This window comes from Benincasa hispida, chromosome 10 (assembly GCF_027475165.1).
Source record: "Benincasa hispida cultivar pf3 chromosome 10, pf3_genome.v1.1, whole genome shotgun sequence".
Classification (NCBI taxonomy): domain Eukaryota; kingdom Viridiplantae; phylum Streptophyta; class Magnoliopsida; order Cucurbitales; family Cucurbitaceae; genus Benincasa; species Benincasa hispida.
In genome coordinates, this window is record NC_143487.1 from 2,381,066 (window position 1) to 2,453,154 (window position 72,089).

Genomic DNA, 72,089 nt, shown 5'->3' on the forward strand with positions numbered 1-72,089 from the left:
CGCTTATGCATTGATCCTTGTGACTTACCTTTGTTTTGGATTGGCCCCACGTGTCATGCAGACATCCAACTACGAGTAAGTACCTTTCACAACTTAACTCTTATCAACATGGGTTTACCCATTGCGTTGACAGTGGAGTTATTATTCTAAAAAATTCTCTTCTTTTTTTTTTTTCAAATGATCGCAATACAAAGAATACAATTCTCCGAGACTGCTGCCACCCCCAAACTTAGAGGTTGGCAGCGTTCTCACCGCAAATCTAAAAGAAAAATTACAGGAATGCGGTAATAAACGTTTGAGCAAAGGTTTACACAAAATAAAACTTAAGACTTTCAAAATTTGAAGAGTCTAATAAAAATAACGAATGCCTTGCAATGATTAATTAGAGGATGCGGTGAATTATACGTATCATCATAGAAATACCGTAAAGTAACGAAATCGGGAAAGAAAGAATTTCAAAAGGATAATGCATAAAGGATAACAACAAAAGAACCTAAGGCGGAACAACGCATGCGATTATGCGTTGGAATTCACACGATCGAATCCATATGTTGAAGGATGAAAGGAATTCTTCCGTTGTACTGCACACCGAGGAGACTTATTGTCGCACCTGCAAGGAAAAAACGTACCATAACCAAGGAAGCAGCCATATATCCAAAATAACAATAAAAATAAACTAACTACAAAAGCAAGGTAAAGATAGAGTAGAAGACGTCCCTGGAGAAATAGGAATGTTGTCACCGCAAGGAGTCTTCCATGTAGGAGATTGCTCTTAACTGCTCAGCTCAAGATACCTTGACCATTGGAACTTCCAGAATTTATTGGGCGCATGCTATCCACCATGTGCTTAGAACTGCCTTCAGCTCATGCGACTGATTGCCCTTCTACCTTGGGGTTAACATTGACTTTCATAGCATCGCCTACACTACAATATTGTTTGCAGCCTGGTCGCACAAGCTACAATACTCCCAAGATAAAAAGGTGTCTTGCAGAGACACAAAACTCAACAAATAATTAGCTGCCAAGTCCCCGGAAACGGCGCCAAAAACTTGATGATGGAAATTTTGGATTACCAAATCGTCGAGGACTTGATAACTAAAGTTCCATCGACGCAATATGCGATGCATGTTCTTGAAGTATGCATTGATTATCATGCGTCCGTGGTCATGCATTGGAATGAACTATGCGTTAACGAATGTATGCGATGAACATGCATTCCTATCACAAGTTTTCTTGTGCTCGCGCCAAGTATAACGCGAACATAAGTTTCTCGGGTGATCCAACGTTGAACTCAGGGACTTGTAGCTAGATGTATGCGGTAATGTGCATGTGGCGGTTGAATAAAAGAATGATGGTGGGGTTGCTAAGCTAACACTACTTCTACTCCTAAGTAACAGACAATGCAATGTGAATAAGAATGAGGTAGAGAGACGAAAACTATTGACAAGGAGTAAATGGATGGAAAATAGATAAAATGTGGAGATTTCTTCATTGCAACTCTTAAGAGTGACCGCAAGGGCAACCTTAGTCAACGCAAGCTATGCGATCATGCATCACACACTTAAGCCTAATTCTAGAACGTATGCGATGTGTATGCGATAGTGTCGAGACGCCTATGTCTGCCTAAACCTCCATAACCCGCTCACGTGCTCTCGCCGCATGAGCGTGATGGCCGCATATAACCGTATCCTACTTCCTGGCCTCATGCAATATCCTATCCGTAGGGTGCATACGCTGTGTTATAGCAAACGGAGCTTAACAGCCCTCATAATTCTAACTAAAAAGCCTAAGATGACATGTATTTCTACATGTCATCATCCACTTACACCCAATAGGTCTTACCCCATCAGGTGGATCAACAAGCTCCTAGACGTTGTTGAAGTACATAGACTCCATTTCCAGGTTCATGGCCTTAACCATTAATCTTTGTCAACATCCTCCATTGCTTTCTTAAAAGGCAACAGATCCTCAAACCCATCATTCGTAATGACGTTATGGGCTTCAATCAAACCCATGTAGCGATCCAGTGGGCTCATAACCCTCCCACTACATCGAGGCAGTCTCAACTCTTGAGCTGGTTGACTAGACGTCTCGACCTCAACAACTCTTGTTGATCTGTCGACCTGATTAACAACTCTCGATGAAACCTCAACAGTGTTAGTCTCACTAGAGATCTCATGTAAAATGAGATTACTTCGTGGCTTATGATCCCTCATGTGATCTTCTTCCAAGAAGATAGCATTAGTGGAAAGAAACACTTTGTTCTCACTAGGATCATAGAAGTTTCCTTCTCTCGTTTCCTTGAAGTAGCCCACAAAGAGGCAACCCTTCGAACGCGGTTCCAACTTCTTTGGGCTAGTCACTAGCCCATATGCCGGACAGCCCCAAATCCTGAAGTGGCATAAACTACCTTTACGGCCTCTCCATAACTCAAAAGGTGTTTCAGAAACACTTTTCAAGGGAATGGTGTTTAGGATATAACATGCAATCTGCACTACATAACCCCAAAATGAGTCTGAAAGATGAGCATAACTCATCATAGACGAACTACGTCAAACAAGGTTCTGTTTCTCCTTTCTGATACACCATTCTGCTGAGGTGTACCAGGGGTCAAGAGTTGGGAGGCAATCCCATGTTCTATCATATAGTTCTGGAATTGGAGGTCCATATACTCTCCACAATGATCAGATCGTAGTGTTGTTATCTTCTTGCCTAACAAGTTTTCAACTTCAGCCTTATACTCCTTGAACTTGTCAAGGGCTTCAGACTTACGTTGCATTAGGAAGAGATACCCAAACCTTGAATAATCATTTATGAAAGAAATGAAATATTCATACCCACCTCGAGCTTTAACATTCATCAGACCACAGAGGTCTGAATAAACAAGCTCCAAGGCTTCCTTGGTTCTGTAACCTTTTCCAGTAAAAGGTCGTTTGGTCATCTTGCCTTCAAGGCATAATTCACATACCGACAAGGAGTTTTCTTCTAAACTCTTTAGAATTCCAATTTTCACCAACTTTTCAATCCTTTTGAGGTTGATGTGACCTACCTTAGATGCCCAAGATCGACATTTTCCATTGGAGAAACCTTTGGTCTTTTAGCTACTGTTGCCGTATTGAACATTTCAGTGTTAAACAAGGCTTTGATGACTAACGATCTTAGTATATATAAGTTATTTTCCATCGAACCAAAACCAATCTCCATTCTATTCTTGAAAATAAACACTTTATTCTCAGAAAAATAGACAATATAGCCTTGTTCAATGAGACAAGAAACTGAGATTAAGTTCCTCTTAATATGAGGAACTACAAAAACATTATCCAGTAACAGATAACGTTTTTTGTTGATAAATAACTTCAGCCTGCCTACAGCAATAGTTGGAACAACTTCACCATTACCGACTTGAAGAGTCATTTCTCCCTGTGGCAATGTTTGCCAGAAACTAAATCCTTGGTAAGAGGAACTGATATGATTGGTAGCACCTGAATCAAGAATCCAGGCAGAATCATCATTCTCTACCAGACATGTCTCCAAGACCAATAAATCATATTTATTGTCTTGTCTTCTCTTTTGGAGAGTAGTGGGATGGACGTCGTTTTCCACGAAATTCATTTCACACGATTCTTTCCACTGTGTCAGGTTTACTAATGAGTTGCTTAAAAGAAAAACACATTGACCTATGTCAGGTTTTAAGCAAATACCCGTTGTAAAACAAAACAACATCCAATAAGGTTTTAGCAAAACTAACATGAACCCCATGTGACATCTAGTTTCGCAATGACGCTTCAAAGGTTTAGGACAAAAGCCGCCGAAGGGAGGTCAGTTATCCCTCCTCTGAATTGAGAAGATCTCAACCAGTCATCAATATCAGATCATTTCTTGCTCCTATAACGACTAGCCATCATTGATTTGGCCAAGAGATCATTAACTTACTTAACAATCTCCCGTAAGTGTGACCCGCCATTTTAAGCCCTAGATGTTCGTCCCAAAAGGCCAATCCTAATAGAAAAAATTCGACTGGGGCAAAACCTAAAGCGATCCTATCCATTTTTGGAGTTCACCTTGATATTGACCAACTGCACAAAACCCTTCCTAAAGGGGCCTCATCAAAGGCGACACGAGGGCATACAGAATGATCTCACGGTGTGAACGAATGACAGAGACCATAGGATGTGTTGACAGCAACCCTTCACCCACTTACTATAAATACTCTCTTCGTCCACCTTGATATTGACTCATGCAAACACCATCCTAATGCGGATGCATCCTGGGGCATCTCGAGGCCAAGCATGAATCTCACGGTGTGAACATACAGGGAGAAACGTGAGTGGAATCATAGAAATATCTAAAACACCTCCTCGTCCCACTGAGTATTTTATAACCTAGGGTTCAACTTACTTAGAAAAAACACGGCTAAGAATTTTAACTAAGTGACTTTTAGGTTTTCCCAAGAGTAACTTTTACCTAGGATAGTTGAACAACTTTTGATCATCATCCATTAAACTCTTTAACTGAGTCTTTGTCCAAAATGTCGCATGCTTGTTGAAAATCTATCTAATTCACCTTTCCAGGTAGGTTCCCAGGTAGAGGTGTTACGTTTCTGTCAACTTAAGAACCCTAGCCTAGCCAGAACCCGCCTTAGACAACAGGTCCTTTATAGATAGGTTTACAAAAAATTTAATCTTTTATGCCAACCAATTTAATCCTATTAAACCGATTTTAAAAGATTAATCTAGGTTACTAAACTCTTTAGAACCACTGAACTTAGGTCTATCTCAATCCAATTATAAAACCTTTTTTAAAAAAAGAGTTCACCCTATGTCTACATGCAACTCTGAATTATTGATTTTAGGTCTAATTTCCTTTATAACACTTATAAACGGAAACAACCACAATGCAAAGCTATCACATGTAAGGCATTCATAACGATTATAAACAGCCTAAGTGTCATGCTCAATGTATTGTCCATTCATTGTTACTTCTTTCTTATAACACTTATACAAAAAACAATGAAACAAGCAAAACATGCTTCCATTCACCCTTACACTATAACATTTATAAGAAAAGGATGATGCATGATAATGCCCACTGCATACGAAATATAACTCTTATATTTCATGATGCATGCTCATGCTTTCAAGTAATTTCTTCATGCTCGATTATAACAATTATAAGACATGATGCATGAATAATTGCATAACCTAAGGTGGGTTTTTAACTATATGACAAACACTTTGACATATAAGAACCATACATCACAAGTATAAGCAATAAAAGTTGATGAACTGGGTAAAATTACCTTAAAATACAAAAAGAAAAGCTAACTATTATAAAGACAAGGAGTCTCCGGTTCAAACAGGCGAACCGGGTCTTGAACCACTCGGCAAAGCATCGCTTCTCCAATCAACCATCGTCTACTAAGCACCTCACGATCGTCTACACGATAAAACAAACACTTCGTTCTATCGCTTACCTGCACTCCCAGAGTTAAACGATCGTTTAGCATTAATATACGATCGGCTAGAAAAATTCAAACGATCATTTAGCTATTACTATAGGATCGTGTACCTTTACTAAACGATGAAGCCTGAAGTACACGATCGCAAAGCGCGGTCCGCATGACGCCCACCTTCCGTGATCGTCTAAGCGACTACGATGCCGCGAAGCACCATCACCTAAACGATCGCTTAGCTAGCGTCTCCATATCGTATACGTTTGATCGCATAGGTAGTAACTAAGCGATGAAGCTTGCAAACTACGCGATCGTCTAGTGCGCGCCTTCTACTAAACGATAAGCATCGCATGCTCCCACTACGATTACCTCCAGCGCCTATGGGATCGCGCAACAAATGCTACACGATATAGTAAACGATTTACCCCATCGCTTAGCATTAGCTAAACGATCGATTAGAAAAAACTACACGATCCTCTAGAATGAAAAATCTAAACGATCGCTTACTGAAATCCCAATGATCGTTTACCTGAGGCTACACGATCCGATCAACACTTGATCTTCTTCTTCATTGAGAACAGTATCGCCATGTGCCAAAGCTTCATCACGAACGATTCGACGAACTCAAACTTTTCGAATTACAAGCTCGATTGCAAAGTTAATTTCGCCCAAAAACGCAGGGGCCCTTACAATTAACACTTTGTAATAACGAAAGCTTTAACAAAAAGGCAATTTAAACCCGAAACATTCATCAATTCATCCACAAATGCAGAAAACGGATAACTACAAATGTAGAAACCTACCGCAACTGTAAAAATCGTTCGATTCAGATCTGTAATTTAGAATATCAGAGAACCTGGCTCTGATATCAATTGAAGGAAATCGACACTCGAGATTTCCATGAGCAGCGAAACAAGACTATTCCAAATTACAATCATGAATCAACAATACATTTACAGCTGACTTGAACACAAACGGTTATGCAAATATATAGAGAAATTACAACATGAACATCAAATGTACAGAGGGAAAAACTGTACTAACAATGGCGGAAGCGTCTCAACGCTCCGATGCGCACTCTGATCGAACCACAGCAACCACGAGCGCTCGATCTATACGACTGCAACACCACACAAACACTTTGCGCTCGTCCTCAACGATCTCCTCGGTCACAATCTCCTCTGCAACACGAACTAACACCGCGCTCGTTCTTAGTGACACAAACGGCCTCCAGAAAACCTCGACGATGTCGAGTTGAGTCTGACACCACCAACAAGGTGACCTTGGTATTCTCGGTGTGAGAATCCAAAGGGTGCGCTCTTTTCAGACTTGGTGTGAGGCAGACGAACGGAGGAAAGACAAATCGTGTACACGACTGAGCAAGTGGGAGAAGTCGGAGACCTATCGTATAGGTCGATGTCCAATCGTTTAGATAAAGCTATGTGATCATCTAGGAAAAGCTATGCGATCATTTAGCTCGGTCGATTCTACACGATCGTTTACCTTGGGCCACGATTGTTTAGCAAAACTATGTGATCGTTTAGTAAACACTACACGATCATTTAGCTAGCACCTGCACGATCGTTTCCCTAGCCCAGCCGTCGTTTAGTAAATCTGTATTTACTTGACGACTTTCGTGAGTTTCTTTTCACTGGAGAGAAAACTCAAAATTCTTTTCAAAACTTTTGTGAAAAAATCCCTTTTTCAAAATAGCTCCCAGATCAGACAAGTCCCCAAAAAGGTAGGCATGTTGAGTTGGCAATCTGGCCACTCTCACCTATACTAATCAAAGGACCACCCTCAAAGGCAAGAGTTCACAAAACACTCAGGATTGAGGTCGTTTAAAAAATGGTAGTTTAGGTAAGATGTAAGTCTCTAGTATCAACGGTGTTATATATAGAGTCTAAGCATCTCATGGTTCAGGTCTTATACAAACTCTTTGTATAGGACACCTCCGCTCCATGTCTCCACACGATTGGTTAGAATAAACCATCTGTAGTAGTTTACAACACTTGCAAACCTCTACAAAGCAAGCCATATTCGTAGTGTCACCAGGATCAGGTATCCCACCTTAATCCTTATACTACAGACCAATTTAGGTTATCACTTAAGGCATGATCTACTTGTATATCACATATACATGCTTAAGTTCACATAAGATAACCAAGGAGCTTTGTTTATTGGATATGAGTAAATGCCAAAATGAAATAACATTTATTTTATTCATTGAACAATGTGTATCTTTATAAAACAATGAGACTCCGAGAGAATTAGGACACCAATCCCAACAGATACACCATTTTACTGAGGTGTACCAGGCGCCTAGAGCTGAAAAACAATTCCATGTTCTATCGTAGAGTTCTGGAATTTAAAATCCAAAAACTCTCCACCACGATCTAAAAGAAATTTCTTAATTCATTTATCCAATGCATTTTCAACTTCAGCCTTGAACTCTTTGAAATTTTCAAAGGATTCTGACTTTTGTTTCATCAAATAAACATACCCATATCGTAAGTAATCATCAGTAAAAGTGATGAAATACTTGTAGCCTCCCCTAGCTCGCACTTTCATCGGACCACAAAGTTCTGAATGCACTAACTCTAGACGCTAATTTGCTCGATAACCTTTTCCAGTAAAAGGCCTTTTAGTCATCTTTCCTTCAAGGTATGACTCGCACACAAGTAAAAAATTTTCCTCTAACTCGCTTAGAAGTCCATTCTTCACCAACTTCACAATCATATTGAGATTGATGTGCCCTAATTGAAGGTGCCAAAGCTGGGAATTTTCCTTAGGAGAAACCTTAAGTTGTTTATTTTAAGTTACGGCTATTTTAAACATCTCTATGTTATTGAGGGAATTTGTTACTAACAACCTTAGCACATACAAATTATTCTCTAGTTTTGTTGAACAAATCTCAACACCATCTTTCAGAATAGACACTTTATTCACCAAAAAGTTGAGAGTATATTTACATTCAATCAAACACTTTACAGAAATTAAGTTCCGCTTTAACTCGGGAACAACATAGACATCATTCAAAATGATAAATTTATTCTGTAAAGTCAACTGGAGCCCTTCCACTGCCACAGCTGAGACAACGTGCCCGCATCGTCATCTCACCAGTCTTAAGCTGCCACCAGGATCTAATCCCCTGAAAAAAAGAACAAACATGATTAGTGGCCCCAAAGTCAATAATCTAGGCAGAATCATCATTCTCCACTAAACAAGTTTCCAAAACGTGTAAATCATATTTACCTTGTTTTACCTTGGCCTTAGCCTTCTTCTTCTCCTTTAACTAGCGAGGACAGTTCTGCTTCCAGTGCCCATCCTGGTTGCAATGGAAACATTTTTCTTTTTCAATCGGCACTAGTCGCCTTCCCCACTGTGCGGAAGGTTGTGGGTTAGCAGGTGCCTTCCCTATTCCCTTACCACCCTTCTTCTTCCATTTGGAAGTGTTAGAAGTAGATGGTGGTTCCTAAGGTCGAACTCTAATGGAACTTCTTTGGTGGTGAAGCAAAATTTGCCTCACCAACCTTCTTCTCTTTGGTTTTCAGCAAGGATTTGAATGTCTGTAAGGAAATAGTCAACTTTGTTCAGCAAAGCATTGCTGACAAAGTGCAGAAAGATTTCTCGCAACGTCTGCAGAATCGTGCTAACCTGGTAGCCCTCATCGATGTGGGCCCCATTTATTTCCGCCACATTGAAATACACCATCATATTTAGAACGTTCTCAAACAGATGTATCCTCCTCCATTTTGGAGTTGAATATGCATTTCAGAGCTTTGTACCTGAGTTGTCTAGACGTTTGTCCAAACATCCCCCGTAGGGACTCCATGATCTCATGTGCAAAGACCATAGGCTTATGCTTCTTGGCTAAAACATTGTTCAGACTGGCCAAGATGTAAGCTCGAGTCTTCTCGTTCACCCATGCATCTCTCATATACCTTCCGAACATTTCGAGTGGCAGTTTGAGTCGGAATAGGAGGACACTCCTCCGTAAGGACGAACCTCAGGTCATCGATGATTAGAATGGTATTCATCGTGTTTTTCCAACTAGCATAGTTTTCGCCAGTCAATTTGTCGGCACTTAATAGAGCTAATGTCGCTGTAGCCATTTAAAAGTTGCAGAAAAACATGAACAAACTTAATAAGTCTATGCATTACCACCAACACCCATTTTAGTTTTAGCAAAATAGTTATAATGTACCCTAAGTGAAAAGATATCTATTTTGCAATGATGCCCCAACGAGGTAGAACAAAAGTCACCGGTGGGGTGATAAAGTGCCCTTTCACTAGGATGAGACATTCTCAACCATTAGATAGAAACAATTCTTGTAACTGACTCTAACAGTCAATATTTTTCGGTCCAAAACCATTAACCTTTAACAATTCTGTGTAAGTGTAACCCCTTATTTTAGGCCCTAGAGTCCCGCCCTAATGCGCCCATATAGGAAAAAAGCATATTAGGACAAGAGACTAAAGCGACCTTATCCTATATAGGAGATCAGATAAAGAGTTGTGCAAAACTACCATCCTTTAGGGGGGACATTCCCAAGGTGCCTCGAGGCGATGCACAAAACATTATCCAACCTAACAAGAGAGACCATGGGATATGTTGTCACATGTCCCGCTCCCACTTACTATGAACATTCTCTCCATTCACCTTGGTATTGACCTACCCAAACACCATCCTTTAAAAGGACACTCCTAAGGTGCCTTGAGGCTGAGGATAGAAAATGTGAATATTAGAGATTTAAATGAAGTATCATATACCCCAAATACTTCCCACTGAGTGTTCTACTTAGGGATTCATTAACTTAGACAATCTGGCTACTAATTTTATCTAGGTGTGAGTTTAATTTGCTCAAAAAATAACTCTTGCTTTTGATAATTAAACAAGTTCGAATCAAGTCCCATTAAACATTTTAACGAACTATCATCAAATTTTCATGCATGCATCAAATCTATCTTATTCACCTTTCCAGGTAGGTTCCCAGGTAGGGGTATTCCGTTTCTGTCAGCTTAAGTACCCCAGCCTAGATAGAACTCGCCTTAGATAAAAGGTCCCTTATAAATAGATTTGGTACATTTTTAATCTTTTATTAGTCAATTTAATCCTATTAAACCGATTAACAGATTAACTTAGATTTCTAATCTCGCTAGAACCGTGATCTTAAGTCTATCTCCATCAAATTTTAAAACTCTTTTAAACATGATTCAAACCTAAGTTTGCATGCATGTCTTTCTTATTGATTTTAGAACTAATTTCCATTATAACACTTATAAAAGGAAATAACCAAAATCACTCATATTGCTAAGGTAGACTAGGTATTTATAACTCTTATAAAGAACCAAAATCATTCATATTGCTAAGGTAAACTAGGTATTTATAACTCTTATAAAGTTAACCTATGTGTCATGCTTCATGCAATGTCCATTTATATAAAAAAGTAATGAACTAAACATATATGCTTCCATATACCCTTATACTACGATACTTATAATATAAAGATGATGCATGAATATGCTTAATGCATGCATAAATATAACTCTTATATTATATGATGCATGAACATGCTCTTAAGTAATTTAATCATGCAAACTACTATATTGTAACTCTTACAATATAAAGATGATGTATGACCAATGCATAACCTATGATTGGATTTAAAACTATATGGCATACCATATGACATATCATAAAAACATACATCTCATGTACATTCACTAAAATTAATGGACTGGGATGATTAGCCTCATAAACTGGAAATAAATCTATCTATTAGTTAAACCATCGACTAAACCGACTCAACAAGCGAACCGGGTCTTGAACTGCCCGGGTGAAGCCTTCTTTTTTATCATCTAGCAAAGTTGGTCGAGTAACCACGATCATGTAGCAATGATCGAGTGCCTTTGACTATGCGATGAAGCATAAAGGCCACTCGATTGTGTAGTGCACTAAGTTTAAATGCAAGTCTAAACGATCGTGTACACGAATACTATGCTATGAAGCATGATCGTCTAGATGATCGAAGAGCAAGCACTAAGTAACACTTACTGAACGATCATGTAGCCAGTGACTATACGATGAAGCATGCTGTCCTACACGATCGTTTATTGTGCGTGCGTACCATATAACGAGTATCCCATACTCAACGATCGTTTACCCTCATCGTTTACACGATCTAACCAACTCTTGGTCTTCTTCTTCCTTGAAGTAATGTGCATCTCCATGCCTTAAAATTCATCACGAGTGACTCGAACAGACTCAAACACTTTGAAATACAGACTCGATAGTAAGTCAATATGCCCAAAAACACAAGGGCCCTTACAATTAACTTTGAAATGTAAAAGAATTCATTAACCAGAGGCAATCATCCGAGAAACTCCATTAATCCATATCCATAAATACATTAAACATTTAAACATAATGTAGACATGCTTAACACCCACCAAGAATGTAAATGCAATTCAATACAACAATAGATTTGGAATATCAGAACCTGGCTCTTATACCAATTGAAGGAACACTTATTCAAGAGAACCTGTGAAAAAAAGCAACATCTTTCCAAGCCCATTGTGAAAGAATAAATGCATTCACAAACACATAAAACATTTATGCATTTTAAACAACATTACAACATGCTTTCTTAATCAAATATAAAAAGAATTGAGAGAAAAACCTTTGAAGAAATCTTCTTCTGGAAATACCTCGCTCTCATGATCAATCGACCAGCAATATCTCGCTCTCGTGAGCAATCATCCAACCAATCATCTAGCAATTATGAACTGTCCGATCCACGAACAGCAACCCTTCGACACAACCACTCAGCAACCTTGGTATTCTCGGAGTGAGAATTCAAGAGGAGTGGGCTCTGTGTGGATTTGGTAGAGGAAAGGAGGAAACAAATTATCGAACTACACGACCAAATAAGTAGGAGAAAGGGTTTGTCTATCGCATAGACTAAGAGTACTTGATCGTTTAGTAACTCTCTCTCAACCGTTTATACGATCATTTAGTCTCTCCCTAGATCGTTTAGTCTCTCGTGAGGGCTATCATATAATCTCTCGTGAGAAAATGATTAGTGAAGCACTAAATGAAGCGATTGTCCATAAAATGAAAACTTTTTTCATTTTATCCTTCAGTTATTCAAAACTGAAATTAACCTCCCACTTCATGCACAGTTAAAGGAGAAACCAAATAACCAACTAAACAATTATCTCATAATTGTTTTTATTATAAATAAATATAATAACAACCTTATTGTATTATATTTATAACCTATAGTTTTAATATCACATCATATGTAATATTTAAACCATAGTTCTTTTCTCCTTTATTTAATATAAATCATATTTATATCAAATTCCTCCAATTAATGTATCTAATACACCAAATCAATTATATCACAGATAATTGAACCAATTTGATTATATTCTCAACTTGAATCCATTGAGCTACCAAGGGGACCTTAAGGATCTGTAGCTTGAAGCTCCAATGGTACATGAATAACTGATTAAACTTTTTAATCATGATATCCACCATCCATTAATTACCAGACACTCCACTAAAGAACGATAGCTGTACTTTTTTCACTAATGATATATTTCTGTGCCCATGATATAACCAATCAACAGTACGATAACACTTCACAGATTGCTCGTAAGTATAGCTAGGCCAATTTACTTTTTTGCCCCTGTAGTTACATCTAACTCCTTAAGTACCACTGATTCCTCCAATGAACAATACGTCATAGTCCTACTATGAGTGAACACCTCTCCGGGCCATGAGAAAGTGTGTGGCGCCACATCACTCAAGTTCTGGAATCAGCCTTTAAGGGAGTAATCTATCTACTTACCCCTGCTTCGAGGAAGAAGTGAATTCCATCTTGTGTAGCTGAGTTTCCAGCTTCTCAATCAGACGAATCCCCAAAATGGTATGTTTAAGTCGGATTTCTGGCCACTCGCACCCATGCAAATCAAAAGACCTCCCTCATAAGCAGGAGTTCCCAACTCACTAAGGATTAAGGTCATGTTACCTATGATTATCTTAGTGAAATGAGTCTCTGTCATGAACGGTGTTATATAACAAGACTAAACATTTTGTGGTCCAGTCTTATAAAAACTCCTTTGTATAAAACACCCCCACTTGTATGTCTCTACATGAATGATCAGGATTAGACCATCTGTAGTACCTTGCAACACTTGTAATATGTACAAAGCGGGTCGTATCGGTAATGTCACCAGGATAATGTTTCCCTCCTTTATTCATATACTACAGACTATTTAGGTTATCACTTAAGGCATGATTTATTTATATGTCTCCACATACATGCTTAAGTTACAACGATAACTACAGATCTTAGTTTATTGGTTTGTGGTTAATGTAACTAAAATATCGCATATTTCATAGACAATAGTGAAGAAAATATCTCATATCATTATATCACAAGTGTTTGTTCATATAGGTATTTACAAACTAGAGGACCCTATGAGATTTAGGGCATCAACCCCAACACATTGAAGATGTACTTAAGAGCATCGCGGCTGAGTTGTGTGGACAGTTGTCCAAACATGTGAAGGACTGTGAGGTCCATAGCGAAAATGGGGTTCGGTCTCAATTCTCAAATCTCACATAATTAAAAATTCAGAGAATATGTTACAATATGTATTTAAATGAGGAATTAAGGTTAAAAAAATACTTACCCTTGAAAAATCGATTCTTCACGATAATTCTCTTTGAACAGCCACGAAATCTCGTCTTGATTACGAACAAGTGCAGTAACCCAAAATGGCCACCAACAAGAGGTAATCCTCTGTATTCTCCGTAGGGGTTGAGAATTAGAAAGAGGTGTGGGGATTGGCTAATTTTTTGGGAAAGGGAGAGGATTTGTAGGGGAACTTACGTTTTGGAAAATTTTTGCACACAGACCTCCTGTGTTCTCTTCTGTGAAGAAGATGAAGAAGATACATTATCAACAAAAACTCTCCACTAACACGATTTATCTGAGAGTATTAAAGGGATGAAAGTTGTAACTCCCTCCCTTTAGTTTAAAATTTAATTTAATTTAATTTAATAAATATAATAACTAACTAATTATATATATATATATATATATATATATATATATATATATATATATATATATATATATATAGATATATATGTTATATCAAATATAACGCATAACCTATAGTTTTTGTATTGTATCAAATACAATATAATTTATAGTTTACGTTCTCTCAATCAATCATGGTATTTAATATAAATCAAATTTATATTAAATTTAATTATATGAATCCAATCCATATAATTAGTATTTTGAATCATATTCAAATATTTAATTCCTCTCAAAATAAAATTTATATTATGATGTATCAAATACATTATATTAATTATATCACATATAATTAATTTAAAATAATTATATCATATATAATCAATTCACTTAATTAATTTGAACAATTCAAATTAATCCAAAATTAATTCTCAATAATCTTTGTTGAGCTACAAAGGAGACCTTATGGACCTATAGATTGTAGCTCTAATGGTACTTGAATAATTAATTAAACTTCTTTAATTGAATTACTCAACATCCATTAATTGTCGGTCACTCCACTAAAGACCGACAGCTGCAGTCTTTGCACTACAAATATATTTTTATGTCCATTGGATATAATCAGTCAATAGCGCAATGACCCTTCACAAATCCCTCATAACTACAACTAGCCAAAATTATCATTTTGTCCCTATAGTTACATCTAACTCCTTAAGTACCACTGATCCCTCTAATGAACAATAAATCATAGTCCAACTATGGCCGAATCCCTCTCTGGCCAAGAGAAGGTGTGGCACCACATTGTTCAAGCCTCGGAATCAACCCCTAAGGTAGAAATTTATCTACTTACCTCGATATTAAGGAATGATTGAATTTCGTCTTGTGTAGCTATGTTTCCAGCTCCCTCATTAGACGAATCCCCTGGTAGGCTTATTGAGTCGGCGATCTGGCCATGCTCACTCATGCAAATCAAAGGACTGCCTTCATAGGCAGAAGTTCACAACTCACTCAGGATTTAGGTATTCTATACAAAAGCTTTGAACTTGCACCGAATTGCTTCGTTCTTCATCTCGATCATCAACAACTCTTGCCAAAAATGAGACCTGGGCTTACAGACTCAATAGTAGTAAGATCAACCCCCAAAACAACGAGCCCATTACAAATTTAATCAAAATTAATGCGAAAAATTCTAAGGTGTCAACATTCGAGAACGCCCAATTGTAAAAACCACATTCATAATTCAGAAATATTCATCACATTCATAATGCAGAATGAGAAATCCAACATAAACTATGATTTTCAAATCAAATTGGAAAATTAAAATTGCACGATTTGGCTCTAATACCAATTAAAGGGTTTGAAACTCACGTGGAAGCGCTTAAACGTTTTTCAATTCAATTTTCAATTTGATTTTTAAATAGAAAATACAAAGAAGAATGCAAAACTAAATTCACAATATAAACATTCTAAAAAACAGCCTGCTTAAAAAAGAGAAAAGAAAAAGAATTCTACTTACCCTTGAAGAATTATGTTCTTCTCGATTCCTCTCTTGATCAACAACATGAGACTGATCCTTCCCCAGTCTCACCAACACAAAAGCACAGCAGCAACAAATAACCCAACCACCACTATGAAGGCTTCCTCGTTATTCTCTAGGATGAGAAGTAAAGCAGAGTTATGGGCTTACTATAGATCAAATTTGGGAGAAAGAAGATGGAGAAAAATTTTGATGTGAGAATCACAGTCTTCACATAGAGTTTTTTTTTTTTTTTTTACACTCAAGGTTAAATGTAGGAGGAAGAAGATAAAGAATCAAAACCACTCTGTGAACCAAAAACGTTGAACTCATTTCACATCCCTCATCTCAAATTTAAAATTCAAAATAAATTAAAAACCATAATTTTAATTTTAAATAAAATATATAATAACCAACTTTATTGTATATTTAAATAAAATATATAATAGCCAACTTTATTGTATATTAATATTCAATCATATGTTATATCATATATAACATATAACCTATAGTTTATATTATATCACATATAATATAACCTATAGTTTATTAATCTCTCAATTAACCTATAGTATTAATGTGAATCATATTTATATTAATTTTAACCTATAGTTTTATATGAATCATATTCATATAATTAATATTTGAATCATGTTCAAATATTTATTTCTCTCATTGAAAGTTGATATTATAATGTATCATATACATTATATTAATTATATCTCATGTAATTAATTCCCTTCAATTAATTTGAACAATTTAAATTAATCCAAAATTAATTTAATTCTCATTAATCCTAATTAAGCTAACAATTGGACCTTATGAACCTATAGGTTGTAGCTCCAATGATACTTGATTAATTAATTAAACTCTTTAATTAAATTAATCAACCTTCATTAACTAATGATCACTCCACTAAAGACCAACAGCTGTACTATTCGCACTATAGATATATTTCTATGTCCATTGGATATAACCATTCAACAACACATTGACCTTTCACAAATTGCTCGTAAGTACAACTGGATCAAAATTACCATTTTGTCTCTATAGATACATCTAACTTCTCAAATATCACGGATCCCTCTAATGAATAATTAGTTATAGTCCAACTACAACTGAACCTCTCTCGGGCCAAAAGAGGGTATGGCGCCACATTGTCGAGCCCTAGAATTAGTCCTTAAAGGAGCAATTTCTCCACTTACCCTAACCGAAAGAAAAGAATGAATTCCTTCTTGTGTAGCTGTGTTTTCAACTCCCCAATTAGACGAATTCCCAAAATGGTAGGCTTATTGAGTCGACGAATTCGGTCACTCTCACCTATACAGATCAAAGGATCGCCCTCATAGATAGAAGTTCATAACTCATTCAGGATTCAGGTCAAGTCACCTATGGTCATCTTGGTGAAATGTAAGTCTCTTCTAGCAACAGTATTATGAAGATAGACTATTCATTTCATGGTCCGGTCTTATACAAACTCTTCTATAGAATACCCCTACTCACAGGTCTCCACATGAGTGATCATAATCATCACTTATAGCACTATACAACGATTGTAACAATTATAAAGTAGGTCGTATTCGTAGTATTACCAGGCTAAGGTACCCAACTTTATCTATCTACTACAGATCGTTCAGGTTATCACTTAAGAATGATCCATCTTTATGTCTCCACATACATGTTTATGTTACAACAGATAACCTTGGATCTTAGTTTATTGGTTTTTGAGTTAATGAAACTAAATGTCGAATAAAATATATCTTATTATATTAAATAAATAAAATGTTTGTACAAATACAATTACAAGCTACAAGATCACGAGATTTAGAGCATAACCCCAACACTGTCATTATCCATAGAAGATTGAAGACCAATTTTCTTGACCTTGTTTCCTGTTTTGTTACCTAAGGTCATTCCAAACGTTCAAAGGGAGCTCATCAATTTTCATGCTACTAATATCTTGTGCTTCTTCTAAGTTGTAATCTTCATATCAAACCTTTTGGGAAGAGATGGAAGAACTTTACGAACTAGTTTCTCTTCAGAAATCTTTTCTCCAAGAGAAAAGGATTCATTTGCAATATCAAGGAGACGAATGTTAAACTTAGACACACTCTCATCATCTCACATGTCACACTGCCTCCCAGGCTACCCTCTTAATCTGATAAGAGATGTGTAAACAGCAGATGTCAACCCTTTTATGACACCTACGTCCAACTTATACCTTTAACCTATTTCCTTGCACCTGTTTGACCTGATAGATAGTTCATAAACATAATATATTATCAATGCATGCACAGCTATATCCTTATAGGAATTTAGAATTCAATAGCAAAATACAACATAGTCACGACTAATATATATACTCAACATAATTCATATTTAAGTACTTCCATATATATATGTGTGTGTGTGTGTGTGTGTGTGTGTGTATGTATGTATACAGACTTAAAATTTTACACTTCCCAACTACATCTACATGAGTTCCAGACTAACAAAAACATGACTAAGACCTAGGCAGACACCAGATCTTTCAGAGCTCTATTGTCTTATGGCAGACTGGGGGCTGTAAGCTAGGCTCCAGAAAATCGGCTGCTACTTGGAAAGTAAGTCATTTTGAAAGAGTGAACTAAAATGCCCAGTGAATGACTGATATAAAAATATAAATTCATAAACATAGGCATACTGGATTAATAAGAAAATATTTGATAAACAGAAATGCTTTCATAGTTCAGGGTTAAAAACAAAGACTCATCTTAAACACGTAAACTTTGAACTTTAAATCATAACATTAACATACTGAAACCCTGAACACATAACATAAATTAAGCTAATCTTGTAAAAACATTCATACTTTACTTGGTACTCTTATGCCTTAAATGAGGTAGAGCCCCTTTTTCTCACTCACCCTCAACGTCGATAACCTTAGCTAATATAGAATAATCTCAATACAATCAGTGACAATAATGGTCATACGTGCACATAGATATGACCCCAAAGGCTAATATAAGCATATACCTAATGTATTCCCTAGACACTTTCATTACCTTAAATATCAGAGGACCCAGATGTTGGGGTTGATGCCCTAAAGTCTCGTGTCCTGTAGTTTGTAAACAGTTTGTACGAACGCCTATGTTGTATAATATATGATATTTACTTCACATCTTGTTTTTTGCTCAGTTGCATGTTTTATTAGCTTTACCACAAACCAATAAACTTAAAATCCCTGGTTATCTGTATGTAACTTAAGTATGTATGTGGTGACATACAAGTGGATCATGTCTTGAGTGATAACCAAAATGGTCTGTAGTATATGGATTATATGAGGGAAACCTTATTCTGAAAACGCTGCGGATGCGGCCCACTTTGTGGAATGGTCACAAGGGACATGCGAGCGGAGGCGTCCTATACAAAGAGTTTGTATAAAACCTGAGCACAAAGTGTTAACGTCTCATTATATAACACCGTTCATGATAGAGACTTCACTTCACTAGGATGACCATAGGTAACATGACCTCAATCCTGAGTGAGTTGGGAACTCTTGCCATTGAGGGCGGTCCCTTGATTTGTATGGGTGCGGTGGCCAGATCACCGATTCAAACCTACCATTTTAGGGATTCGTCTGATTTGGGAGTTGGGAACTCAGCTACACAAGATGGAATTCACTTCTTCCCCAAGGCAGGGGTAAGTAGATAGATAGCTTCCTTAAGGGCTGATTCCAGGGCTTATACGATGTGGCGCCACACACCCTCTCTTGGCTTGAGAAGTGTTCACACATAGTTGGACTATGTTGTATTGTTCATTAGAGGAATCAGTGGTATTTTAGATGTGAGATAACTACAGGGGAAAAACGGTAATTTGGCTCAGTTGTACTTACGAGCATCTGTGAAGGGTCATCGTACTCATGATTGGTTATATTCGATGGACACAGAAATATATCTGTGGTAAGAAAAGTTCAGTTATTGGTCTTTAATAGAATGTCTGACAGTTAATGGATGGTGTATCTCGTGGCTAAAGAGTTTAGTCAGCTATTCACTGACCGTTGGAGCTTCGAGCCACAAGTCCATTAGGTCCCCAGGGTAGCTTGGATAAAGTCAAGAATCAATGTTTGAGTTAATTTGAAATGTTCAAATTGACAAGAGCAAGTTCGATTATATATAATATAATTGGACTGGTTGATTATATATGATATAATTGGTTAAATGTATGAGATACATTATTTTGGAGGAAATTAGATATAAATATGATTTGTATCATGTAGAGGAGAAATTACTGTAGTAGATATGTGATATCAAACTATAGGTAAAAATATAATACGATTATATTTATTAATAATTTAATTAGTTAATTATATGATAATTAACCTAAAATCTCTCTCGAACGTGCGTTAGTGTGAAAACAGCGTCGGTTATTATAACCGATGAATAAAATGAAATTTGTTTCAGTTTGAAAATTTTGGAAAAAGATCAAAGGTTTTTGCTTGTTGGTATGGAAACGTAAACGATCGCTTAAAATCGAGAGACTATACGATAGTCGCTCAGCGCCTAAACGATTGCATACCTCGTGCCTAAACAATCGCCTACCTAGCACCTAAACGATCGCACACTAATTTCTAAACGATCGATTAGCTTTCCTACACGATCGTGTACTTTCTTCTAAGCGATAAGCATCTAGCTATGCGATAGCTTCATATTCTCTCCCACTTGCTTATCGTCTACACGATATGTTCTTCCTCCTACCTCTACCAAACTCACCAAAGACCACGGGGTTCTCGCTCCGAGAATACCTATGGAACCTTTCTGGTGGTGTCGTCCCCGCTGCGTTCATTTGTTTGCGGTTGTTCGTGCTGCTGTAGCCGACGCATCTGTTGGTCGTTTATTGATCGGGTAGAGGTCTTCCGCTGCATTGAGTTCTGAAGCTTGAAGAGCGTCTTCAACCGGTATGAGAATTCTCTCCCTTGTTATTTCTTGTTCAAAGCATGCCGTTAATTACTTTTTGTTTGCATAACTATATGTTCGAATGTATTTGGTGTATTTCGGTCACGGTGAAATTGGAGAGATCCGACGACGCTCATGGAACTCTTCGTTAAGAGATTCTTCACCAGATACCTTCATCTTCTTGAGTATCGGGTTTCATCATTAGAGTACTGAAGCATGCTTTTCACTAAACATACATAGTACTTTAACTCTTAAGCATTCTTTATAAAACTTGGCATTCATGTAGGTAAACATAATATGAAAGTCAATAACATATTGCGAATACTTTCATTGATTAACTCATGCTTAGACAAGACATAACAACTGGTTTATAAACTTTCATTCAGAAATCATTTATGTTTGAAACATGTTTTAGCTTATACTAAAAATTTACTTTGGGTGGACCACACGTCCAACATTATCATTTTCGCTAAATCATGCCTTGAAAAAAATTTAAAACTTTGTCACTCACTGTTGTTTTCTAGTTCTCAGGGTTTATAAGCCTTCCTAATTTTCGTTTGGCCTATCACATAAGAAAGTTAGGCGTCGGACACTTCCTTAATGCACAACTGGACAGGCTATGAAAACAGAGGGCTGGGGAGAGAGAAATAACAAAAGGGAGGGAGAGGAAGATCGAGAGGACGAACAACAACTCACCTAGACAGTCGACGACTGACATGCAGTCGATGGCGGTCTAAGAACAACAGCAATGGTTGCGGCATCAACGTGCATTGCAGCGATCTGAAGATTGAAGACTACAGTTGAACTTGAGAAGAAGATTAAGCAAATACATGCATGTTTAGGGTTTCTTTTCTTTAATTACATATTTTTATTCTATTTAAAATATAGTAATTAATTTTATTTAATGACTATTAATAAATGTCATAAATTTTTGACATTTAAAAACGGTCATAAAATACTAAAGTTCAAAAATTTGTGTTTTTTCTTACCAAAAACAAGCATTTTTCACATTTGACTCTTTTTTCACTCTTCAACCTCAATTTGGCTACATTATTGTGTCATGGAAATTAGGGGTGTTCAAATGATCCGAAAACCCGAACTACCCAGACTACCCAACCCAAAAAATTGTAAGGGTTAGATTGGGTTAGTTTAATTTTGGAATGGGTTGGGTTAAATTTGTTTTAATAATTTTTCGGGTTGTGTTGGTTCTCGGGTTAGATTTTTAAATTTTCGGATTGATCCAGCCCAACCCAAATTAATAATATATATATATATATTATAATAGGTTTAAATTTTAGGTTTTTGTTTTATAATCCCTTGCAGTCGTTCAACCTACCTGATTTATTTCAAGTTTCACACGTCTCACCCTCTCTCTCATTGTCATCCCTCGTCGTCTTTCTCATGGTTTCTCCTCGTCGTCTCTCTCACTATTTCTTTCGATTCCTTTCAAGTTTGAGGCTTCGTTTCATACATATCTCACAATCGTCTCTCAAGCCTCACAGAAAAAACTTCGTCTCCCACAATCCGACTCTCCTTCCTTATTTCTATCTTCCTTTTTAAGCTCTCCTTATTCCTTTTTAAACTCTTCTACATCTACATCATCTTCCTCTTCTCCCTCGATCTATGTCCGTCCAACGTCAATTTCGATTTTCGATAGTAAGTTGAGCCCAAACATCAAAGGTGGATACATTTCAATGTCTTTCTATGATTTTTTTTCATAATTTAGATCTCCAAACCCGACAACCTAACCCAACTAAACTAACCCTAAATTTTAAGGGTTGGGTCAGGTTGGATTGGAGAGCCTGATCGGGTCATTCGGGTAGCCAACCCAACCAACCTTAATCTTCGAGATGGTCTAAAAAACTTCCCCAACCCAACCCGTGTACATCCCTAATGGAAACACATATTTGTTGTAGTGAAATAGAAACTAAACTCAAAACCCATGGACTAAAAAGATCATTTTTCCTATAAAATATCATCAATTAGTCACCAGTATATATATAAATACCAAAAATAATATCAATAACTTATTTCAAGAGTGAAAATAACTTGATTATTGATTTAAATTATTTTCATAAATTATTTTATTGAAAATTATTTCAAATGGTAAAACTGTTGAAAATATTTACAAGATATAACAAAATTTTAGAACTATCAATGATAGACACTGATAGACATTGATAGACTTCTATCAGCATCTATCATTGATAGTTTTAAAATTTTACCATATTTTGTAAATATTTTGTTTTACTTTTCTATATTTAAAAATGACTCTTATTTTATTTATAGGGAATATATGTTGATATTAATATTTCTATGGATATATTCATAGAATTAAAACTTCGATAATGATATCGACATCAATATTTTAATTTTTGTAGTATCTTCACCAACTAATATGAAACTTGTACCATCCACTTTGATGTTAGAGAGGTTTGTTATTAAAGAAAAAACTAATTAATAAAGTAAGAAGAGAGTTCTATTAAATCATGATATGTGTCAATAAAGTAAAACTACATTTATGCCGGTCAACTGAGTTTGGCTCAATGGTATTGACATGCACTCCGATCCAAGAGAGAAATTCTATTAAATCATGATGTGTGTCAATAAAGTAAAACTACATTTATGACATATACTACGATCCAAGAGGTAGATTCAATCACCACCTCACAATTGTTATATTCATAGTGAAATGGTGTGACAGACGGTATTCAAATAAACATTTGAAAAAGCATTAAAAAAAAAAAGCAGCCTATTTCACTATATAATCTTGAAAGAACTTGTTTTGATGATTATATTTAAAAAACTTTTTGATGATTATATTAAAAAACTAAGTTTCTCAAACTACTCCAAGTATCTTCAAACAAAATAAATGCATGGATATTTGAATTGGGAGTTTTAAATTTTCATCAACATTTATCCATATGTTTATATGCTCATGGATTAGATATTGGCATGTGAGAGATGAATCGATATTTTCATATAAAAAATCGATAAGAAAATAATGCAGATTATTACTAGCATACATAAAATAAAAGTTAATAATAAGAAATTTAAATATGAGAGGCGTATCAACATTTTATTAATATTTTCTTTTATAAAAAAAATTCATGAAATTGAGACTTCAACGGTATTCAATATTGAATACCTAGTGTGAACCTTACATGAGGATAAAATTGAGAGAAAAATTGAATGTATGTAATGACTTTTACCCATCAAAAAGCATGGCAAAGAAATGGAGAAAACGAAAGGGAATGTGATAGAGACGTGAGATGAGAAAGTTTAAAAAAAAAAGTAAATGAATAGAAAGCGACCGTATATTTATAATAAGAAAATAAAAGTAGCAGTTGCGTTTTCATTTAAAAAAAAAATAACAATAATAGCAACATTTATTAGATAAACATTGGTTTTATCGCAAGACTCCATCCATCTTACCATCTCGAGTATTATTCAAATTAACTTTCTAGCCGATTTGTTAAAAAAAATTAAACTAAATTAAATCCTATTTTGATCCTAAATTCTTATTCTATTTTGATCTTTAAACTTTAAAAAATATCCATTTTAGTTCCCAAATTTTTAAAAAATATTTATTTAAAGTTAAGATTATGTTAATTCTTTAAAGATGAAATTTGTTCAAGAATGAAATTGCATCTGGAATGGATAGAACAAGGTAAAGTGAAGTAAAAATATCAACAACTAATGTGCCAAAATAGTGAACAACCAAAATTTTGAATGCAAAATGACTTTTGAGATCTCCTATAGAAAATAATTTTACCATCTAATTCAAAATTGAAAACTTTATAGGATCGATATGATAACCCTAGGGGGTGAATAGGGTTACTTAAAACTAATAAATTTGTTTTACTAATATGGACCCAATTAAGCAAATGAATATAATTTTAGGTAATAAATAATTTAAATAATAAATTCATGAAAATAATTTCATTTTTAATTAAACAAGAAAATAAGAACCACACTTAAAGCAGCCTATTTAATTATAATAAAAAAAAAATTGGTGATGAATATAGAAAATTTAAAACTACTGATCAAAACAAATAAAAATAATTAATCTAAAGAACAAATATTGCAATTAATTTAATGTAATAAACAATAATAATATATTAATTGCAAAATTAAAGTAGTATACGAATACAGAAATTGACACTAATAATTTTGTAGTGGTTCGGCACAACCGGCCTACATCCACTTCTCAAGCTCCTCTTGGGTATGTCACTATAAACTTGACTCTTTCCACGGCTTAAAGTCGAACTACTTCTTCTTTCGGATACAAAAAAAGACTCGATCCTTTCCACGGTTGAGGATCAAACCGTTACAATTGTAACAACCCGAACCCCTAGGACTTAAGTTAGGCCGTTACTAAATACATGCATGCATTGAACTTGAAACGACACTCGGTTTTGGCGAAATAAATGCTAATTAAATAAGGTAAGTTCAAAAGGCTTTCATTAAATTCAAATATTAAAACAATAGTAGGGTACCTATAAATGATAAAGGAAAATAAATGAGTCTGAAAAACGATTCTTAAAAGTAAGTTTTAAACATCAAAACTAAAAGTTAAGAGAAACATGAAAAGAACTCTAAATCTCATGAGCGGAAGCGTGAAAACTAGTCCCAGTGGCTCGATCACGAATTCCGCTTGTCCATCACCGATGCATCTCTACCCTTACCCGAAACAACAATATGAGAAAGAATGAGTATAAAATACTCAGTAAGTAACCCCACTATTGGGGTCAGGCTAGGCACCTATGTCCTCTAGATACCCACCTCTGGTGAAACATATAAACTGCTCTAGTCCTCATGGGACACATATACACATGAAACAAGAAGGAGACTGAGTCTTATCCTACTGTAGTTAAGTATAGCCACTACCTCTGGTGAATCCCGAAGGAAACACAAACTAGTGAATCCCGAAGGAAACACAAAATCTAATAGGCATCTAACTAATCAGTAAGGACATTTGCACAGTCTCAACATCATAATCATCATTGTACGAATCTATGACATACATATAAACATCAACATCATGGCTCTACAACATACACATATAACTCAACATCATCAGATGAAATACAACTATATGGAAGCACATACCATCTTCTACTAGCATTCAAGTGTCTATGTGCATAAATAAATCATTCAAATCTTGTACCAGAACATACTTTGATCATATTATATTATCAATCTATCACATTGTCATTCTGCCATAACATTCATTTATCATGCTAGCATACATCTAATGTCTGGCCCATGGGCAGTTCCAGTAGTAAGATTACTTACCTCAAATAAAGTCCAGAATTAACTCAAGCGAACAAACTCCTTTCTAGCTTTCCACGACCTTTGAATGAGATCCTAGAACATGGATAAAAATCGATCTTAACCTTTAAGCCCAATTTTTTAAACACTAAATCATTCTAAGATTACCAGCACAACGCACCAAAAGTGGTTTGGCCAAGATCACCTCAAAGTACTAACACCAAAATTCTCGTCAAAATCAAACTCAAGTCATTCGCTTCTAAATTCAAAACTTCTCCAAAACTTGAATCCAAAGCCCAATTAATCTGAGTAAACCAAAAAAAAAAAACAAAAATCAAAACTCCATGGGCAATCAAAGCTCTTTCAAGAGAGTTCAATGGTAGCTCCAAGATCTACCCAAAACCTCACCTATTTTCAAGATTTGGTGAAGCCATGATTGCGGCGCTCGATAGAGGGCGGCAGAACGTGCGGCAGCGACTAGAGCAGTGATGGTGACCAGCGGCTGGCAAATGAGAGAACGGCGATGCGGCTCAAATCCGATGACTTGGCTTGGCGTGAGCAGATCTGGCAGCTCGGTGTGGGACCCGGAATCGGATATGGGCGACGTGAACGGTCAGCGGCGAGCGGCGAAACATAGCGGATGAGGCGTCGGGTTCTGACCGGCTGGCACGCTGGGGGGCTTCAAATCGCAGACTGATAGTCAGCGTCGGGTTTGACGGAAGATTGAGTGCGAAATAAATGCTAATTAAATAAGGTAAGTTCAAAAGGCTTTCATTAAATTCAAATACTAAAACAATAGTAAGGTACCCATAAATGATAAAGGATAATAAATAAGTCTGAAAAACGATTCTTAAAAGTAAGTTTTAAATATCAAAACTAAAAGTTAAGAGAAACATGAAAAGAACTCTAAATCTCATGAGCAGAAGCATAAAAACTAGTCATTGTAGCTCGATCAAGAATTTCTCTTGTCCATTGCCGATGCATCTCTACCCTTACCTGAAAAACCAACATGAGAAAGAATGAATATAAAATATTCAGTAAGTAACCCCACTACTAGGGTCAGGCTAGGCATCTATGTCCTCTAGATACCCACCTCTGGTGAAACATATAAACTACTCTAGTCCTCATGGGACACATATACACATGAAACAAGAAGAAGACTGAGTCCTATCCTACTGTAGTTAAGTATACCCATTACCTCTGGTGAATCCCGAAGAGACACAAACTAGTGAATCCTTAAGGAAACACAAACTAGTGAATCCCGAAGGAAACACAAATTGGTGAATCCCGAAGGAATCACAAACTAGTGAATCCCGAAGGAAACACAAACTGGTGAATCCCGAAGGAAACACAAAATCTAATGGGCATCTAACTAATCAGTAAGGACATTTGCACAGTCTCAACATCATAATCATCACTGTACGAATCTATGACATACATATAAACCTCAATATCATGGCTCTATAACATACACATATATCTCAACATCATCAAATCAAATACAACCATATGGAAGCACATACCATCTCCTACTAGCATTCAAGTTTCTATGTGCATAAATAAATAATTCAGATCTCGTACCAGAAGATACTTTAATCATATTATACTATCAGTCTATCATGCTGTCATTCTGCCATAACATTCATTTATCATGATAGCATACATCTAATGTCTGGCCCGTGGGCAGTTCCAGTAGTAAGATTACTTACCTCAAATAAAGTCCATAAATTAATTCAAGCGAACAAACTCCTTTCTAGCTTTCCACAACCTTTGAATGAGATCCTAGAACATGGATAAAAATCGATCTTAACCTTTAAGCCCAATTTTTTAAACACTAAATCATTCCAAGATTACCAGCACAACTTACCCAATAGTGGTTTGGCCAAGATCACCTCAAATTACTAACACCAAAATTCTCGTCAGAATCAAACTCAAGTCGTTTGCTTCTAAATTCAAAACTTCTCCAAAACTTGAATCCAAAGCCCAATTAATCTGAGTAAACCAAAAAAACAAAAACAAAAATCAAAACTCCATGGGAAATCAAAGCTCTTTCTAGAAAGTTCAACGGTAGCTCCAAGATCTACCCAAAACCTCACCTATTTTCAAGATTTGGTGAAGCCACGGCGGCGGCGCTCAACAGAGGGTGGCAGAGCGCGTGGCAGCGACTAGAGTAGTGACGGTGGCCAGCGGCTGGCAGATGAGAGAACGGCGATGCGGCTCAGATCCGATGACGTGGCTTGGCGTGAGCAGATTTGGCGGCACACGAGCGCGGGCGACTCGACGTTGGAGATCGGAATCAGATCTGGGCAACATGAACGGTCAATGGCGAGCGGCAAGCGGCAAAATGCAGCGGACAAGGCGTCGGGTTCTGACCGACTGCCGCGCTGAGGGGGGCTTCGAATCGCCAGCTGATCGTCAGCGTCGGGTTCGACGGAATACTGATCTATAGTCGACAGCTAGGTTTTCTCAAAAGGGGAGGGGGGCGTGCGGTGAGGTTGAAGAAGACAGAGAAGTAAGTATAATTATATTTTATTCAGTATAATTATATTTTATTCCTTTCTTTATTCCACTTTATACTATTAAATTTTTTCCTTCTCAAAAAGAAAATTAATTCCTGCCATTAATTTCCAAATTGAATAATTTCACGCCAACAATTAAATTCCCGTACTTATACTTGAAGTCCAAAATCCCAAAAATTCCCTCCAACTAATAACAATTACTGAAATTCCAAATAATAAAAATTATTGAACTTACATTATTACTAAAAAAATATACGAGGTATTACAACAATACTCTTGCTATGGGTTCAAGAGTAACCATTTACACTAGATTTGGAAATGAAGAACAATATGAGAAAAACTTTCTAAAAGAGTGGACTTACAAATTGTGGCACTCAACAAATTAATCATCACAATATAATAAATCTCTTAAGAATAAGATGAAAAGAAATACTGAGAGTTTTAAGAGAATAACAATGGTGGCTTGGAGGAAAAGTGATAGCTTTGAGAGAATAATAATGGTGGCTTTGAGGATTGTAAAACTGTGTAATTGTTATTATGATTTGGAGGAGAAGATGAGTTTAAATATAGAAGAAAAATTGTTGGAAACCACATTTAACTTGGATCTTTGGATCTTGAAAAACAAAATTGAATGATGGAGATTTAAGCTCAACTAGCCGTTAGACACAAATATAATATAATATAATAATATATATCTTTTTAAATCATTTTTAAAAAAAAATCAACAAAAAACAAGTGATCATGTGTTTTAAAACTAGCCGTTAGATACAAATATAAAATAATATTCAATTCATTTTCTTTCTAAAACCAATCAAAAAATCAAAAGTCTATCATGTGTCACTTCTCCACTAGTCCAAGTGACACATTTCTATTGGTCCACTTAGATGAGAAAAATTCTGCCACATCATCAACTTGGGATTTTTCGGTTAAGTTTGTTTCGGTCATATCTTCTCTGTTTGAACTCCGTTTTGAGTGATTCAAATTGCGTTAGAATTGTTGTTCCGAGCTCTATGCAATAGACATTTAAAAAGCACTCAATTGTTAATGAATAATAGGAGGTCTGTTGCCATCAAAATATTAATTAATTAATTAGTTAAAATTAATTAATTTGAGATTCATGGCCAAAAAACCAACAAACTCCATTTTTTTAGCATGACTAACTTTTTTGATAGCTTAATCATCAAAAAATACAAGTTGTTTCACCATTATGTTTAAGAGTTAACATAATCTTAATAGCAAGGATCAAAATAAGAATTTTTTAAAAATTTGGAACTAGAATAGACATTTTTAAAAATTTAATGATAAAAAATAGAATCAGATTCAAAGTTGCGGACCAAAATAGAATTTAAACTCATTAATTTCTTTCATTATTCTTGACTATTACTCAAATATTCTTCAAATCTCATTACTTTTTTTTTTTTTTTTTTACGAATCTGTGTCATGTGTCAATTAAATAATTATGTTCTCTTTCTCGTGTCATGAAGAATAAGTATACGTAGTAGGTTGGCATAACTTTAGAAATATTCTCTATGGTTAAAATAATAGGTTCCTTGGATAATTTTTTTATTCATATTTTAAAAGTTGAAATGATCTTTTAAACTAAAAATCTACCTTTTTTCTCCTTTTTCCCATCCTCCTTTCCTCTTCTTCTTTAATTATTATTTTTAATTTAAAATGTTATATTAACATTTCAAATAATAATTTTTTTTTAAAGAAAACCCTATTTTTAAACATCTAGGACTAAAAAACCACACCTATTAGTGAGTACACAGCAACTAAAAAAAGTATTTTTTTTCAAAAAAGAAAAGTTAATAATAATACTATGCTCTTCTAATCATCTGAGTTCTTGTGCCTTGGTAGAAAGCATTTGGTTAACCACTTTGATTTTTCTGCATTTTTTTTCTAGTACAACTTTGAGAATGAGAAGTGAACACCCCGATCTCTAGGGATGAAGGTCATGTTCCACCAAACCAAACTTCCATTGACTTTTTTTTTCTTAGAGTTTTCCATTGAGGAGAATGCGTCTAATATTTTAAAGAAAGTTGCACATATTTTGTTATGTTAAAGTCATAAATAATAATTTTCAACAACTCCACAGACCACAATGATGCGATAACCATAAACCGACACCGATCGAAGTTTGTTGATTTCCAACCGTCTAACTTGATTTCGATCGATTTGGATCAGTTGGATCGGTTTTTCGGTCTACCATGCTCACCCCTAACCACATCATTGGAGTTCATGATTCGTAGGGCTAGCCGCGCTTTTTTCGAGGATCTAGCACAATAGCAACATACAACAATAGATTTTTTTTTCATTGTTCCCCCAATACCTCTCAAATTTGGCCTTCTTGTTATTGGTCATTCCAACTAGCATTGCATTTGCACTACCAACATTCAAATGTATACAATTCTGAATCACTGTAATCTGATGAAAAACCATATTCGAAGTGGTATACAAAGAGCCTGAAATTTTCAACGTCGCATCATAAAAAACTTTTAAAAACCTAATTAACATCTTAGCATTTGTCCAATCTTCCTTGTTTGGTAACAAATCGTGTCTATAAGAAGCATCTTCATCTTCTAATTTATCAAAAGCCTTTCCAAACTTCACAACTGTCTCAAGCATCAAATATGTAGAGTTCCATCTAGTGAGAACATCAAGACATGCATAACTCTTACAAGAAATTTTTTCAATTTCAATGCACTTTTTAAATTTCAAAAAACGTGCAGGAGAAGATCTTATAAATCGTACAACATATTGAATCCTATTAATGCAATCACTATGTTTCTTAAAAGCATCACATATTATAAGATTTAATATATGAGCACAACAATGAACATGCACAAATTTTCCACTAAACAATAATCCCTTATTGAATCTTTTCAGAAGATAAGCAATGACAGAGTCATTCGAACTTGCATTATCAATCGTCAAAGGCATTATTCTTTCAATGCCCTAATCCTTCAAATTCTTTTCAATGGTTTTACCAATAGTATCACCTTTATGATTATCAATTGGACAAAAACTAAGTATCCTTTTATGTAATCTTCAATCAGAATCTATGAAATTGGTAGTTAGTACCATGTAATTTATATTTTGTCCTAAAGTCCAACAATCCGTAGTGAGAGAAATTCTATACTTCTTGTTTGCAAGCATGTCTTTCAAACACTTTTTCTCATTTAACATACAACTTCAGTACATCTCTAGCCACAGTAAACCGAGACGAAACAACAAATCTAGGTTAACTTGCACATGTTAATCTATCGAAAAATTTCTTAAATCCTTTACCCTCCACAAACTTAAATGGCAATTCGTCAACCATTACCATTTCTACCAATGCTTCCCGACAACTCTCTAAACTATATGACTCACAAACAAGTTGTGAAGTATTATCCCCAGCATTATATTTGTCTTCAGTTTTGAAAGCAATGTCATTTGAATTGGATCTCTCTTTTTTTGGTAAGGGTATTGTTTACAATTTTTCAAATGATTCTTCATAGTCCCAGTACCATTACGTTTAGAATGACATGCATAGACAACTCTACAGTATTTACATTGAGCATAAGGGTCTTTAGGAACACCTTTTTGCCTCTCAAAATGATCCCAAACCATGGATTTTTTCACAACCTTCCTTCTTTTCGGTGGATATGGAACATCTGATGTCTCATTTGTTGGATCAACATCAACGATATTTGTATTGACATCCGTTTCTGCATCTTGTTCATTTTTTAAAGTATTAGTTGCAGTTCCATTAAACTCCATATCCGTTGAATCCATGTAAGTCTACATAATAAAAACTTACTTGAAAGTTATTGTTATCAACTAATACTGATAGGAAAGCAACTACATTAACTAAAAGGCAACTTCTTGCTAAAAAGACTATTAGCTTAAAGGTTTGAAGCTAAGCACACCATGTCAATATCACACAATTCACATAATAATTTTCTTCAAAAGCTATGTTAAATATTGATACTTTTTCATATTGTTACCAAGACCTATTTTTAGACCCAACAATTCACAAAATAATTTTTAGACCCAACAAGACCTATTTTTATTCGGACTCAAAGTTACCAAGTTCTTCATCTTCATTTCAATCTTAGAAAATTGATTTAGTATTTCAGTCGTTTACTGTCACAAACTCACAAAGAAAGAAAAAAAAACTCAAAGTAATAAAATGAGGGAGGAAAAAGTTACCAATCTCTTCAAGTTCGATGGACGGATCGATGGAGGGGAGGCTGACGGTGACCGAGGGTAGGTTGACCGCTGACGGACGGTGAATAGATGGTGAACAGGAGGAGATGACGTTGAACGAAGGTAGGTGGACGGATCGATGGACAATTCGATCAACGGATCACTGGGGTTGGATTGGGCTGCAACGATGGACGTCGGACGAAGTCACGACGGGCTACGGCTGAAGAGTCGAAGGCGGAACGCAAACGACTAAAGAGAATGAAGCACAGCTAGTCCTACAATCGTGAACTCAAATTTGAAGAAGGTATTTATTCAATTTTTTAACTTTAAACTTTATTTATTTGCATTTTGTTGTTGTAACTTGTTAGTTTAAAATCTTAATGAGGTTTTCTTTCTCTTTTTAATCTTAAGTATATAGGATTTAGAGCGGTTATGGATAATGAAAAAGATATTCAAGACCTTCCAGATTTTGTAAAGTTGTCACTTATCAATTAAGCATGATACATTTACTAGTAGTGATTTTTGTTGTATTTGACTATTTGTGACGTACTACTATTTGTGTTTTATTGTAATTTGGTTGTATTTGACTTTATGTTGTAATTTCTAATTTGATTGTATGTGGCATGTGGCATTTGTGATGTGACGTACTATTTGTGCTTTCATTGTATTTGATACTATTTGTGACATACACTCTCGACACTCATATTAGTTTTGTTTTCAAATATATATGTATTGTGTGCTTCTTTAAGCAATTAAGTGAAGCAAACACAATCTCAAACAATGGACATGTTAAATATTAAGGGTTGTCAAATCAAATCATATCAATATTTTATTCTTAATACCTCTACTCCATAAGTATTAAAAAATAAAAAGTAAAATGGTATCTTGAATTCTGAATTACAATCACAAATTAAGAGAGAAAACTAAATATGATTGATCACAAATTAAGAGAGAAAACTAAATATGATTGATAAAGAAGAAAAAGAAAGTTAACAAATAGTTGACTTTTGATAGTTAATTTAATTTGTATTAAAAAAAATTGTTATTTATAACGAAAATGATTTATAACTAAATATAACTTTTACCTAATAGCAATATTCAATCCAAATTGACTAAACTAAATTGATAGGAAGAAAAAGAAAGTTAACAAATAGTTGACTTTTGATAGTTAATTTAATTTGTATTAAAAAATTGTTATTTATAACGATAATGATTTATAACTAAATATACCTTTTACCAAATAGCAATATTCAATCCAAATTATAGTTAATTTAATTTGTATTAGAAAAATTGCTATTTATAACGATAATAATTTATAACTAAATATAATTTTTACGTAATAGCAAATAGTACTAACTACTAAGTGGTAAAATGTAAATAATTAATTATTAAATATAATATTTTTTCTAAGAATATTATTAGAAAAAGGGGGGAAAAAAAGAAAATAGCAAACCGACCAGACTGATCTTTGCTCAGCCGACAATCGGACAGATTTGGTCAGGTTCAGAAACGATTCTGCTCGATTCGACATCGGTTTGGTTGAAAAACCGACCCCAACCAGCCGATGATCACCCTAATGCGGTTATTCAATTTTATGCAATTTATGCATCTCTAACCTCCAAATTTACTATCTGTATGTGTTTGAGATTTATTCACGTAAGCAGCACATAATCATATATTAACCTTTTCATCCATCAATTTAATGACTAAAACTAACTTTTAAGAATTTTTTTCGAAAGAAAAAAACCTCCGAAGTTTAAATAAAACTTTTTGAAGTTGAGATATAATTGAAATCAACTACATAATTCGATAGGAGATGTTCCAATTTTTCTCAAAATTTTTATGGAGAAAAAAAAGTAGGAAAAATTTATACCCCTAAATTTTGGGTGTTGTATCAAATTAAACCGTAAACTAGTAATTATATCAAATTAAACCCTAAACTTTGAAGTTGTTTCAATTTTAACGCCAAACTAATAATTGTATCAATTTAAACCATAAACTATTACAAATATATCAATTTAAACCATAAACGTTTATAATTGTATCAACTTAAACTCTCTATTATGTTTTGTTTAAATACACTTATGAAAGTTCAGACTTTAAATTGATATATTTATGAAAGTCTAAGGTGTAAATTGATACACTTGTGAAAGTTCAGGGTTTAAGTTGATACAATTATTAATTTGCGATTTAAATTGATACAACCCAAAAGTTTAAAGTTTAAACTGATACAACTCTCAAAGTTTAAGATTTAAATTGATACATTTCTTAGTTTAAGGTTTAAATTGATACAACTTCCCAAATTTATGGTATAAATTGATATTTGCCCGAAAAATTAATAATGAGTTTAACTCCAATAATGTTACATTACAAAAATAATTGAACTAATTATAGATTCTAAGTAAAATTCTAAACTCTATTGAAGGTCAGATCCTCATTAATTTCTAGCCACTAAATAGTATCTACAATGCAGAAGGCCCAAAATTAGAAATTAAAAAAAAATAAAAACAGAACCTTATAGAAAATTTCTTTCTTTCTTTATATAAAACATTGCATTAATTAATACTGGGAAATAGAATTACATCATACATTCAATCCATTAAAAGAAATCTAGTCTAATATCTGCCCCACCTTGAGCTAAATCAATGGATTTAATTCCCTTTCACATTCATAAATTTTTCTTTTGCAATAATACAATAATAATATTTATCCCTCACATACTTAATAGTAAACACAACTTAATTTGGTAATAAATTATGCTCAACTTATGAAAAAAATTATTAAAAAAAAAAAAAGCATTCAATGAGGAATTAAACAAGTGATAAATTTGTGTTTGCAAATGAATTAGAGGATCATTTGATGACATGTTTAACAAGTCCAGGAATGTGGACATTGAGAAAGTAATCCTCCCAATTTATATCCTTAGGATCCATAAATAATGCCTCTTTTGTATCTTTGTTTTGTATATCTTTTCTCAATCTTTCTGTATTTGTATCATCAAATCTGTACATACAAAAACAAAATAAATATATATCAGTTAATAAATTGTCTATTTTGATCGTTAAACTTTTATAACATTACATTTGAATCTTATTACTTTCAAATTGTCAAAAAATAAGCACAATTTTTAAAAACTAAATAGTTATCAAAATGAACCTTTAATTTTCAAAAACTTAATTAGTTTTTTTTATAGAATCGGATGAGGAATTAATCAAATATTATTTTCAACAAATTTAAAATTATAATTCGAAAATTGGAAAAAAACAATCAGACTTAAAAATTAACATTAGTAATATACAAATTAATAGTAAAGACAAAAACAAATTTGTGTTTAAGATTTTGAAATACCAAAAAGAGATATTTTAAAATATAAAAAATAACTGTTAAAGTAAAGTCATGCATGAAAATATAATTATAATAATAATGAAAAATAAATAAATAAATATCACTTACATGGCATTGAAGAATAGATATGGGCGATAGAGTTCGATGAGCCGCATCACCAAATTGAATTTCCTCTTCATATTAATGTACTTGTCTTGAAAACTATGACAGAATGCCATGTTTGCAATTTCCAGTCCCTTTCATATATATTTCAAATTTTTTATTAAATTAATCAATACAAATATAACTCAATTAACATAACATCGAAGTTTAATCTCTCATCCCATATAACTGGAAAAAAGATTGTTAAGACTTTTTTATAATATAAAATTGTAAAAAGATAACCGAAAAGTTTTTTTTATTTTTATTTTTTAATATTGTGGAGTTAAAGATTCGAATCGTGACATTTTAAGTATATAATTATATAAAAATTATGATTTTGGAAATTGAGAATTTGTAGCAACGTACCTTGAGAAAAATTAAGTAGCGAATGGCTATGTATCTACGAAAGTTGGTCATATTGTTGAAGATAGTAACTTTTCCAACTTTAATAGCATTTCCGTCTCTATCGATCAATGGTTTCTTAGTAAAATATTGATAATTAAAACGTTGAAAATCAATATGTTTCATGGAATTTCTTGTTGAAGAACCCACGTGATATATTGTTTGATTAGATGGTTGAAATTTATGAACTTTCATCGCCATGATAATTGTATTTACCACCATATCTGCTGGAATCTGTATATATTTAAATTGATAAATTTAAATTAAATTTTGATTCTAATATTAAAGAGAAAATAAATCAAAGAGATCAAATTTTTCTCACCAAATCAATGATTGAATTTATTCCAGCAACAAAGCATGTTAGCTTTCCTTTAGCATATCCAACAATAAGGCTATCGATTGTCCTGTCAAAATGCAATGATTTTCTCATTATTGAATCAAATTTAAGCTATGTTTAAATTACTTTTGAGGATATTAAAGGGATTATGTAACAATTTTGCACTATGTTTGGTTTAATTTTTTAAAGGTATAATATTGAAAATAGTGATATTATTTTAAATAGTATAACCGTTGAAAATATTTACAAAATATAGTAAAATTTTAGAATTTATCAATGATAGGTAATAGACATTGATAGATTCTGAAATGTTGTTATATTTTATAAATATTTTGGTTCATTTTTTTTATATATTTGAAAACAACCCTTAAAAATAAATCATTTTAGAAGAAATTGAAGTGTTTAACAACTACTCAAAATAGATTTTGAAACACTTTTAGATTCTAGTAGAATTAAGTAGTTATTTCTAACAAATCTTCAATTTTCAACTTTATTTTTTATAAATTGAAATTGATTTTGTATATTTAATAGCTTTCTCACAAAACTAAGTTCTATATCCTAAATTTTGCCCATTTTTTCTTTAAACAATATCATGCTTTTGAAAAAAAAAAAAAAAATTCCTCTATGTTTAACAAATAATCTTATACTAAAAAATTAATATAAAACAAACAAAATATAAATTTAAGTTGAAAGTATAAATATATATATATATATATGACATTTTAAACAAATATTTAAAAAATATAAACTATCAAAAGAGAAATATAAATTTTGATAGCGGAACTATTTAACAATTTATAATCTTTCTATAAGCAACAGTAACTATTTTGGAAGCTACATAAACCTCAAATTAAGCCGTACAAAGTTTGACCAAAAGATAACAGACAATTAAAAAAAAAAGGGTACAAAAAATTGGAGCATAATATATTTGACCAAAAATGTAGTTGATTTGTAGTTGACCTAACTACTGTAGTTTCAAAAAAATATATTTGAATAGTACATACCTAACTCCTTCGACCCAACCAGAAAATGGTTCTTTGTAAGTACTTGTAACTATAGTTGGTCGAATGATGATCAAAGGTAGATCGTCTTTTAGGTCACCGATTATCATCTCACCCATTGCCTTTGTAAAGACATATGTATTTGGCCATCCATATAATTTTGACCTTATCAAATAAAACAAAAGCAAAACTTCAAAATTATAATTATATATGGTTATATAGCACATACACAATAGAAATTATAAATATAGCAATCAAGTTCAAAGTATTAACAGATATAATACAATGCAAAAGAATTTAAATTCCTTTCGAAATATATCAGTGATAAAACTTATAAGCAATAGAATCTATCATCGAAAGATTTTGCTATATTTATAATTCTTTAAAAGTATTGTTATATACTTAAAGTATTAGCGTTAAAAATATTACCGCTAAATTTTATACCTTTCAAGGCCCAAGTCTTTCATGGCTAGAGTAATAGTCTCATTTGTTGCTCCACTCTCTTTAAGTTGCTTTAATTTCTCTTCTACTACCATTTGCTCTCCTTCAATGTCTAGCCCTTTATTCCCATTAAGAGATTCACCCAACTTATGTGGAGTTTCCATTATAAGTCCTTCCCTTTCTCCAGAAACATAAGCTTAGAAAAGAAAAAAAAGAGTATATTCTTCAATTATTTAGAATAAAGTAAATATTTTTTTGCTCTTCAATATTAATTTAAGCTATAATAATGAAATTTATAGCAAGGATATGATACTAACCAGTGGATACATGGACAAGAAGTTTCAAATTAGAACATTGTTTTGCAAAGTTTACAACATGTTTAGCTCCCAGTGTATTGGTGCCAAGTGATACATCGTACCTATCAAAACAGAATCATTAACCATCTCTTTTGTAACATCTTAAGAAAAACCAAAAACAAAAACGAAATGTTATAGTATGTAACAAATTTTTAATCATATAATGTTGAATATTTCTATAGAATTGAGACTTCGACATTCTTATATTGACATTGATATCTTCTCGTACCTTTCATTAAAATTGGTTGTAGCAGCTAAATTTATAATTATTTCCACTTCATTCTTTATCATGGTGTTCCAAATCGAATCTTTCAATCCCATTTGTGGGAATGAGATCTCCCCAGGCACCAAACAAATTTTTTCTGAAATTAAAGTATTCAGATCTGCACCATATTTCTTCTTCAACACTTGGAACAAATCTTTCTCTATCACCTGTGTTAAAAGAAAACAGTAAATAATAAAATTATATAGTCAAAATGTAATGGTTAGAAATCACTTAGTATCACGTAGTTTGAGTGGCATAAAATATATATACACCTTCCACGATGAGATCAAATGTTTGAATCTTATTCTCTCCAAAATTGTTGTACGAAGAAAAAAAACACTTTGTATTAAAGTAGCGTACCTCATTATAAAACCGTTTTTTGGCTATAATTTCATCATCAGCTCTCAATAGTAGATAGAGTTTCTTCACATTCGGTTGAACTCGAAGTATTTTCTCAACTAAAACTGTGTTTTTAAGAACAATAATTCTTAGCCTTCTATATGTTACAAATAATAATCTAAAAAAATACAAGAATCTCACATATATGGAATAATAATTCAAATAATATGAGTACATGTAATACTAATACATACTCTTTGCTAGAAAACCAGTGGCCCCAGTGATCAAAATGCTTTTGTTCTCAAGAAACTCCATGGAAGAGGGAGAGAAATCTGTGGTGAATATAGCAAGACACAATTCTTCAAAGACCCTGTTTTATTTCCTTTATATAGAAGGTGTAATTGTAAAGCACATGCAACTAGTTATATTGCATTAACTTTTCTTTTCCATCTAAAATAATTAAATCAATCCATACTTTTAAATGCTAAAACTACCCAAAAAAAAATATTTTCAAAAATAATAAAATATCATTATTTATCAATAATAGATTGCGATAGATATTTATTGACATGGATAGATCTCTATTACGGACTATTACTTATAGGTAGTGTCATTTTGCTATATTTATAAATAAGTTGACTTATTATTTAACTCATTTTTCTTTATTTGAAAATATCTAAAATTAAATGATACAATAATATTGTTTATTATGTGTGAAAATGTCTATCATGTCTTTAGATATAAATTATATTTTGAAGGAATAAAATATTCATTGAGGTACATATTTCCAAATCTAAGAGGTAATTCAACATCAATAATATCTAGAAATCTAACTAACAGGTATTTTTTTAATGTAAAGATAATAAATTTGAGATACTCTTTCCCTAATGTTTGCATTTACACATTTGAAAATGATATTGACACTTTCATTTAAGTTTTCATCAAGTTTCTAGGCATGATTGACGTCACTAGATGTGGATATAATTCTACTATTATATAATTTTTATAACTTTCTAGGAAAATATAACATTATTTTTTTTAGTTTTTATTAGAAAAAAATGGAGTCATCAAATCTAATAACACTACCGATTTAAATTGTGTTTTGAATTTTTACAAGTGTATCGATTTATTCATTTATTTTTTATTTCTTTTGAAAATTTTCAAAAATAGAACCGATTTAAATCTATTTTTTAAAAAAATTCTACAATGCGTCAAATCTCACACATGTGTAAACTTCTTAAACTATCATATTAAAAAAAATAGACTGCATTGAGGATTTTCAAAAGAAATCCTAATTAAGAGTTCAAATTGATTTTCTTATTAAAGTCTAAGCGTTAAATTGATAAAATTACAAATCTCACATATGTTTATCCAAATGGAACATGATAAAGAGTGAAAATTGTTACACATGTGAAAGTTTAGAGCCTAAATTGATACAATTACTAATTTATGATTTTAGTTCATAAAACTCCCAAAGTTTGAAATATAAATCGATATTTTTCCAAAAAAAAAAAATACTTAGTATTATTTAGTTTCAATTTCTATATTGTACAACCAACTTTAAAATAGTGTTTTTGAAATTCTATTCTAAGTCTAAAAATATACGATCCTTTTTAATTACTTTTCTTGCTAAGAATTCAGAAGTTCTCTTATGTGGAAAATAATAATAATATGAATAACATTTTTTCTAAATATATATGGGATGGAAATCAAACATGTTTTTAAATTAATAGTATAAATTTATACTAGTTGAACTATACTTATGTTGACAATAACAATGAAGTTGAACCATGACGATACAGTTAAATATAAATGGCATTGCATTTAACATTGTATTTATAGTCGTATGCTATTTATGCCTTTCCATACCTTTACAAGGTATGAATGGATATTTTTAGTATGTTCATTAATGAACCCATCCACCAATTTAAATAAAGAAAAAATATATACATATATATATATCTTAGATTATAATTTAGTTCTTGCTACAGGAGAACTAGAAATAGAGAGGTTTCTTCCTTTTCTTGTTTGTCTTAATAGTTTTAGTTTTTACATAAATCGTTAAATTTTCATTATTGCATTTCTTATCTATTATCTCTTTTGATAGACCGTTATCTTATATACAATCTATATTTAAGTAGGTGTTTGACATATTTTTATTGTGAACTTCATAAATTTGATATTATTTACGTCATTATACTAAGTTAAAGTTATTGCGTCAATCTATTAAACACACAACTAAGAAAACACAGAAAATTTTTATCGATTCCTCTAGAGTCAATGACTAAATAAGATACAATTTTAAAAAATTCATAAAACTTCTTCTTTTTTTTTTTTTTTTTTTTTTGAAAAATTTTTTTTTTTTTTTTTGGAAAAATAAACTAATAAATTAAGCCCATCAATGCACAAAATAAAAATACAGCTTAGTGTCAATTTTTATGGCACTCCTTCAAGTAAACATTATCAAAGGAAAAGGTTGGAATAATGTTATTTAATTTTAGGATGAAATGGAAAATAAATCTTATAAAATCAAGTCATGTACAATTTGATAAAGCCAACAAAACTCAAGTGACTTGTTCCGTTTGGTAACCATTTGATTTTTCATTTTTGTTTTTGAAAATTAAACATATTTCATGCACATTTCTTATAATGATTTGCATATTTATTAATTACAATAGTTGAATTCTTAACTAAATTTCAAAAACAAAAATTACTTTTTTTATTTCTCAAAATTAGCTCGTTTTTTAAACAATTGATGAAAAATAGATAACAAATGAAGAAATTTGGAGGCGAAAATAGTATCTATATGCTTAATTTGAAAAAAAAAATAAAATGATTACCAAACGAGACCTAAGTTTTTTGTTTTTGAAAATTAAGCCCTCTAAATTTCTTCATTTCTTATTTATCTTTTATCAATAATTTAAAATATAAAGACAAATTTTTTTAAAAAAAGTAGTTTTTAAAAATTTCATTTTATTTTTAGAATTGAACTATATCGTACTCTAAATTATTATAAGAAACGAGGAAGAAATAGATTTAATTTTAAAATATAAAATGGTTACTGAATCAAACATTGAAAATAATTTTATGCATCGTAACAAGAAAAAGAATTTAAAAAAAAAGGGTATGGGAAAGGGGAAGTTGGGGCAGATGGGGTTTGCGTTGGGCTTCAATTCACTTAACCTCTGAACTGGGCGTTGCGTGTTGGGAACTTATTCAATGCCCACCTACTCTACTTTTTATTTATTTACTCTCCTTTTAATATCATTTGGATCCCAATCCTTTAGTCCATTAAACTAAATTTTTAGTAAAACTAGTTTAATAATAATAATAATTTTCATCAAAATCTATAGCAAAAAAAAGAAAAATTAATAAATAATAAAAATGTTCTTGAAAAAATATAACATAAGCAAATAGTAGAGACTAAATCTAAGATTTTTTTTAAAGTTCGGGGCTAAAATAGAACAATTGAAAGTATAAGGCGTAAAAATGAACGAGTCTTAAAGTATAAGGATCAAAATGGTATTTTAAACTAATGATTTTTTCTTTTCTTTTGAAAACCGATCACCTAATTTCTTAAATAAATTAGGTTAAAGTACCATTTTTGTCATATACTTTATGTAAACGATAGAGAGAAGTGAAGGCTAAACGATCGTTGTCAAATATCTAAATGACAAAGGCAAGCATCTACATGATAGAAGTGAGAGTATAGACGATAGGATAAGAGACTGCAAACCTGGGTTGAGCATGTAAGTGATAAAGGGAAGACGCTACACGATGGGGTCGAGAGTGTAAACAATGGAGAGTATATGATAGGATGTAAACGATAGAGACAATTAGCTACACGATAAGTAGAGAGAATAAACGATAGAAGAAATGTACTAAACGATCGACCTTCCGAGATAGTTATGGCCCGTCATGTAGCGCTATTTATTAACATATAATTTGCCACATGGCGTAGTATCAATGGTCTAACATAACAACCATGAAAGAGAAAACACAAAATAACAGCCAAATAGTGGAACCTGAAATGCTGAAGAAAAAGCAAAAAAACGAATGAAAATTTTGTTATAATTTCAACATACATGACACTCATTTATCATCCCTCTGCAAGCGAATGAGGAGTTGTCGCGAATGTAAGCTTGGTCTTCAAACTAAGAAAGCGAGGACTTGGTAAGGCTTTTATCATGATGTCGGCCAGCTGATCCTCAGAGGGGAGGAATCTGACTGAAAGCTGTTTGGAAGCAACGTTTTCTCTAAGGAAGTGAAAATCAATCTCAAGATGTTTTGTCCGGTTGTGAAGCACAAGATTGTCGGCCATATATGTGGCACTGAGGTTGTCACAGAGTAGCAGAGGGGTGGAGATGCGATTGACACCAATTTCAGTGAGAACTGATTGGATCCATAGTACCTCAGCGGCAACATTGGACAGACCACGATATTCTGATTCGGTACTAGATCGAGAGACTACCTTTTGCTTAGAGAAGCTTCATGAGATAAGGGTGGAACCAAGAAAGACACAGAATCCACTTGTGCTTCGTCTGTCATCCGGGCAGTTGGCCCAATCGGCATCTGTGTAGCAAGTTAAGGCCAAAACAGGGGACTTAGTTAAAAGAATACCATGATTTGTTGTGCCTTTTAGGTACCGAAGGAGACGTTTGGCTACTTGAAGATGTGAAGTTATTGGGGCGTGCATAAACTGATAGAGCTTATTGACACTGAAACTGATATCTGGTCTGGTCAGTGTACAATATTGAAGGGCACTGACTAAACTTCTGTATTCAGAGGGGTTGTCTAGTGATTATCCATCAGTGAGGGACAACGAGGTGCCAATGGCCATTGGAGAGTGAATTGGCTTGCAGTCAGTGAGTTGTGCACGTTCAAGTAGGCTATGAATGTTCTTGGATTGAGACAAATGTAAGTGATCTGATGAGTGAGCCACCTAAACGGCAAGGAAAAAGGATAGATCACCTAGATCTTTAAGTGCAAATTGCGTGTTTAAATAAGTAATGAAGTGTTGAATGGTTGTAGAACTATTGCCAGTTACAATAATATCATCAACATAAATGAGAAAGATAATTAAAGTATGTGAGTTGCGGAAAATGAACATAGATGTATCAGATTTCACATTGGAGAAGCCCCATTGCATCAGACAGGTACTGAGCTTTAAGAACCAGGCGTGAGGACTCTTCTTGAGGCCATACAATTCCTTGTGCAGAAGTAACACATGATCAGGGTGTTGATCACTTATGAAACCAGGTGGTTGCTTGATGTATACTTCCTCAGATAAGTCGCCATTGAGGAAGGCATTTGTACGTCAAGTTGCCGAATGATCTAGTTATGAGACAGAGCAATGGATAGAACAAGTCGAATGGTAGTAGGCTTGATAACTAGACTGAAGGTCTCAAAGTAATCGATGCCATAGTCTTGGTTGAAACCTTGAGCAACCAAACGAGCAATCTCACCTGATGGAGTTTGTTTGAGTCTGAACACCCATTTGCTGCCAATTACCTTGCGATCCTGGGGCAGAGGTGTGAGAGACCATGTATTATTTCTTATGAGGGCTTCATATTCCTCAAGCATTGTTTGCTTCCATCTTGGATGAAGAAGGGCTTCCTTGTAGGATCGTGGTTCTATTTTGTCCAAATCAATAGCCTCGGACAGCCAAGCCTTTGGTTTAAAAATGCCCATTTTTTATCGTGTAATCATGTGGTGTTTATTGGTTATGAGGGGTAGGGATGGTGGTGGTTCTGAGGTGATGGGAAGGTTGGGGTGTGGGGAAGCAGCAGGAGACGGGAGAGTAGAGGTGGATGGTGGTGAGGGGAAGGAATAATAGGAGCTGGTGGATTGGTTGATGATTCTGGTGATTGGGGAAGATGTGGAGTGGTTTGGTTGAGTGGTGTAGGGTGAGGTGTGGGTTGGGGGGATAGAGATAGGATGGAAGAAGGCAGGTGAGAGGGGGGGGATCATGGTGATGAACACAGTTGCTTTGGGAATTAGCAGTGACATGATCTAAGGAGGAAGGACTGATTGGAATGGGAATGGAAAGGACTAGAGAAGAAGAGTGTAAAGGAGAAGAGATTGATGGAGAGTTATCAAGGAAAGGGAAGGCAGTTTCATTGAAAATGACATGCCTGGAGACATAAATGCGACTTGTTGTGTGATGGAGATAAAGATATCCTTTGTGCAAGGAAGAATAGTTAAGAATAAGCATAGATGAGACCTGTATTGGAGTTTATTGTCATTGAACGGCCGAAGGAATGGAAAGCAGGTGCAGCCGAATACTTTAAGAAGTTTGTAATCAGAAGGTTTAGAGTATAAGATTTCAAAGGGGGATTTGTTTGCAAGGAGAGGTGTGGGTAGCCGGTTGATAAGGTAGAGAGCGGTGTGGAAGGCAAAAGGCCAGAAGGTATGTAGAATAGAGGAGTGGGCAAGCATGGCTAAACCGACTTCAATGACATGCCTGTTCTTTCGTTCGACAGTGCCATTTTGTTGAGGTGTGTAAGGACAAGATAAACGGTAGATTATGCAAAGTTTGTCTAGTATAGTGAGAGAGCTTTGAACCCCCTCCTCCATCAGTTTGGATTGATTTAATGGTGGTGGAAAACTGATTTGAAATCATTTCTTAAAACTTAAGAAAACAGGGAAGAACTTCAGATTTTGCTTTCATTATATACATCCAAGTAAAATGGGAGAAAGCATCGATAAATAACAAGAAATATCTATCTCCATTTACTAAATTGATAGGGGAAGGACCCTATATATCGTCATACACTATATCAAAGGGAGAGGGTGGACGAGAATTGGAATATTGAAAAGGTAAACGATGGCTCTTGGCCATTTGACAGTGCTTAGAAACTGATACATCAGTATTATTTTTGTACTTCAGGTTGCATTTTGACAAAACAGATTGAACTACTGGAAGGGAGGGGTGTCCTAAACGATGATGCCACAAAGAGAATTCTGTGAGTGCTAAGATGAAGGTAGTTGGATGAGAGGAGGAAATGAATGATAGTGTAGCAAATGGAGTGATAGAGAGCTTGTATAGGCCACGATCAAGTGTGTCCCGGAGGAGTGGACTCTTGGTTTGAAGGTCCTTCACAACAAATGAGTCATGGGAAAACTCAACATAAGCATTATTATCATAACATAAACGATCGATGCTAATTAGATTTCGAGATATTGAAGGTGTGTGAAGAATAGAGTGAAGATAAATCGGAGTATTAGATGTAGATGAAAGAAAGGAGGAGGAACCAGTGTGAGAGATGGGAAGGGACTTACCATTTCCTATAACAACTTGTTCAACACCAAAATAAGGGATAGGTTGTTGGATGTGGGACATGTCAGGGGTCATGTGATGAGTAGCTCCGGAATCCATATACCAGCCTTCATCAAGATGGTTTGATTTTGGAACAGGGGGAGTAGTAATATAGGATAATGGCTGAGTTGGGTTGGTGTTGCTTGAGAAAAATGGGCTTGGAGATGTTGAATGGTTCTGTATTTAGGATTATCAATGTTGTAGCATAATGCTGTATGGCCAAACTTATTGCAGATTTGACATTGTGGCCGATTAGAGGAGTGGGATGGTTGTGGATAGGTGGTCGTTGAGCTCGGGTAGGTGATCAATGAGTTGTATAATCAGTGGCATTCACAGCAGAGAAAGCAGGGTTAGGAAGAATACCTAAAAGAGATGGAGGAGGTCGGAAGGATGACCTGGTAGTTTGAGGCCAGTGAGGACGTCGAGGTTGTAGGGAGAGATAGGCGACATTGGCTTGTATTTGTTGGAGTTGGTCTATAGCATACTAGGATTCTAGCCGAGAGTCATATGCGATGAAGAGGCTGCGGACATCAGCGATGGATGGGCGATCAGTTCTGTTCTGAATGGAAGTCACAAAAGGATTGTATTCATTGCTGAAGCCTTCGAGAATGAAAAAATTGTTATAATTTCAACAGACGTGACACTCATTTATCACTCTATAATTTGTTCAATTTTAGTTTTTGTACTTTCAAGTGTTCAGTTTTTGTTCTTATACTTTCACATGTTCAATTTTAACCATTTTACTTTCAATAAATCTTAAATCTAGTTCCTATTGTTTTTTATTGTTAGCTTTTTTTTTTTTTTTTAAAAAAAAAGAATTATATATAAGTATTTTCTCTACAAATTAAGGTATTCACAAATTATATTTCATTGCATGAAATAATTATTATTATTTAGCCAATTTTGATAATAAAAAAAACTTTAAATGACTTAGATTTATTAAAAGTATAGAGACAAATATCGGACAATTAAAACCATAGAGATTAAAAATGAACAAACTTCAAAGAAAATTAATTAATTAAAAAAGAAAAAAAAAAAAAAAAGAACTCATAACCCTATTAAACACTTAGGGGGTTTTTGGAGCAAGGGTTATCATCAAAATATAATAATCACCTCTACCTTTCATACAGAAATGAGTCTTCCGCTTATGTCATCTCTAGTCGAATTGGAACTATCCTAAAAGGATTTATACTATTGGAGATAGTTGTCCTCCCTCATAAATCCATGATCCTCTCCTTATTTAACTGATGTGGGACTTTGATCGTATTTTTACCCAACAATCCTCCCCTCGAACAAAGGACCACCAAGCGTTCCTTAAAACAATCATCTCGTCTCCATGCTAATTCAACCATGGAGTAGTCATCCATTCGAATTACACTTAAGCACACTTCCCGTCTAAAGGCTAAACCATACGAATGGATACTCTGAATATGACTACATCTTGTTCGACCATTGAGGACTTTTACTGACAGGGCATGGCTTTGATATCGGTATGTTAAGGACAACAGACCTTTACATATCTCCACAATGGTATGATATTGTCCACTTTGAATATAAATTTTCATGGTTTTACTTTTGGAACCACCCACCGGGCATCATAGGATTGGAGATATTTAGATATTAAGTAGTACTAGGATGGTCCAAATGGAGGTGGCTAACCACCTTTGTGGAAGATATTGGGAAGATTGCATCTTCTTTCCGTTTCATTACCTTCCAACATTTGCCTCACGCCTATAATACAGTATCTCATGAACTGGCACGAATTGGATGGTTAGGATCGAGTGGTCTGCGGCGTAAGAATTTTTGTTTGGAGATTGTTTCTTTGTATTCAAGTGATTTATCTTTTTTGCTAGTTGCAATATCATGTCATTTTCTTTGGTCTGATTACTAAAAAAAAAAAAAAAAAAAAAACAAACGTTTGCATAATGAAAGAAGTATATGTTAACTCAAAACTCAATTTATTGAACAAATTATAGAATTGGGAGACTCGAACCTCTTTATCACTTTGACAATATATATGTGTGTATTAGATATATATTGTCCCATTATTTGGTCTAAGTATGGTAGATAGATGATCAATACACACCATAACTGGCATGATCCAAAAAGAAATTTGTTCAACTAACTATTTTCTTTTTTATGGCTTCTCTCTAGTCTTGTATCTCAAGATTGTTTTAGCTCTCATTTCGCTCTTTTTTGTACAAAACTGTTTTTTGGTAATGAATACATCGGATATGGGACATGACGATAGTGCTAAAAATATGTCAAACTAATTGAGATATTTCATTGCACCTACTAAATAGATCTCATTATCATTAAGTATCTCTCTCTAAAAAAATTATTTTATTTTGTCTCGTTATGTATCACACCATTATTTAGTTACGATATTTTATGTTAATTACAAAAACTAAATAGCATTCAAATTCAAAGTTCAAAGACTCGTGATTAAATTCTAGATATAGAGATGGAAGAACTATTAAAGCTCCTAAGAACTAAATTTAAACTTTACCTTAATGAAGTTTTTAATAAAATAAATTATTATGCATTAATACTTCAAATTACTAGCATTAATATTTACCGTTGAAGGACTCATAATTAAATCTTTTTTCGAAAAATGGAGATGGAATGAACTATTAAAGCTCAAAGTACTAAATTTAAACTTTACTCTAATTAAGTTTTTAATAAAAATATATTATCATGCATTAATACTTTAAAATACAAAATTAAACCTTAAGCTTTGTTAAAATATATATTTTTTTAAGTAAAAAAAGTAAAAAATATTTAAACTACAAATCTCCTAGTCGCTACCTTTTGGTCGAGCTAAGGAAATATCAAATTTTATATTTACGTAAAGGATGATTATATTCCGTGCTAAGTTGATACACGTTGGATTTTAGGAGTAATTGGTATTAATATGGCTATTATTTAGAAAGGAGGTAATTTAAAGACAAATAAAATAGTCAAAATTATTTTTAATGACATAATGTGAACAATTATTAATCCTCTCAAAGATATTTCGTGCGCTAATCACAACCACTAAAATTAGATTATTGCTAAAGAAACACATAATTTATTTCGTTTATTTATTTATTTAGAGAAAGCAGAAAATGTAAAATAAGAAATTGGATTAAGACAGGAAATTGGGTGTCGTGATCAATTTTTCGAAATATATGATCATAGTGTGTGAGAAAATAGATTTTTGTTGAGTTTGAAGAACAAGACAAAATGTGAAGATTTGATCATCAAGTTTTTCAGAATAGGTAATTTGATAGATGTGGACTAATTAAAATGATTTGGAAACTTAAATCTTGTTCAATAATCATTTATATCTCGTTTGGTAACTATTTAGGTTTTCTTTTTTAATCATGAAAATTAAGTCTATTTCATCCATATCATACAAATAATTTGCATCTTTCTTTAGTACAATGGTTAAATTCTTAACCAAATTCAAAAAACAAAAGCTGCTTTTTGAAAACTACTTTTTTTAGTTCTCAAAATTTGGCTTGGTTTTTTAAACTATTGGTGAAAAATAGATAAAAAATGAAGAAATTTGGAGGTAGAAGTAGTGTTCAGACTTAATTTTCGAAAACAAAAACAAAAAACAAAATGGTTACCAAACATGACCATAATTTTTTGTTTTTAATTTTAAAAAACTAAGCTTATGACACCTCTTACACCTCTAAATTTCTTGCTTTATTACCTATTTTATAATCACGTTTTTTAAAACTAAGCCAAAATTTGAAACTAAAATAAATAAATAAATAAATATTTTTATTTTTAGGATTTGGCTAAAAATTCTATTCTTATGCTTAAAAATATACAAATTATTGTAGAAAAATGAGAGGGAGCATATTTAATTTTCAAAAACCAAAATAAAAAAAGAAACGATTACCAACCATGATCTTAGTTTATATTTTTTAGTTATCGAAAATTAAACTTTATAAACTACTTCCTTCAATTGGTTAATATATTTTCTTATCTACATTTTACCATTGTTTTCAAAAGATAAAAAAGTCAAACTTAAAAACTTAAATTAAACAAAAATAACATTTTAAAATTTTATTTTTGTGTTTGAAATGTAGTTGAGAATTCAAATGTTTATAGTAAGAAATATGAAAACTGTGATTGAGAAGTTATGAGAAAACAAATACAATATTTAAAAATCAATGGATTACAAAAAGGAGCTTAATTTGTTTAACTTGAATAGTTTAAATGGTCTTTAAAGGGGTATTTGTTTCAAGGATTAGGCTTGGAATAGGTTAGGCATCCGAAGCCCAACCCTTGTTTGGAATAAGGGTTTAGGAAGCTTCCTATCCTCTTCCCTACTATTCAAACCCATGGGTTACACTTTTTTTTTTTTTTTCTAATTTAATTTAGGAAGTTTGTTGGCCAAGACACCACTTCCAATAGCCACTCTAGGCCAATACCGACCACCACCTCCAACGACCATCGTCGGCCACCTTCAGTCACCACTTCTGGCGACCCTGTCGGTGAACTTCCAGCGATTCTGTCGATGATCATCGTCGGCCACCTTCAGTCACCACTTCTGAAGACCCTACCGGTGAACTTCCGGCGATCCTGTTGATGGACTTCCAACCGTCGACTCTAGCCAAACTTCGGCCGTTGTCAGCCAACGCTTTGACCACCACCTCTAATGATCGTTGTCGGCCAACTTCGATGACCACCGTCTCTAACCAAACTTCGACTACCATTGATCAATTTTGGAAAACATTAATAAAAACATTTCTAGTATATAACAAATCGAGCAAACTTGTATATAAAAATACTTCTAAATAAGAGTTGTCAAACACATGTGTTTTTATTTTAAATCAAGAGTGTTTAAATAAAAAATTTTCTAATTCATTCCAAACAGGCATTTGTTTAATGATAATAATATTTTTTAATAAACTCTCTTTCTTTTATTTTTTTCTGGAGTTTTTTTCTTTTTAATTATGATTATTTATTAGATTATCTTTTTAATTAGCTCTTTTTTTTTCTATTTAAATCGATCACTACAAAAAGCATCCCTTATATGTTTTTCTTCTTATTATTATTATATACATATTTTTTTAAAAAATTGAATAGTAAGGAGGGGTAAAAAGTAAATTGAACTAGATTTTTGCATAATTAAATATATTTATTTAAATTACATGTGTAGAGAACCCTAATTTAAATTAGTAAAAGAGACAAATGTATGCATAACATTTTATTCCAAAACCTAATAAAATCAAAATATCAAATTATAAAGTAATAAATTAAATAAAATTATAATTTTAGCCAAATCTATATTTCAAAATTCAAAAAATAAATATTATTCTAAATTTTTTAGATTATTTTAAACTTAACTATATTAAAATAATTAAGATGACAAGTTTGAACTAATTTAAAATCTAACGACTGATTAAATATAAGAAAATATTTCATAAACTCAAAATTTATAAATTTGCACTCCATTCTCAAGCTTCGCATTCCAAACATACGTTTTTAAAATCCAAACTTTCAAAACCTGCACTCCAAACACAGTTTTCTTAAACCTAGACTATCTCAATCTAATCCACAGGCTTAACATTTCCAGACTTAGCATTCCAAACCTGCGCATCAAACACTCCCTAAAAAAAATTGTCATAAAATTTTAGCGGAGGAAAATAGATCATTACTAAAATTGAAAAACATAATTCTACAATGATCTCAAATTCATAGAAAGTGAAAAGCTTGATATTTTTATTAAGTACTACACAATATATCTTCATATTGACATGTAAAATTATACAATATGATTAGTCCAACAAGAAAAATACCACAAAATTATAGAAATAGACAAAAACCTTGTTGGAACCAACAAAAGTATAGAAAAGATTTGATAGTTTTTTATCCATTTAGTGGAGGATTTGTTGAGGATGCAAACATACAATTTATTGAGTATGAAATCATCTAGGTAGATTTTTTTTATAATTTAAATAAAGACTATTATATAAGCTTATGTCTAAAAAAATGCAAATGTATCATATAAAAGTATTTTAAGAAAACCCATTATCTTAATAAAAAAAAATGTATTAAAGATTTAATGGGTTTTTAAATTATGTATATTTTTTATAGTAATATGATATTTCTGTTTAAACAAGACAATGAATTAAATAATTATTATTAAACAAGCCTAAATTTATTGAGAATGTTGGAATGTGTGTGTCAATGGCCAAAATGAAGTAAAGTACTTTGGCTATGTCTTAAAGTATGGACAATAATATATTCTAAATAAATTGGAAAAAAATAAAATATTAGGTCACCTGTCTATTCTTTTGGATCTAAGACTTTGATATGGGTGAAAGAATGTAATAAAATATTACTTTCACAATATAAGTAGGTCTTATCTCAACTACCATTATATTGTTGGTCCAAATAATATATGTATCACTTTCCTAATAAAATTGTTTTAAGGGTTGGTTGGATAATAATTTAAGTTCCGTTGGATAATTATTTGATTTCAGGTTTTATTTGATAATCACTTCGTTTTTTGTTTTTTATTTTTAAAATTAAATTTATTTTCTCCTCATTTTTTACAATGAATTACATTTTTATCAAATACAATGGTTGAATTTTTAGCCAAATTCCAAAAACAAAAACCAATTTTTAGCTACTTTGTTAGTTTACAAATTTTGGTTTGATTTTTTAAACCATTAATAAAAAGTAGATAACTAAGGAAGAAATTTGGATATGGAAGAAGTTATGTTTATATGCTTAATTTTCAAAAATAAAAACAAAAAACTAAGGCCCCATTTGGTAACCATTTCGTGTTTTTGTTTTTAAAAATTATGCCTATTTTCTTCGTATTTCTTACAATTATTTGAATCTTTTTTAAATACAATGGTTAAATTCTTAGCCAAATTACAAAAATAAAAACAAGTTTCAAAGGATATTTTTTCTAGTTTTCAAAATTTGGCTTGATTTTTTAAATCATGGGTAAAAAGTAGAGAACAAATGAAGAAATTTGGAAGTGGAAGTAATGTCTATGGACTTAATTTTCAAAAATAAAAACTAAAAACCAAATAATTACTAAATGATGCCTAATAGCTACCATATGGGTCCTTAGTTTTTTACGTTTTTGAAGGTTAAGTATATTTTCATTCGACCTTCCTTTCTATAATTTTCATCATTCATAAACAAATACTTGAACTCATAGTCAATTTTCAAAGACAAACAAGTTTTTAAAAATTCTTTTTTGTTTTTCAAAACTTGACTTGGTTGTTAAAAACATTGGTAGAATATCTAATAAAATAAGAATTTTAGAAGTGACAGAGGTGTATGTAGGTTTAATTTTCAAAACTAAAAATTAAAAATCAAATGGTTATCAAATTGGGGCCTAAATAATTAACAAACAAATAAATCAATGAGTAAAATTGTTGTTCATAAGCTTAATTTTAAAAAAGAAAAAATAAGAATAAAAAACCAAATGGTTAGGGCCTTAATTTTTTTTTTTTAAATTATGTTTTTTTTTTTCAATTTTTTAATCGTGGTTTTCCTCTTTCTAAATTGGACATTTAAATTTTTAGTCAAATTTAGATCTAAAAAATTAAAAATGATTTATTTTTAATTTTAAAAACTTGGCTTGATTTTTTCGATACTTTTAAAAAGTAAACAAAACAAAGAAAGTAATTGGAGAAAGTAGTTTAATTTATCGTCGATTTGTAAAGGATTTCTCTCGCTAACCATTATTTTGACCTAGTTGACCAAAATGGAGTTTCCTTTGTACGGGATAAAGATTCGGAGGACTGTTTTCAGGACCTTAAGCAGAAGTTGGTTTTTACATCAGTTCTTACAATACCAAATGGATCAGGGAGTTTGGTTATTTATAGTAATGCCTCCAAGAAAGGATTAGGATGTGTGTTAATGCAGCAGGGTAAGTAGTTACCTATGTCTCTTGTCGGTTGAAGAATCATGAACGAAACTATCCTACACACGATTTGGAGTTGGGAGCAGTGGTTTTCACTTTAAAGATCTAGAGACACTACTTGTATGAGAAGAAAATCCAGATTTTTACAGACCACAGGAGCTTAAAATACTTCTTCATGCAGAAAGAGTTGAATATGAAACAACGTAGATGGCTAAAGTTAATGAAAGATTATGATTGTGAAATTCTGTATCATCCAAGAAAGACAAATATTATGGTAGATGCTCTGAGTAGAAAGACAACCCATTAAGCAGCTCTAATCACCAAACAGACTCATCTATGCAAGGATTTTGAGCAGGCTGAAATTGCAGTAGCAATGGAGGAAGTCACTTCACAATTGACACAATTGTCAGCAAAACTGACCTTAAGATGGAGAATTATTGATGTTCAACGGGGTGATTCTTACCTCGTTAAGAAATTTCGCCAGGTAGAGATAGGACAGGATAGTGAGTTTTCAGTATCCCCAAATAATGATCTTCATTACCAGTGACGTTTATATGTACTTACGGACTGTGATCTTAGGAATGAAATGTTGACAAAAGCTCATAGCTCCCTTTTTTTATATATATATTTTGGTAGCATCAAGATGTATCAGGACCTGAAACGGTATTATTGGTGGTATGATATGAAAAAAGAGGTAGTCGAGTTTGCTATTAGATGTTTGGTATGTCAGCAAGTGAAAGCTCCAAGGTAGAAGCTGGCAGGTTTGTTGCAATCTCTGAGTGTATCAAAATGGAAGTGGGAGAATGTGTCCATGGACTCCATTGTAGGTTTACCAAGAACAGTAAAAGGCTATGCAGTGACATGGGTTGTGGTAAAGAGACTCACTAAGCTAGCACACTTCATTTTAGGGAGGTCTACGTTTTCAGTGAATAGGTGGGCACATTTGTATATGAAAGAGGTCGTTAGATTGCATGAAATGCTAGTGTCTATTGTGTTTGATAGAGACCCTCGTTTTACATCTAGATTTTGGAAAAGCCTTCAGATAGCGTTGGGTACTCGGTTAGATTTCAACACAGTTTTTCACCCACAAACTGATGGTCAAACGAAGCGTTTGAACCAAACATTGGAGGATTTTGCATGCATGTGCATTGGAATTTTAAGGGAGTTGGGACTCGCACTTGCAATTGATGGAGTTTGCCTATAATAATAGTTATCAGACTACTATTGGTATGTTGCCATTTGAAGCCTTGTATAGGAAGAGTTGCAAGTCTTTAGTTTGTAGGGGTGAGATTGGAGAGCGAAAATTGTTGGGACCGGTGCTAGTGCAGACTATGAATGAGGCAATACAAGAGATAACAGGTAGAAACGCACATTACTACAGTACAAATAAGTAATACAATAAGAGAATGCGACGGTAAAAATATACAAAATCATGTCCAAAAGCGTTAAACTAATAATATTGCAATCGCATGCACCCATCACATAAAAGCAGCTAATTTACTTATTTTGTGCAGGAAAAATGCGTTGCGCAAGTAAAATTGCGATCTAAGGAATTGGGCATCTGCGCGCATTGAAAGATTGCGATCGCAAAGTTATCGTATGCGATCGTGAGAAGCTGCTCAAGAAGGTGGTCGCATAAAGACTGCGCATCAAGTGACAGCATAATAATTCATGATGGGACAAAAAGCTGATGACGATCGAATCCAAATTTAGTTGACAATCCATTAAGATCACACTGTAGCAAAGTACACTCAACTTTCGATGACCATTAATCAGCGCATCAGAACAGAAGATTTAATGACCGCCCATCATTGCAATCATTAGAGAGAAAAGCTTATTCACCTTGAGTTCTATAAATACTTGATAACTGGCAGAAATACCAGTTATTATAAGCCTTTTATGTATAATTATGAGGGCTAATAAGTAGAAAATGCGGTGATAGTACTTAGAATTTGCGAAAAATTGAGTTTTGCGTCGATTAGCACCTAAATTCTCACTGACCCCAATATTATGCGTAACTTCGTGACAAAGTGTCTATCTTTATCGCTATCGCAAGAATCAAACGCATGTGTTGGAAATAAGCAATCGTAGACAAACGCATGCACTGAAAACCGAGCTATCGCATAGACGAATGCATGCGATGATCGCATGCGTCCATCACATGGAAGTTGCAGTGATCAATTGGAGATTGTGACCACAGAATGACAACAATAATAGAAGGGTGATCGCAAGATGGGTAGAATGCGTTGATACTTCAGCTGAATCAAGCTCGGACGCATACTTTGGTTGTATCAACAAGATAAGACGATGTGACATTGCCCATACCGCGATAAAGGCAGCAGTGAGACATAACACAATCATAATAACTGTCGGCGTTTAAACTCTATAAATAGCCCCTTGGACCTTCATTTCAAGACATCCGAACTTCTGCCTCAATGAAGAGGTTTGCAATCACAGATGAGAGCAAGAGCCAGATTTTCAGTGACAATTCTTCATCTCCACAACCAGACCGAGTGACAACCGGAGCTTTTGCTGGAAATAGAGCTCGAGAGAGACATCTCCACCATTCATCCATGGCACCACCGGCAGCCTTGACGTAGAGTCCTTCATTTCTCTTCTAACCTTTGTATTGTATTACATTATAGCTTAAGACATTAAGACATTTTGTAATCAATGCATATCTTGATTCCTTCAATACCATCTGCTTCATCATCTTTATCTTTATCATCGTTTACCTTCATCATTTATTTATCAAAGGCGATCACATACTTAATCGTGTAGCCTAGAGATAGGACACATGTAGCAACCCACCTAAGAGGTGTGCATTGTGCGAGTATAGTGAGTTAATCCTCTTTGCTTGGTGAAAGGTTGTAGTAACGCTTGTCTATGGGTGGTTGCAATGCTTGTCTATAAGTTAAATAGCCGCATCTAACTTCCTGATAAGGTAAGAGATGGAACGCACTAAAGCAAAGTATGCATTATGCCTAGAGATATGCACAATCTTATGTTCGACACAACCATGCACTATAGAGATATAGTCATGTGGCTGATCACTAAAAGTGTGCGATGCGTTAGTATGACGAGCTGGGATTACTCGAGCGATTTAAAATAATAAACATTACTATGAGTTAATGATTTTTGTGTATCTACCTATCCTTATCGCGAGTCTTCTATTGCTCAATCTGTTTAGTTAGGAGTAGGAGTAGTGTGTAAATCCATTAAACTTCTTTTTTTTATTTTTTTATTCATTGCCTCAAACGCATTGCTTCACAAGCATTATTAAGTGACAAATCCCTGTGTTCGACCTCGGATTACCCGAGAAACTTGCGTTCGTGGTATACTTGGCATGAGCATAAGAAAACTTGTGATAGGAACGTGTGGTCATTGCATACTAGATTAACGCATTTTCATTCCGACGCATGACCTCAAATGCATGGGCATAAACGCATAGCTTAAGACATGTATAACGCATGATTGCCTGCACAACCCCATCCTAATTATCCTCCAACAAGTTTTTGGCACCGTTGCCAGGGACTTGGCAGCTAATGCTTTGTTAAGTTTTGTGTTTTCGCAGGCACCCTTTTAATCTTGGGCGTATTGTAGCTTGTGCGCCCAAGCTGCAAACAATATTTGAAGTATAGGCGATGCATTGAAAGTCAATATTGACCCCGAGATAGAAAGGTTATCTGTCGATTGAGCTGGAAGCAATCTTAGGCGCATGTCAACCATCATGCATCCAACAATTACTGGAAGCTCCAACGGTCAGGGCAAGTCCTTTGACCCAAGCAGTTGAGAGCTATCTCTTACATGGGAGACTTCTTGCGGTGACAACACTCCAATTCCTCCAAGGACATCTTTTATTCTATATTTACATTGCTTTCTTAATTTAGTTTATTATTTTTATTTATTGTTATTTTGGATATACGGCTGCTTCCTTGGTTATGGTGAGTTTTCTCCTTATAGATGTGATAATAACTCTATTCGGTGCGCAGTTACAACGGAAGAATCCTCCACACTGTTCAACGCATGGCCTTAATCGCATGAATTCCAACGCATTGTCGCATGTATTATTCTAGTTAAGGTTCTTTTCTTGTTATCTTTTATGCATTATCCTTTTAAAATTCTCCTTGTCTGATTGCGTTGTTTTGCGATGTTTCTATGATGGTACGTATAGTTCACCACATCTTCTAACTAATCAACACAAGGCATTCTTTACTTTTATTAGCTTCTTCAAATTTTTAAAGTCTTAAGTTTTATTGTGCAAACCTTGGTTCAAACATTTATTATCGCATTCTTGTAATTTCGTTTTTAGATTTGCGGTGAGAACACTTCCAACCTCTAAGTTTGGGGGTGTCAGCGATCTCGGAGAATTGCGTTCATTGCAGTACGATCATTTGAAAAAGAAAAAAAAAAACGAGTTTTTGAGAATAATAACTCCACTGTCAATGGGGAAACCCATGTTGATAAGAGTTAAGCTGTGAAAGGCACTTGCTCGAAGTTGGATGCCCGCATGACACACGTGGGGGTAAGCCAAAATGAAGGCAAGTCGCCAAGATCAGCATATTAATGTAACTCCTCTGTCCGGCGCAAGCCAAATCAAACAAGACAAGAGTTGAGTTGAATATGGAACACAACAAAAGTTGGATGCCCACATGACACACGTAGGGGTAAGCTAAAACGAAGGCCGTAACCAGGTTCAATGCCACATTTGATTAATTCATCGCAAAGTTTTGAAGTATTTTGACGAATGCATTCTCAAAAGCTAAATGCAAAATTATGGTGAATGAATAAAAAGTTTTTGAGCAAAGGCTTGTCGGATTTAAACTTAGAAAAGATCTTTTTGAAGAAGCAGCCAAAGTGGAGAAAAGCATTGCAGTGATAGTCAGAGGTGTGCGTAAATTATATTCTGAGAAGTTGGTCATCGCAAAGAAACGCTGGAAAGTGAGTTAAGAATTTCTTAAGTATAACGCATGCTTGAGGACAAGCATGATTCTATATTTGAGGGTGTGATAACTGGCAGAAATGTCAGTTATTATAAGCCTTTTTTAAAAAATTATGAGGCTAATAAGTAGAAAATGCGGTGATAATACTTAGAATTTGCGAAAAATTGAGTTTTGCGTCGATTAGCACCTAAATCCTCACTGACCCCAATATTATGTGTTACTCTGTGACAAAGTGTCTATTTTTGTAGCTATCGCAGGAATCAAACACATGCGTTGGAAATAAGTAATCGCAGACAAACGCATGCGTTGAAGCCAAGCGACCGCAAAGAAAACACACGCGCTGAAAACCGAGCTATCGCATAGATGAATGCATGCGATGATTGAATAGACGAATGCATGCGATGATCGCATGCGTCCATCACATGGAAGTTGCAGTGATCAATTGGAGATTGTGGCCACAGAGTGACAACCATAATAAAAGGGCGATCGCAAGATGGGTAGAACGCGTTGATACTTCAGCTGAATCAAGCTCGAACGCATACCTTGGGAGTATCAACAAGATAAGACGATGTGACATTGCCCATACCACGACAAAGGCATCAGTGAGACATAACGCAATCATGATAGTTGTCGACGTTTAAACTCTATAAATAGCCCATTGGACCTTCATTTCAAGACATCTGAACTTCTGCCTCAAGGCAAAGGTTTGCGATCATAGATGAGAGCAAGAGTCAGAGTTTTAGTAAGAATTCTTCATCTCCACAAACTAGACCGAGTGACGACCGGAGCTTTCGTCGGAGATAGAGCTCGAGAGAGACATCTCCACCATTCATCCATGGCACCATCGGCAGCCTTAACGCAGAGTCCTTCATTTCTCCTCTAACCTCTGTATTATTTTACATTTTAGCTTAATACATTAAGACATTTTGTAATCAATGCATATTCTGATTCCTTCAATACCATCTGCTTCATCATCTTTATCTTTATCATCGTTTACCTTCATCGTTTATTTATCAAAGGCGATCACATACTTAATCGTGTAGCCTAGAGATAGAACACATGTAGCAACCCACCGAAGAGGTGTACATTGTGCGAGTATAGTGAGTTAATCCTCTTTGCTTAGTGAAAGGTTGTAGCAACGCTTGTCTATGGGTGGTTGCAATGCATGTCTATAAGTTAAATAGCCGCGTCTAACTACCTGAGAAGGTAAGAGATGGAACGCACTAAAGCAAAGTATGCATTATGCTTAGAGTTATGCACAATCTTATGTTCGACGCAACCATGCACTATAAAGATATAGTCATGCGGCTGACCATTGAGAGGTGTGCGATGCGTTAGTATGACGTGCTAAGATTACTCAAGCGATTTAAGATAATAAATATTAATATGAGTTAATGGTTGTTGTTGTGTCTATCTATTCTCATCGTGAGTCTTCTATTGCTCAATCTATTTAGTTGGGAGTAAGAATAGTGTGTGAATCCATTAAACTTCTTCTTTTTATTTTTTTATTCATTGCCTCAAACGCATTGCTTCACAAGCATTATTGAGTGACAAGTCCCTGTGTTCGACTTCGTGTTATCCGAGAAAATTTTGTTCGTGTTATACTTGGCATGAGCGTAAGAAGACTTGTGAATAGGAACGTGTGGTCATTGCATACTAGATTAACGCATTTTCATTCCGACGCATGACCTCAAACGCATGGGTATAAACGCATAGCATAAGACATGTATAATGCATGATTGCATGCACAACCCCATCTTAATTTTCTTCCAACAATACCGAAGGCCACAGGTTAACAGACGGATCATCATATAAAATACAAGATAGAGAGTCATTAGTCTATTTATATTCATACTTATACTTAGAAGACGGAGACGAGCTAAGAGCCAAAGAAGCTGAAAGATCATTCCCAGGAAGATCAAGATACTGTCGGGAAGCGCTACAAAAGGAGAGAGGGCCAACACTTGCGTAAGCAATGATATTCATCTGGGCAAAGTTGGAATGAAAAGACAGTGTAAAAGGCCATGAGAAGCAAGACATTGCTACCGAGCTTCTTATCTCTACATTCTATTGTTATTCTGTAATCTGCATTTAATTTATAAACAATGGAAATCTTACTTCGGCTTATGTTCAATCTCTCCATACTTCTCATGAGTAGCTAAATTTTCGAATGGGTTGAGAAGTACTTAGCTAGCATGACCTAAGAGTTACACTTTATGCAACCATCTTGTCTTATGTATGCGACATTCACCCTTTAGAGATACTTGAGAGAGTAATCTGAAGAAAGAGTCTAGACTTGAGAGAGTCGTGTTAAAATATAGGCTTGAGAGAGACAGATTAGTACCGCATAAGCAAGAGATAGAGACTTAGAAATAAGTTCCATTTGCTATTATGCATCGCATGCACCCTAGAGATAGGATATGATAGTATGCGGTCACCTTGTGTATGTGTGCATCATTCATCATCGCATAGAAAAGAATAGAGGCTTCGACATAAGTCCTATCGACATTTTCGTATACATCGCATGCTCCTAGAAAGAGGAATTATGGCATTTGCATTGAGAGATGACATGTTGTTGCTTGTGTGTAGTATGATCGCATAATTTGAACGAAATCTTAGGAAGTGTTAGCTAAACCCCTTTCTCAATCCGTTCATCGCATACTCATTATAATTCTTGATTTCATTAACTCTTTAATCGAGTCTGTCGTATAGGAAATATTCTTTATCAAAACACCATCCATTTGTTTTTGCCATCGCATATTAACTCAGCAGTCCCTGTGTTCGATCCTGAACTTACCAGAAAACCTGGTGAGATTTATACTTGGGTCTTACTAGAAAAACTTACATGTGCAACACATAACACATCACCGCAACTCATACCATAATCACATCACATTTATAACGCATCAATGGCACACATGCAAACAACTTAAAGTATGCAGAAAAATTACGCTGATGTTAGACTTCTAGGAGTTTGAACTGGGTGTTAAAATATTCTTGAAAGTGGCACCTATGAAGGGTGTTCTAAGGTTTGGTAAGAAAGAGAAGCTACGTCCACATTTTATTGGGCTTTTTTTAAGTTTTGGAGCGAATTGGCCATGTGGCTTACCGGTTAACATTACCACTGTCTTTTCGGATTTATAATATCTTTCATGTCTCGATGTTGAGGAAATATGTGATAGATCTCATATGGTAGACTTCGAGCCCTTACAGTTGAATGAGAACTTGAGTTATGAAAAGAAGCCTATAGAAGATCTTGCAAAGGAAGTGAATGTTTTGCGCAATAGGGAGATAGCACTAGTGAAGGTGTTATGGTAGAATCACCAATTCGAGGAGGCAACATGGGAACGAGAGGATGAGATGAGGGCACACTACCCAATGCTCTTTCAAGATTAGAACTTTCGAGGACGAAAGTTCCTTAAAGAGGGTAGACTATGACAACCTAAGTTTTTTGGGCATTTTTATTTAATTTTCTTGAATTATGATGCAAAGATTGAGACGAAACTTAATTATTATGTTTAAGTAATTCAACTGTAAATTAATATGACGAGGAACTAGCATTTCGTTGTAAATAAATTGAAGGAATTTGAAGAATTGGATTTTATTTAAATTTTATTTGGATTTAATTCAATTGGTGGATTTATTTTTGGAATTGAATAATTGGGTTAGGATAATTTTAATTGGAATATATGGTTGAGATTTGATTTTTCGAATTTAATTTGAAGGTTGGAATTTTATAGTGAACTATCTCTGTCTATCCTTCATCTATTTGAGAAAGATAGAGATAGAGTGCTATCTCCATCTATCTAATAGATAGAGATAGTGCTCCATCTCTGTCTATCTCAGATAGATAGTGAGATAGACAGTGATAGACTTCAATGGTAAACACTAATATTTGTTTCTATAATTTCTATATGGTTTACACTCTATATTTTTTTAGTTGAGTGTTATTATTGATAATTATGAATTGAGATAGATAGAGATAGAGTACTGTCACTGTCTATCAAAGATAGACAGTGATAGATATTGTTAAATATTATTGATAGTTATCCTATTAGTTGTTGGTGTTATTCAATTTAACTTTCTAACATATTGTTAAATATATCTTTTCAACAGGTGGAACATGAACTGATCATGAAAAATGAGAACAAACACTTAAGAGTTACAATCTACTTTAGTGTACAGGTCTTAAATTTGATAAGGACGAAGTTAAATAAAACAATTTTTCTAAAAGTTTTAAATAGCCCATTGGGACACTTTCTAAATACCCAACCAATTCCTCAACTACTTAGTAAGAAGACAATGCTATACAAAGAAGCCAAATGTCTTTGCATTTAACTTCAATGGCCAAGTAGCAGAATTTGGGTTGAAGCAATTTTGTTTATTAACTAGATTGAAAGGCCATAAATTCCCTCAATTAGATTTAGGCCAAAGAAAAGTGTCTGAACTTAGGAATACTTTTTCTTTCACGAAGATCATATAACTAGAAGAGATATAGAGAGAACTTTCAAAGCATTGCGCAATGAGGAGGATGAGTCATTGAAAATTAAATTAGTCAATCTCTACATCCTAGAAGCTCTTTTAATCCCCAAGCAACAATACAACTATGTCAATTTCAAATATCTAGACATTTTGGATGATGAACAAGTATTTAAAGACTATCATTGGGGAAGATTGTCTTACAACCTAAACTATCAATTTTTTAAGACAGCATCCTATATTGAGAAGGATGTTGTCTACCTTCAAGGATTCCCATTAACATTAGTTTATTGGACTTTTGAGACAATCCTAAAACTTTATGATTTAGATGTTGGATTTGGAAGGAAACTTGGAATCAAAGGTCCAAGAATCATCACATGTGAGTGCTTGTAGTCAGATGAATGGAGGAATCCAAATAAGAACATTTTCGAGGTCGAAGATGTAAGTAATTTCTTAAATGAGAAAATTTTCATTGTCTATCACTTTAAAGATAGACAATGATAGTGCTATCACTGTCTATAATTGATGGTTCAGGTTTTTTTTATCTAATAATTTAACATTTGTTCACTTATAGTTTTGCATGACATCACTACATCCAACAGAAGAAGAATGTCAATTAATTTTCAAATATTTCATAGAAGTTTAAGCAGAGGAGGAGAAAAAGAGGAAAAATAGAAGGAGAAAGAGAGGCAAATGAACGAAGAAAAGAATGAATAGATTCAAGAAGAATGAGCAAATAGAATAATGAAAGAAATTAGTGAATTAAGAAAAGGCCAACAGAAAATAGTAGAAAAACAAGAACTTTTGAAACAAGGCCAAGAAGAAATCAAAACAATGTTAAGGTCAATTATGGAAACCCCAAATTGTAGACTTCCATTAGAAAATCTTACACAACAAGAAGAGCATGAAGAAGGTGTGGAAAAAAATAAACCACCTTCTCTTAGCCTTCGATTTTGGAAGAAAGTCATGATCTTGATATAATGGTTGACTATACAACAACATATTTATCTGGGGTAAGTATTTGGTTTGTCATATACTATTTTATTTATTTATCTATTTGCATATTTATTAACTAAAATTGATTTTCCTTGTAGATCCAAGTTGAAAGTGATAGTCAAAAGGAAAGAGAGGTTGTATGTATGATAAACAGAAAACAATAGATTCTTAGATATAAAACAATAAATTTATGATAGATATAAAACAATCTATCTTAATATTATATATTTTTTTAAGTTTCTTACCTTTTTTATTTAGAAAACAATAAATTCTTAGATATAAAACAATAAAAAAAATTGTTTTCTTGTAGGAAACTGAGATGCAAACACAACAACTTGAAACAGAAGAAGATTTAGATACGATTCCAACTACAGATTTGGAAACACCCAAAACACAATTGGTGCCTAAGGTTTGATTATTTTCTTAATGTATTTTTTTTTTCCAAACACAAGAGATAGGACAGTGATAGTCCTCTATAACTTTGTATCTCAGATAAACAATCTCACATAGACTCTAATAGAGGTCTATCATTGTCTATTTAAGATAGACAAAGATAGAATGTATACTTGTTTATTTGAGTGAGTTTATTATTGATAAATTTGAATTGAGATAGACAAACATAGATCACTTTCCCTATCTATCTGAGATAGAAAGTGGTACAGAGCTATCTTGGTCTATCTCAAATAGACAGTGATAGAGAGCTATATCTATCCTAGATAGACAGTGATAGAGGGTTATTATCGATAAATTTGAATTAAGATAGATAAAGATAGAGCTCTATATTATCTATCTCAAATAGACAGTGATAGACTTCAATAGTAAATGCTAATATTTGTTTCTATAGTTTCTATATTGTTTGCACTCTATTTGTTTAGGTGAGTGGATCTCAGAGAGATAGAGCATTATATCTGTCTATCTCAAATAGACAATGATATAGGACTATCTTTGTCTATCTCAGATAGACAATGATATAGGACTATCTCTGTCTATCTCAGATAGACAATGATAAACTCCAATGGTAAACATTAATATATGTTTCTATAGTTCGTTTACACTCCATATTTGCTTAGTTGAGTAGATCTTAAAGAGATTGATCATTGTCTATCTGAGATAGACAGAGATAAAGTGCTATCTCTGTATATCTGAGATATACAGTGAAGAGTTCTATCATTGCCTATCTCAGATAAGATAGAATATTACTTATTTACCTGAGTGGATCTATTATTGATAACTTTAAATTGAGATAGACAAAGATAGAGCACTATTTGAGATAGACAACAATAGAGCACTGGCCCTGTTTATCTAAGATAGACAGTGATGGAGCACTGTCTCTGTCTATTTGAAATAGACAGTGATAGAGTACTATCTCTGTCTATCTGATAGACAGTGGTAAACTTTAATGATGAACAATAATATCATATCAATATTTTTGTCGTTGGTAGATAATTGTTTATCATACATACTTGTTTATGATAAACAATAATAATTTAACATCAATACATACTTGTTTATCTAAGTGGATCTATTATTGATAACTTTAAATTGAGAAAAACAGAGATGGAGCACTATCTCTGTCTATCTGACATACACAGTGATTCAAGGCTATCACTATGTATCTTAGATAGATAGAGATAGATGGTTATCTGAGATAAACAGTGATAGAGAGCTGAGATAGACAGTGATAGAGGGTTGAGATAGACAACTCAAGAATAGAATAAATCGAAAAACATCATCTAATGTCAATCCATATATACATGTATTACAATGAAAAAATAATGTAAACTTTTATACATACTTGTTTATCTGAGTGAATCTATTGATAAATTTGAATTGAGATAGACAAACTAGAGCACTATCTCTGTCTATCTGAGAGAGCTTATCTATCTTAAATAGACAATAACAGAAGGCTATTATTGATAAATTTGAATTAAAATAGATAAAGATAGAGCTCTATCTTTATCTATCTCAATGATAAACACTAATATCTGTTTTTATAGTTTCCATATCGTTTGCACTCTATATTTGTTTAGTTGAGTAGATCTTAGAGAGATAGAGCACTATCTCTATCTTAGATAGACAACGATAGAGGGCTACCAACGATAGAGGGCTATCACTGTCTATCTCAGATAAACAATGATATAGGACTATCTCTGCCTATCTCAAATAGACAATGATAAACTTCAATGATAAACTCGAATATATGTTTCTATAAATTCGATATCGTTTACATTCTATATTTGTTTAGTTGAGTGGATCTCAGAGAGACAGATCACTATCTCTATCTATCCGAGATATACAGTGATAGAGTTCTATCATTGCCTATCTTAGATAGATAGAGATAGAATACTATTTGTTTATCTGAATGGATCTATTATTGATAACTTTAAATTGAGATAGACAACGGTAGACTTTAATGATGAACAATATCATATCAGTATTTTTGTTGTTGGTAAATAATTATTTATCATACATACTTTTTTATGATAAACAATAATAATTTAACATCAACACATACTTGTTTATTTGAGTGGATCTATTATTGATAACTTCAAATTGAAATAGACAGAGATAATGACAGAGATAGAGCACTATCTCTGTCTATTTGAGATAGATAATGATAGAGGGCTATCACTATGTATTTTAAATAGATAGAGATAGATGGCTATATATGTTTATCTGAGATAGACAATGATAGAAGGTTATCTTTGTCTATCTCAGATAAACAATGATAGAAGGCTGAGAAAGACAGTAATAAATGGCTGACATAGACATTTCAAGAACAGATAAATCGAGAAATATTATTCATAAACTCTAATGTTAATCCATATGTCTATACATGTATTACAATGAAAAAATAATGATTAAATCATTTGATTAATTGGTTCAGGTTTGCAAGTCCTACTATTGTCGCCTTTACGATTACAATGAGTACATTTTGATGAACTTTTAAATTCACCTACAGATGAAATTCTTTATTTCTTAGGTCTTCTAACTTGACGTTTAGCGATAGGAGGTAATGTTTTCATGACATCATCTTCAGCTCTCCAATCCAACTAAACTCCAACAAGTTAAACACAACCATTGTATGTTTTTGATAATGTTCTTCTATAATAAAAGTCAGTTACATAAGACTAGGTATCTAAATTAAGCATTCCAAGAACGGTAAGTGTATACGCACATGGAATTTTCTCAATATCTCATACTCGACAACTGCAAGATCCCAAATCTAGGTTCACAATGAACTGTTTATGTCCATCAATTTCTTGTATTCAATGTTGCTAATGGGAACAACCTAATAAATAAATATGAGAAAGTAATTAGTATCATCAACTAGAATACTATCTCTATCTATCTCAGATAGACATTTTTGCAATATATCTCTAATTGAACTTAGCATGCTAGCCATGGGTAATTCTCTAGCATATTTAAAAACCGAGTTTGTACTTTCTGCAACATTTGGTGTCATCATTCCATACATTTTTCTTCGTGAATATGTCCAAGACCACTTCTCAAACCCAACACTACTAAGATAACTTCTAATATTGGGACAGATTGACTCTATGGATCTCATGGGTACTCAAAGTTAGCAGTAGTGTAGGCATTAGCATAACTAAAGAAATAATTATCAAGCAATGGATCCTTAAAATGAAGTTTCAAGTTAAGAGATGTTGTATATTCACACAGTACTGAACATTAGAAAACACTCTTAAAACTCCTTTAGGAATACTAAGATGCCTATTAGAAACAACGACTAGATTCTCTCATTCCCCAAAACTACTTTGTAAGTTTTAAAAAAACCATGTCCATGATGTGTCATTTTCATAATCTACGATACCAAATTTAAAGGGAAAATTTTGATTGTTACCATCTACTAATGAACTTGTGAATAGCATGCCACCAAAATTACACTTCAAAAATGTGCCATCAACAGATATGATATGTCTGCAATACTTCCACCCCTCGATTTATACACCAAAAGACATGAAGCAAAACTTAAAATGACCACTATCATCCATTTCTAAAGCGGTGTAGGTACCTGTAAAAACACATAAAAACATTTCCATTAGCGTAAATAGTAACAAAACCGCATAGATAGAAGGTGATAGATATCTATTGTTATGTATCTAAGATAGACAGTGATAGATGTCTATAGCTATCTGTCTAAGATAGATAGTGATAGACAACTATCACTGTCTACTGTAAATTTTCTAAGTAAAATGGATCATACCTGAATTCATTTCATTCAACTTTTCAAAAAAATCTTGGAATCAAGGTGTATGATTCAACTTCATCTCCTTTTAACATTTTTACTATGTGTTCTTTTGCCCTCCAAGGTTTTGATAACTTATATTAACTCCAAGTTTTGTACAAGCCCTATGGATAATGTCTTTATGAATGCATTGATCAGTAGACATGAACCTAAAATCATCTATCAAGCAATTGCTAATTATTGATGAAGAAGCTTGCCTATGACAACTCAGAGTTGTGTTCAATGGACAATCATGCTCAGAAATGTACTTCCTAAGCATCCACAACTCACTATTCTTATACCGAGATGCAATAACATACATTTTCAACCTTCTTGCAAATATTTGAACTCAACAGATTTCAAATTTGATCTTGTAGTCCTAAATTGAAAACTATTCTTCACTACATTTATGTAAAAATACTTTGAAAGTACTTCTTTACATTCAAATATACTTTTTTCCTTTAGATCACTATAAAAAAATATCTCTTATAACTTCATCATTTGAAGAAGAAGAAGAAGAAGAACCTAAATATAACATTTTATCACCATCTTCACCTACACAAGAAGAAGAACCTAAATATAACATTTTATCACCATCTTCACCTACACTACTAATAGCAGTAGAAGACCCTTCCAAAAAACAAATACTTACATGAGCAACTAATGGATGCCTATCAATTGCATCTTTAGCGAATGTTAATACCAAAAAACATCTTTGTCCTTTTTTATTGGAACCACAATTTGGATACTATTTTTTCTAAAATTCAATAAAACTAATAAATCTACCAACCCATTCAATTGAATATCTTCTTATATTAAACTAAACCATTAAACTCTATACAGTCATCCACCAAAATTCCACCAACCTCATAATTCTCATATCAGTAATAACCATTCCACTGTCCTTCATAAAAAACAACTATAAGAATAGTCATGGTATTCTGCAACTATATCACATACAAGTTATTTTCCAGTTTAGTTGTACAAATTTCAACACCATCCTTATGAATAAACACTTTACAGACACTTTACAAAAATAAGATTCCTTTTTAGTTCAGAAACTACAAAGACATCTTTTAATACAAGAAACCTATTCTGTAAAGTTAACTGGATGCCTCCCACTGCCACAGCTGAGACGATGTGCTCGGTACCTACTCGTAACGTCATCTCACCAGCCTCTAACTGTCGCCAGGATCTAATCCCCTAAAAAGAAGAATAAACATGATTAGTAGCGCCCAAATCAATTATCCAGGCAGAATCATCATTCTCCACTAAACAAGTTTCTAACATGAGTAAATCACATTTACCTTTGTCTTCCTTGGCCTTAACCTTTGCTACCTTCCTTTCCTTCAGATAGCAAGGACAATTCCTCTTTCAGTGTTTGTCCTGGTTGCAGTGGAAACATGTTCCGTTTTTAATCAACAGTGGATGCTTCCTCTGAGCGACAGATGATGGGTTAGCAGGAACTTTCCCTTTCCCTTTATCACCCTTCTTCTTCTTCCCCTATCTAGAGTTTGAAGTTGAAGGTGCAGACTTCGTCTCTGAGGTTAAACCTCGATGGAACTTTTTAGAAGACGAGACAACATTTGCCTCACCTCCCCTCTTCTCCTTACTTTACAGCAAGGATTGATAAGTCTGCAACTCATTGAGGAAAGTAGTAAGGGTATAATCTACTTTGTTAAGAATTATATTGCTAACAAAGTGGAGGAAGCTCTCCGACAATGAATGCAAGATCATGTTAACCTGACTACCCTCATCGATTTTAGACCCATTCATCTCCGCCACATTAAAGTGGAACATCATATTTAGCACACGTTCACGAACAAAGATGCCTTCCTCCATTTTGGAGATGGAGATGTGTTTCAGAGCCTTGTGCTTGAGCTGCCCAAACGACTGTCCGAACATTCCCCGTAGGGACTCCATGATCTCACAGCTGAGACCTTGGACTCATGTTTCTTGGCCAATACGTCACTAAGACTGGCCAAGATATAGGCTCGGGCCTTCTCGTTTGCCCGTGTCCATCTCTCATACGCCCCATGAACATTTCGAGTAGCGTCTTGAGGTGGAATAGGAGGAAATCCTCCGTAAGGACAAACTTCAGATCCTTGATGATAAGTATCGTCTTGATCATATGTTTCCAACTTGAATAGTTTTGGCCATTCAGTTTTTCGGTGCTAAATAAACTAATAGTGGTTGTAGCCATTTTAAAAACTGTTGCTGAAAAATGAATAAACTTTTATAAGACTTTGCAAAACCACATTTTAACCAATTAGTTTTAGCAAAACAGTTTTCAAGTACCCTAAATGATAAGAATCCTATTTTGCAATGATGCCCTAGCGAGGCAGGACAAACATCACTAATCAGGTGATCAGATGTCCTTTCACTAGGATGAGACATTCTCAACTATTACACAGAACCAACTCTTGGAATTGAACCTAACAGCCACCATTTGTTCGGTCCAAAACTGTTAACCCTTAACAATTTCGAGTAAGTGTAACCCTTCGTTTTCAGCCCCAGAGTCCTGTCGTAATGCGCCCACCATAGGGAAAAAGCATATTAGGACAAGAGATAAGTAACCTTATCTTCTTACAAGAGATCAAATAAAGAAATGTGCAAAACAACCATCCTATATGGGGGACAC

At 33.7% G+C, this 72,089-nt stretch overlaps 1 protein-coding gene across 2 annotated transcripts; it reads right to left on the reverse strand.

The window, feature by feature from the left end:
• Window positions 1-35,586: 35,586 nt before the first annotated feature.
• Window positions 35,587-39,979, reverse strand: LOC120088798 (fatty acyl-CoA reductase 3-like). 2 transcript variants are annotated; one of them, XM_039046239.2, is made up of 10 exons: window positions 39,830-39,979; window positions 39,597-39,700; window positions 39,201-39,403; window positions 38,933-39,033; window positions 38,619-38,811; window positions 38,178-38,339; window positions 37,159-37,240; window positions 36,801-37,070; window positions 36,402-36,529; window positions 35,587-35,951 (listed from the first exon to the last, which is right to left on the reverse strand). In XM_039046239.2, the coding sequence occupies exons 1-10, from the start codon at window positions 39,888-39,890 to the stop codon at window positions 35,801-35,803; spliced, it is 1,455 nt and encodes a 484-aa protein (XP_038902167.1). In that variant the 5' UTR covers window positions 39,891-39,979; the 3' UTR covers window positions 35,587-35,800. The 2 variants fall into 2 exon arrangements, with proteins under 2 accessions (XP_038902167.1, XP_090161867.1); XM_090305741.1 differs by lacking the exon at window positions 36,801-37,070.
• Between the last annotated feature and the right edge of the window lie 32,110 nt (window positions 39,980-72,089).

Coding starts and splice junctions, on each gene's coding strand:
- LOC120088798 (XM_039046239.2), bottom strand. CDS start 39,890: ATGGAGTTTCTTGAGAACAAAAGCATTTTGATCACTGGGGCCACTGGT. Junction 39,404..39,596: donor AAAAACGGTTTTATAATGAG/GTACGCTACTTT, acceptor CTTTTAACACAG/GTGATAGAGAAAGATTTGTT. Junction 35,952..36,401: donor TATCTATTCTTCAATGCCAT/GTAAGTGATATT, acceptor TTGTATGTACAG/ATTTGATGATACAAATACAG.